The 72,089-nt window shown below is 41.1% G+C and overlaps 1 protein-coding gene across 1 annotated transcript; it reads left to right on the forward strand.

Annotated features, from left to right (window-relative positions):
• Positions 1–30,835: 30,835 nt before the first annotated feature.
• LOC109400219 (uncharacterized) lies at positions 30,836–55,787 on the forward strand. The gene is made up of 7 exons (XM_062850303.1): positions 30,836–31,233; positions 41,961–42,118; positions 42,862–42,930; positions 43,099–43,197; positions 43,294–43,454; positions 54,001–54,106; positions 54,239–55,787. The coding sequence occupies exons 1-7, from the start codon at positions 31,149–31,151 to the stop codon at positions 55,718–55,720; spliced, it is 2,160 nt and encodes a 719-aa protein (XP_062706287.1). The 5' UTR covers positions 30,836–31,148; the 3' UTR covers positions 55,721–55,787.
• The last annotated feature ends 16,302 nt before the right edge of the window (positions 55,788–72,089 follow it).

Here is a 72,089-nt window from a genome sequence, read left to right on the forward strand (position 1 = left end):
TTCAAGTTCAACAACCTTGTCGTTGTAACGGCGATCAAAGCAGGCAGGTTTTCGAATTGATCCTTTAGAGATTGCCAAGCCCCCTCATAGTCATTATCGCGTATTATCTGTTGGTCGATAGCTCCCTGTGCCTTCCCGACTAAAGCCTTGTCAAGGTAGTGCAGCTTCGTATCGTGATTATTAGAGTTATAGCTTAGTAAATCAGTGTAGTTTAAAGTGAATTTGAATTTATTTGTCTTTGTTTTTCGTTTTGTAGTTATTTAAATTGTGGATTTAGTCGCCAGGGGCAGACACTCTGTTCCCTGAGCATTTGTTTGTTTTTCAAAAGGTAATTATTGAAAGTGAATTCGTTTAGTGTATATTGTTTTCAATTTGTGTTCCCTCTTTGGACCTCAGCGTCCAAAGACGCTTTTTATTTTGGGCTTTAAGCCATTTCCGCTGCTCCTCGCCCGCCAAAACTGGCAGCCAAACGGAGCAGGGATCATATCCGGCCTACCCGCGTACGGTTTAAGTACGATCGGGCAGAGTACCGGACCGCCGACACTCCCCCTCCGCACCTATAGATCGGCGAACGTAAAGGAGAGCGCGACGTCGACGATTGGCCAGGAGAAAGCACCGTCGAAACAAAACCTGCGCAGGTACGTCAATCATGGCCATGATACACACACACAACACACACACTTGACGATATTTGTAAAAATAATATACGTTAAAACGAATTTGATTGCTTGTTGAGCTTAGTTTCATTGTTTGTTTTTTTTATGTTTGAATAAATTCACTTCAGCGACCCCTAATTGTTTGATTTTGTGATTATTTCTGTTTTTAGTCTCTTTTTGGTGTAAATTTTCGTTATTGTTTCAGTTCGTGCGTTTTTTATATTAAGTTTTTAGTGCGTTAATGATTTGAGCCACCGCCGTTCGAAAAAGCCTTGAGGTAAGAGTCGTCACGGTCGGGCAAACTTAAATATGAACCGGTGGTCTCTCGTTCGCGAGAGTGGCGCATAAGCCACCGAGTTTTAAAGCTTCTCGAGCAAATTCGACGAACGGTTATACGCTGCGGAGTCGGCAGTACATTTATCCGCAACGTCCCGGAACATTTGCTGAAATTTGAACCAGTTTTCGTAGCGTCCGTCGAACGTTGGAAGCGCTGTTTGTTGCAACACAATCGTCGGGGGAAAACTAACAGAAGTTGCCATTCCACTGCCGCTAGGTTTCGGCATGCTATTGGCAGCCGCCGCCGAAATTTTCTCCTCGTCTTCGTAGGCTTGCACCATTTCGGAAATTGCGATCCGCGTGTATTCATACAACTCTTCAAATTCAATAAATTTTGGTTCGAACTCACCTTTTCTCGCAGGGGTCGTCAAGTGGATGCGGTTCTGGAAGTCGTTAAACTTTTTCTCATACAGCCGCAGTGCATGAATGCTAAACTTACGATGATCACCAGCTGCCGCTTGAACTGTTCTACGGATCCGTTCCACTTTCGCCCGTGTCGTTTCGCAACACTGGCTTAGCGCTTCCACAGTTTCCGCCATTTTGTCACGTATCTTCTTCGCTTCTTGTTCCGCTCGCTGTTCCCGAATTGTTCCTGAAGTCGGTGTAGAAAATTGCTCCGCGCTCGGAGAAGCACCACTCATATGCGGAAACAACAATTGCTTCTTGGCATTAGACCTCAGAAACATCACTTTCTTTTTTATTCAATTTCTGTTCACTTTTTCACCTGGTGTATGATGGTGCTATACCACGACACCCACCGTTCACCTTTTGAGGTTATCTTCACTTTCCGTCGCCCGTGTGACGAATTATGTTTTTCACTTTCAAGGTTATGGTCAAATATTTCTTCAGTGTCCGGTGGCGCTATGCCCCGACACCCCACTTTCACTTTTTTCTTCTCACAAGCAAAATGGCGCCCGCCACGATGCTTCACGTTCAGTCGTTTTTGTGGAAACGCCTCTTTTCTCGAATTTTCCGGAATCGTTTCCTTTCGGTCACTAATTTTCCGAAACTATTCCGGAATCACTTCGATATTGCTGATAGGTCGCTCTTCGTCACGATTCCTATACAGCATCACAGAGCTCCTTTCACGAGGGGCAATCAATCACCAATTTTTCGAGATAAGAATCACTCAGCGGAATCCACAAAAATAAGCGTTGCTCAATTATTCTCCTTTTTCTTATGCAATCACTGGATTTTCATATTCGGCTCTCACCAAACCGCGTGGCAGCCGAACGTCGGTCTTCGCAAACTTTACACTAATGGCCGCTCCACGGAGTTTTCCGGGCCATTTGCAATCACAAACGTTTTTTCCGCCACACTTCGCGACGCAATCAATTTTCACTCGCGGCCACTGAATCCGGTTCCGATTTCAGTGGGTCATAACACTTCTCGTGTTGAATGGTAGGTACATCCTTGGAGGTGCATCACACAGCTCAGTGGAGAGCTAGGTATCAACTGGTAGGTAATTGGAAATAAATTGTAAATATGTTATACCTAGATTGAATAAAGGAGAGGCACTGAGCTGGTAGCGATATCAGTCAGTGCCTGGGTTTGGAGAACAAAGCCTCGCCTGTGTTTTTATTTCCAACAGGTTATGGGCCCAGGGACGCCCTGGTGGTGGTTCGGGAAGCGAGGAGACCGAGGTGCGGTATCCAAGATACGATGAGGAGGCCAATACCCGATGAGGTGTCAAGATGCGATGAGGCCTGGTGCCAATATTCGTTGAGACACCAAGATGCGGTGAGGGGACCAACACTCGATGAGGATTGCAATTTGATGACATTTCCGAAGCATTTTTTAAAGAAGATTTTTGAATGAACTCTTTTGAATGAGTGATGTATTCCTCGAAAGAATTCCCAAAGATATCTTTGGAAAAAAATCTGCAAGAACTTATGGAAAATTTTCTGAAAAAAACTGAAGAATTTCTGAAGAAACCTCTGTAGGGTTTATGGATGAAATTTCTGTAAGAATTTGGTAAGAATCCCTAGAGAAATGAGTGCTCGTCAAAACATTCTTTGTGAAATTTCCGAAGGATTCCGTAGGCAAATATCAGATACAATCCCTAAAGAAAATTTCCGAGTTGATTCTTGGAAGATTTTTTGAAAAATTCGTGAAGGTATACCTGGAGAAAATACTCAGAGAATTACATATTGGAGGAATTTCTGAAGGAATCCCTGAAAATAAATTTAAGGAATTTTTGGAAAATTTTCAGAATAATCCCCGGAAAATTTTCTGAAGTAATATTAAAATGAGCATGCACTGGATTTTCTGAATAAAGAAAAAGTCGAGAAAAGTCTTTAATCTGTATGAAATCCTGGTGTAATTTTCGTCATTTATGAGTTATGAGGGCGCAACACTTTATTGATTCTACAATAAATTGGTACAAAAAGCGTTAGTGTTATAATTCCTTGCCTAATTGTATGCTGTTCCAGCAAAACTTCGGGATACTGTGTTGTTTAAGTAGCGAGAAATGGAGAAAACAATAACGCAGTTACCCAAAGTTTTGCTCAAACATCAATAAATTAGACAATAAATCATAATACCCACGCTTTTTGCACCATTTCATTGCACAAACTGAGAATTCGCCGTCTCGCCATACAAAAATGTAGCTCATTATTACAATTCTAGTACTACACCGAACGTGTCCTATTACCAGGCGTGTCTATGTTTTCTCGTCGAGTCGCATGGTTCACGAAGGAATACAAAGAAGATACTCCTATATAGACAAGCTGCTGCGATGAGCTCTCATAGTTGGCTTTAAACAACCGTAAATATACGTTATTTTCATCATTATTTAACGCATTTTCGCCTTTAAAACGTTACAAACTATTTAGTTTTAATTGTGTTTATGATGTTGCAGATTGTGTTTCCATAATAATCAAGAGTTTTGACAAAAAAATATTCTTGCCGAATGCATCACTTCCATTAGCGCCGCTGAGCATCTTCTCCCTTGATTGCCCTCTCGTATTGAACCGGGCAAGAGAATGAATACCACAGTTTGGGAAGCGTTTTCGAGATCCGAGCACGTCGCTTCACGATGTGTTATACTTGTCGAGTGTAACACAAGCTGAGTACTCAGTGACTCGCGATTAAGTTCTAAACTCTGCTAGCAGATCTCAGGGGTGTTCCGGGGAGAACCAAGAGGTCACAGGTGCGCTTATGTGGGCCTCAAAAGAGTTTCACAGTGCCTCAGGGAGTTCTTGGACAGTTCCACTTCTTAGGGCTAAAGGAGGGCTCCAATGGTCTCAGGGGCGTGTCAGGTACGTTTCATGGGGACTCCACAGGTTTTCAGGAGAACTCAAGGCACATCAAAGGTTTTAGGTGCGTTCTAGGGGTCGCTGTGTATTTTCAGGGAGGCTCAAGATTATTCAATGGGGTCCCAGGGGCGTTTCAGCGGATCTCTGGGTGATTCCAGTGAGCCTGAAGGGGTCTCACGTGGTTCCAGGGGAGTTCCAGGTGGTCTCAGTGGCATTTCAGAGGATTTCAGGAGCATTGAAGGGAGTTTCAGGGGGTATTAAAAGATATCATGAGCGTTTTAAGGCGATTTCAGTGGGTATCCGGAGGTCTCAGAGGCGTTTCAGTTGGTCTAAGGATGTTTCAAAGGAACTTCAGGGGATCTCTTATTGGTTTCAGGGAAACTTAGAAGCGCTTTAAAGGGACTCAGGAGCGTTCCAGGGATCTCTGGGGGTCAGGGGCGTTTCAGGAGGTTCCAAGGGGCTTCAGGAGGGTCTAAGGTGCATTTTCAAAACACTAGGTACATCGTCTTCCATCAGAGGTTGCCCAGACCGAACGATCACTTACATGACACAACTGAGAGCACATAAAACACCCAGTGAACTTTCTGTTTTGCGCTGTTCATAAACTACGTAGACTCTCAGACCAGGGCCGGATTTAAGGGGTGGCCAGGGGGGCCATGGCCCCGGGCCCCCACATTTCAGGGGCCCCCACAAAATGTTACTTCAAATGGATACCGAAAAAAATAATGCTATAAACATCTTGATTTAATTTTTATCTACTCTCAAGATATGTGTGAAATATTATGCTTCAAATTAGAAAGAAGCAGATATCTGCCTTTTAATAAAATTTCAAACTTTTCCAGAAAGTTGTAAAGATTTTTAAAGTTTGAATTGCACAAGTTATTTTACCGAAAATACATGAGAAAATCTTCACCTGAATTCTGGATGAAATCTTAAACGCTATGGAATAGAGAATTGAAAAGTTTCTGCTGAAAACTCGTGTTCATTTCTGTCGAAAATTATTGGTATTATTTTAAAAAAAATCCTACATAGTTCTTTAAAGATTTGCAAGTGTTTCTATCAGAATAAAGAAAATTTTTAGAATTGTGTAGTTTGATTTTGCTTACCAAACTTATAAATTATTCAAATCGAACCCCAGAATTGTTGAAATATTTCTTTGAAGGAACAAGCAAGAATTTTAGGTCGGATTTAGGCGGAGATCTGATCCGATTTTCTTCAATATGATTAAATCCATGACAAATTTTCCTTCCTGGCTTGAATGTGAAATTTAAGGTGAACTTATAACAAATCCATAGGTACCTTATGAAAATTGCAGTACATATTTGTGGAGAAATTATGGAAAGATCTTGAAATATTTAAAGTCTTCCAAACAATTTCTGTTTAAATTGGCTAAAAATTCGTCCGCCAAAGATTATCATGAAATTTTACTTCAGTATTTTTACCAAATGTTTACCATCAGAAACTCATTGTGGGTTTCGGATGGAATTTCTACAGCAGCTTTTAGTAGGATTTCCGCTAAAAATACCACTATGGATTTTTTTGCCTCTTGTAGTTTCACAAGGAGTTCTTAACAATTATTCTGTGCGTTCACCAGAAACTCCTCTCAAAGTCGCGTTAGGAATGTTTATGCTTAAGTTCCACAAAAAAAGAAACCAGGTAATCGGTCAGCAACTCTATAGATTTCATCAATGTTTCCGCAAGAAATTATTTTTGGAGGTTTTGCAATAACGGCCCCAAAGACAGCGCTATAAATTTTATCTGAAATTTATCGAAAATGTCTCCTATAAAATCTATTTTTAAATTTCTTAAAGGACTTTCTAGTGAATTTCGACTTGATCAATGGAATCTAATCTATGAACACTCTCGCATAAAGCGTAATTTATTGCTGACTGCACCCCAAATTGGACTGACACAATAGTGTGAACACACCTTCAAAGTGTGATTGCAACGCAGGGTCACGTCGTATCGAGTTGAGGTCTTCGGTGCACTTATTCCTTGTAAATGGAGGAATAAGTGCACCGAAGACGTCGAGACGATCCGAGGCAAATGTGCACTTTTATCACACTTTTTAGGCGTACCAAAAAAAGTGTGATATGTAGTCCAATTTGAGATGTAGTCTGCAATACATGATAAAATTTCTTTTACAATCGTCTTCAGACAAAATTTTCATATCTGGATCTCTGTTATGCTTAGTTTATAGCGGATGCCTATTTTTCTAGTTACGCTTATTAAGCTAGATTAAATGTCTTCAATAACAACCTTAATTTTTGGTGACGGGCTTGGTGGTCTAGTGGCTACCGCTTCTGATTCGTATGCAGAAGGTCATGGGTTCAATCCCTGGCCCGTCCTTTTCATCCTACTTTGTATCTTTCTATCCACTTTCTCTCACTCTCTCTTCTCTACATATACAACTCATGTATATTCATATGTTCATAGCCATCGCTAGAACCAGAAACGAATTGAAAAAAGTCGTTTCCCTCCCTTCCAACTTCCACTCACAGCACAGTGTATATATAACGCCTATAAGTTATGCAACCAAAGCGTGCTGTGACCTTATTCACCTTATTCACCACACAATCTATCACGAACACTATAAATAACCCTATCCATGGATCGCATCACCGACCCAACGGTGACTCCCAGATCTCCCATTCTTTCCGTCTAACAAATACCCCAGTCCGTGCGGGTTGTGGGACGCAGAGTGCTCTCGGTCTCTAGTAGCAGCAACCAGTACACTCTAACATTCCTTTCCCTTCCCAGCTGACTATAAGGACTTGGCCGGCGCCGTTATTGATCAAATATGCATGAGCTGCTAAAATTGCACTTTGAGAATAAGTGGAATGTCCCAGCCCCTTATTCAGTTGGATCACAGTGCAACTGGTACCAGTTCAGATCAATCACGGAGGAGCAACCATTGACATGTATAGTCAGAATTGATCGTTTTTTTGATCGATCAATAACAACCTTAATTTTTGGAAGAATTTTCCATATTTTCTGGATTTTTTCTACAATGAAAAAAAAAATCCTCTGAAAAGAGGGCCCCCACATTTGTAAATCCGGCCCTGTCTCAGACCCACAAGCAGCTGCACCTGCAACATTATCCAAAATGTGGCTTTCTATGCTTTGGTCTTAATGAGTTGCACTGAAAGCACACGCAACTTCCATCTTGTCAATTGAGTTGCAATTAAACTCTGAATTTTGTAATGTTTCGGCTTTGCTTCATAATTGCCAAATACCTCGTGTTTGACATCGATTTGTAGAGGCGGAGCTTACATATTCCTTACAAGTGATAAAACAGTCAGCTTGCATTAAATGTGCTATGTTACAGTCATGCAACATCCAACTCTGTTTGTTTCGATAAGGTTCCAAATGTGTTGCGGAAAACTTGCGCGTCTTTTGATTTTGACAGTTCTATAACTTGTGACAAAGAAGGTGAAATGAAGTAACACGTAACTTCAGTAGTTTTATGGTGTGTTGAGCAGCAAATCTCTTCTGGTGTAGTATGTAAGGTGAGTAGCTAATACTCGTGGTATCCCTGGTTCGAGTCTACACCTTTTCTATTTTTTTATGATTCCCTCTAGGTCAAGTTGCATAACGATTCATAATCTGCGCTTTTTGCGTTTCAAAGAAGAAGTAATTGTGTTCTGTTGCTATCAATACAAACAATGAATAATTTGCACTAATGTTGATGTAACTTGTTCGAAAACAAGTCGTGTTTCTTGGGGGATGGCTGCCTAAAAATTCATATTCAAAAGTAAAAATAGGGAACAATCTCCAAAAAATGGTTTATTGTCTTGTACCGACTTTTCGAACCCTCTAAGTAAAGTTCTCTCTTCGAATGAGTGTAATCAGTTTCGTACCTTTTAATTCCGCCCTATGTTGCTTATCCTTTGACAGATACGCGTATTTCGACTACCACTTGTAAGCTTATAAGGTACCTACGTGTTCCTATCACGTGCTCTGCGCTGAGGTATGAATTTAACTGACTGACCGTTTCCCTGATCCTTATTAACCCTCAAGAGGATACCTTAAATGAAGGTCCGTTTTGGGACCCTGGGGTCCATTGGACCCCAACATATATTCTCGCGTATCTAGTGATGAATAATTTAGTTCGGGAAGTTTCCACTAGGTGGTGCTAGTGAGCATTGAAAAATGCCCCCGATCTACAGGATATAACGTACCTAAACAAGCGGACAAGGACAAGACGTACCGAAACAATAAAGTAAATCGCACTGCTGTAGACGAGTAGACATATATGTCCAGCGGGTCAAAAGGGGTTATTCAAATATTACGTAACGCAAAGGAATGGGAGGTGGTCTAGCGCTGTGTTACGTTTCATTCAAAATTTTCCATACAAAAGTTGTTGCACGGAGAAGGGAAGAGCCCTTAAGTTGTCAAATTTTGCGTTTCGTAATATTTGAATAAACCCAAGAGGAATCAGAGGCAAACCGACGTAACACTATTAAAATTTAAATCTCATATATCTCAGGATCCTGATTACTTATATAGGGTAATTCGCCAATTGTTGAACGGTTAGTACCGGCATTTTGGTTTTTGTTTGTTTTTCCGTGTATAATTCCACTTAAGTTGAAAAATATCCAGTGAACGTCTAGATCTACTTATCCCTTATACTGCCCATTGAATTTATATTCCCTTAAATTCCATTTTCTAAGAGAAAATAGAACATTTGTATGGGAAGTCTGTAACCCAAATGTTGAACGCTTCCTTAAGCAAACTCATCCTAATGTTGGACGGTTCTCGCCAATGGACTACCCGCTTTGCGCGCAGCCACAGTTGATCAGCAGGAGTAAATCAATTTAATTTTGTATGGCGAAATGCATCTAAACTTGAATTACTTGATATACAAATCTTTTCCCGAAAAAATATTTGGTAGGCTTAATAGTGGTCACCATTGTGCACAACCACTACCAAATATTTTTTCGAATAATGATTTCCACTTTGAATAATTTGCCTTTAGATGGTATTCGCCATACAATATTTTTGCGATTTACTTTTAGCGATGTTTCGCGCATAGAAGCTAGCGCCACATTGGTCGATGCGGAGAGTAGGAAAACAGCCGATGTAGTTAATTCATTGTTGAACGGTTGAAGCTTTGTTCGTAATTGATGACGTATAACCCGACATCAACCTATCATTCACCTGTTTTTATTTTGGCCGCCAAACCCAACACAGACACGATAGTTACCCGATGTGGGTCCAACAGTGGTCCAACATTTGATAAAATTTGACCCGACTTTGACCCGACATCCGATATTTTTTCACTCTGGCGGATTTTTTCCGGGTTTTTCGTGTTTTGTGCCCAGCTAGTCCGAGCTAGTGACAATTCATTTAAATGACAAGGAATCGCACATTTGAAGAGAGGTCTAGTGGACTGAAATCGTTTTAAACATAACAAGATGCAAAAATGGCTGAAAAGATTAGATTAGAAGCGAAAACGACAGAAGAAAAGTACGCCTTTAAAAGCCCCTGAAACTCTCCTGGACACCCATGGGACCCACTCAACCCCCAATAACACACATGGAACGACCCTGAAATCCCTTGAAAACCCGTGGGTTGCTCCTGAGCCTCCTGGAACGCCTTGAAATACTCCTCGGACCCCCTTAACACTCTGAATTCATCTTGAACACCTCTGGAACGCCCTTGAAACCCATTGAAAATCACTGGAATCTTTCTGAAGCCCACTGGAACACCCCTAGAACATCTCTGGAACGCCCTTGAAACCCCATGCAATGCGGTTAGGTAAAGTGAAAAAAAATTCTAGCAATCATGCTCACATCGTAGGTTATGCCAGTGTTCAACAATTGGATCATGGATGCATAATGATAGTGTGATAGGAAAAATATTTTTTCACATTAAATTACAATGAAAATGTGATTTTAAACAATGTTAAACTATTAATGACATCCTTCCATGTCTTGTAACTATGATGTGCCTTTGATATTTGTGGTCGATTTGCCCGCAAAGCTTATTTCGTAACAGCAATTTCTTAACATTAATCTTAAGAATTGTGCAGTTTTCGCGTCATCAGCGGTACGAAATTTTCAATAATTTTTTATGACGTAAAATATGTATAATTTTGTAACTTAATTAGAGCAATATCGTGACCCACATGTATATGCATCTACATCATAAGTTTACGTTGGATGAAAATTACTTAAGTAAGGTTTATAATAAAATATTCAGAAACTGTTCAACATTTGGGTAGTGTTCAACAATTAGCGAATTACCCTAGTTGATGTCTTCGGCAAAGTTGTTTGGTTGGTCAAGAACTTATAGATTATGGACCGTTTGATTCGATATTCCACCACTAGGCAGTACTAGATAGCATGCAAATTTTTTATCTCATAATATCTCAGGATCCTGATTTCTTAGAAAAATGGTCTCTTAGTTGTTGGGTAGGTCAAAAATGTTCAGTTGATGAGCCATTTGATACGATCTCTCCTATTGGGAGGCGCTGGTGCGCGATGCTTTTTATTTATAGAGATGGTGTCTACAGCTGTTATTTGGCAGGACATGGACCTACCGAATATAGACACTATAGAATCTACAGACTTGGGGAGAAATATTTGAATTACGCAATTTTAGAGTGTTTTATAGTGAATTTAGTGTGTACTAATAGAAAATGACGTCACACAACCCACAGTCGTTATCGTTCCGTAAATCTCGTTTGTCTAAACGAATTGACAGATCGCATGGTTAGGGGCCATCCATAAATGGCGTACCATTTTTTTGACGATTTTTGACACCCCCCTTCTCCCCCTATTTTCCCATACCTAATACATGGCTCGTAGCATAATCAGAGACTCTTCCCACCACCCTAAAATGAACGGCCCCTTACAGTTGTCTGCACCTTGGAAAGCATATGGAATCTATAGTGTCTATATTACAGATTATGGGATATATACAATTATACTTTGATCATAATCTACACAATTTTCCACAGCACAGAGATCAGACATCCAAGCTCAGTTTCAAAACTGTGTAAGGAATTAAACGTTCATTTGAAATGGCAACACAAGTGGCAACATCGTGGTGGTGCTGCTATCCCAATGTTCCCACGCTGTTGTCGGTGGTGAATATAAAACTTATGTAGATATGCGTACTCACCACTAATTGTAGCAACTTGCCACATAGGTGACGCTAGTGTTGTCAACGCTAAAAAAATTGAATCCTTGCACAGCTTTCGAGACAATTTTCTATAGGCTTGGATGTCTGTTCTCTGTGATACAAAATATATTTTCATGAAAAATCGAAAAAAATGGAATGTAAATTTCAACGTTTTCTTCCCGTAACCGGCAGGAACTCCTGGAGAGAAATTCCTGGAGGAATCCCGTGAGGAGTTCCTGGAGAAATCCTGGAAGAAATTCCTAGGGGAATCTCGAGAGCAACTCCTAGAGGAATCCCGGGAGAAATTTCTGGAGAATCCCGGGAGAAATTCCTGAAAGAATCCCGAGAGGAATTCCTGGAGGAATGCCAGGAAGAATTCCTGGAGAAATCCCAGGAGGAATTCCTGAAGCAACCCCCGGAGGAATTCCTGAAGAAATCCCAGGAGGAATTTCAAGTGGATTTCCTAGAAAAACTCATGCAGGAAACCCGGGAGGAAATTCTGGAGAAAACCCGGAAGCAATTCGGAGACAAATTCCTGAAGAAATTCTGGGAGGAATTCGTGGAGAAATCTCGAAAAGCATTTGTGGAAGAATCCTTTTACGAATTCCTAGTTGAATCCCTGGTGGAATTCCTGATGTAGTTTTGGGAGTCATTTCCGGAGGGCTTTTAAGTGGATTTCCCAGATGAAATCGTTGAGGAACCTCGGGAGGAATTACTGAAAGAATCCCTGTATTAATTTCTGGAAGAATCCTGGTAGGAGTTCCTTCAGAAATTTTGGGAGGAATTCCTGGAGGTATCCGGGTGAGTCAATTCTGAAGTAAATTATCCACCAAATTGGAAGTATTGGTATTGTAAACAGAATGTAATTATATTGTGTTATTCTCAAGATATTCACTTCAAAAGAAGCGTACTTATTTGAGGACGCTTGCCACTCGGTAATCTAGGATGCTGGGCATATACGAACTAATTACGGCCTTTCGCAGAAAAACTTTAAAATAATTTTCATTACCAAATAATCCTTGATGTATTGAACACTTTTGCCGAAGACACAAACTTTCTATACATTCCGAATCACAAGATATTCAAGCTAAATTTAACTTTCAATCCATAATTTGAATAAACAATAGCGCCACCTTTTGGGCTAATTCCAATTCAATTTGTTCGACACAAGATTGCCCTTGGTCTATTGAACAATTTTGTCGAAGACAGCATTATTCTAGGAAGTGACGATCACAAGATATAATCATTCGTGTCGTGGGGTCCAATGGACCCCAGGGGACCAAAATCGCCCGGTTCAACTTTGACATAAAAAATAATCTATATTACGCCATGAAATATTTGTTATTTTTGCACAAATAACTCATCGTGGTGTAGTTTGAAGGTACTGTGAAAATGGGACCGATGTGTCAATCCAAACTTTTTTGCGACCACTTCAAAGTGGCTCTGGGGTCCAATGGACCCCAGGTATCCATTAGAGGGTTAAGAAGTAATGCCGCCCTTCCTTTGTGGATTTCTAAACTTTCCGCTCCAAGATCGCAGGATACTAATGTTATCCTTTGTCAACAGGTGTTCATCCTGGAAACATGTTCTGCTACTTTCGATTTAAATTTATACGCTAAACCCTTTTCTAACTCTTTACCCGTTTTTTCTAACCTCTGCAATATGTTCTTTGAACCGAATTTCAAGTGTTCTTTTAGTTTGTCCTATGTAGATTTTATTGCAATGTGGACATGTTATCTTGTAAACTCCCGCTTTGTTTAAATAACATATTTTATCTTTTGTTGATCCTAATAATGACTTAAGTTGACAGTTCCGGCTACTGAAAACTAAATCTATACCCAAGTTTCTGAATTTTGATAACCTTCCTTTTGCATCACGTTGACAGCAGCTCGCTGATGTAGTGTGCGGTTTGGGTAAAAAATGACCCTAACGCCAAAGGAAGGCTAAGTCTTACCTCCAAAATCAGTTGTTTTGGACTCCCAGAAGCTACGTTCAAAATTTGAGCAAAATCGGTTGAGCCTAAGGGGGCGCTCAAAACGCTTGAAGTTTGTATGGGAAAACTTGGCCAAATGTATGCAGAAATTTTAAGTTTTCGAATTTTGCCGCTAGGTGGTGCTGTAAGCGTTCAAAAAATAAACCCGTTGGTATTATTGTAGGTGACTATATGCAAAACAACTTTGTCCAAGACCGCGATGTGATCCGACGGCTGTGGAAAAAGTTATACAAGGTAGACCTTTGATTCTAGGCAAAACGGGATTTGGTTTATTGTTGCAATTCTCAATTTTCCAGAGTGGGTGTTTTCAGAAAAATAGTGTATTTTTGCTACATCTATTGATTTGTAGAACATAACACGCTGAAATTTTGCATGTTTGAATCATGGAATAGTTCATAAAAAAAATATAGTTGTTCGATAAAGCTTGCATATTTTCTCCTTAAAACCAAAGTTCAAACTATTTAGTGTCTATAGCAAAGTTCCTTAAAATAACAATGTGTTCTTTGCTGAAATCTCCTACCCACTGAAACATTATTCTGAAAACAATGAATAGTACAGTGATAATTTACGAAAATAAGGAAAAAATTCCTAAACATGACACATTCTACCGTGACGTTACAGCGTTTTGACGCCTTTTTGGTCAGATTTTTCTCTATAACTCGCAAATTCGACCGTAAACCCTCAAAAGTTTTTGCATATTCGGAATCCTTGTGAAATTTCCAATATCTTTAATCTGTTGAACAGTTAGTTTTCATTGAGAATGTATGTTAAAGATGGAAATTAGTAGCGTTACGTTACAACGTTGTAACGTCACGTTACTCATTCCAATTTTTAACATACTTTCATACATACTCAACAGATCATACTTATTGGGAATGTTACAAGGAATCCGAATATGCAATAATATTTGAGGGTTTACGGTCGAATTTACAAGTTATAGTGGAAAATCTGACCAAAACGGCTTCAAAACGTTGTAATGTCACGGTAGAATGTGTCACATGTGTCGTCTTTTCCCAGAATGGTCCCATTTTCAAGAGAGACGCTTCAAGGGGTCTCAAGGATTTCAGCGGCATTTCGGGGTCTCAAGTGCATTTAAGGGGGTTCCATGTAAATTCAGGGATGCACCTTGAGGTTTCAAAAGCGTTTCAGGGTTGGTTTAGCAAGTCTCAGGGGCGCTTCAGGGACAGGGGGTCTTGGGGGCATTTCAAGGAGTATTTGCGGGCCCGTAAAGGGTTCCAGGGGGTCTCATGAGCACTTCAGGAGGTGTCAAGTCAAGGGTGTTTCAACGGGTATCAGGGAATCGATTAACGCAAACTGCGTCGCGGTACACAAATTAAATATTGGTTTTATGTACCTACAACTATGGTGACCAAGGGTATTATCGGCAGGTTTGTTCTCTTCGTCATGGGGGTTTTTGTGGGCTGAATTGCCTAACATTTGGGCATATAACTCAGCATGGTTGGGAAGGATTTGAGGCAAATTCCAAGTTCAACAGGTTTCAAAAAACCCCCCATGACGAAGAGAACAAAACTGCCGAAAATACGTAAGTTCCCCTAGTTACCAAGTTAAAAATCAAAATTAATTTCGTTTACACTTTTATAAAAGTTGTAACGGTTCAAAATCTGATTGGAATCGAATCTTGTCTTTTCCTCGACTGACTTCACTTTAGCGCCAAGCAGACGATCAAACCGTTTGCATGTGAAGCAGCAATATGCAATGCCCAGCGTGACTCAGGGCGAGTCCATCAAACCACGGAAAATTCTTACTCGAGACCGTCCTTTCTCACCACAACTCTGACCCCAATGACCCAATCAATTTAGAGCACAGCTAAAATTCCCAACAAAATCCTACTAAATTCCCATCAAATATCTTTCGTCATCTAGAGTAAACTAGCCAACATTCAAACTTGCATCAGTGTATTCAAAACCGCTCCTAAACTCCTACGATTCCAATTGGAATTTTCATGCGCACGACCGTGCTTTACTTTGGTCCCTCAGTTCGCTTTCTACTTATTCTATCTGACCTTGATCTGGCTCGACCCGAGCTCAGGCGACGACGTCCAACGATGGATGCGGCGATGGAGACGCAGGGTTGATGATAGCGCAACGGGGTTGCTTTTGTATTGGTGGTTGCAGTGTTGGTTGTGCTTATCGATGACGGGGCTGCTTCTGTACACGCGTGTAGGCTGTCAGTGGTGCGTGTCTTCGCTAACACCAGCACTCTCACATGCGAGTCCGATTGGCTGCGGACCGCCAACTGTCTCGAGGCTAATTGAAAGAGAATCCGATGGTAATTGGTTCCAGTCGAGAATTCTCGGGAGTCGTGGAGTCTCCCAGGCCCGTAGGTGCGATGGAGGTTCACTGGCCGGACGACGAGACCTATAGCCTACAAGCCACCAAGCTTCTGGATCCACCAAGAGGATTCGTAGTGGTCGAATCCCCCTACAACCTACTTCCGGTTCTAGAACCCGGCAGGAACACCTTCACGTGAAGGATATGATTCCTTCACGAACAAGAAAAAAAAGAAGCACATACACGGGTCCATTAGGATCAAAAATTACATAGAACAGCACAATTTCCTTTCACGACACGCAACAAATGGTTCACACATTTACCTAAGCCTCGAGCAGCAGATTCAAGGTTTGCTGGAATAGTGACGTCAGCAACTATCTTAATTTAAGATCTACAAAAGGACACACATTTAGCTGAAATCTACATTATTAATTATCATGGCGGTTTTTCTTCACTCACATTGGGAATGCCTTGTTCCCTGCACTTGGGCCAATTCAACTTTCCACAATATATAGCGATCTTTCCGAATTCTAGAACAATTTAAAATTTAGTTAACAATTCTTTTAGATTTTTATGGGCTTTCCCAACTCACATAGCGTTTTCAAACAGTTAGCTATCACTTAAACTTTTGGCAAAATTCTTCCACTTATTACTCTGAAACCACGTCCGCTTTAGCTCACTGTTCGGCTCGGAAAGACTATTGATGGGGTTTGAAGCTTCTTTGTAAATTTTATATAATAGATTGTTACGCTCATTGTCTAATCCGTTACAAAAATAACTCATTCCATGTAAGAAGATTAAGACAGTGAGTGGGTACTTCATTGCTTTGAGATAAGGAAATATGGTATCAATATCGACCACAGGGAGGCGCTACCGTCATAAAAAATGATAATTGAATATAATTGCTTCTTTAGGGTACGATTTGACTCAGCCTTTTAATGACGAAAAGATGATCAATCGATTTTTAAAATAAGAAAGCAGTTTCAATCTTGTAACCATGTTACAAAGTTACATATTTTTTTCATGTAACCAGATATCGCAATGTGATGATTGTCTTGCTCCACATCACGGTACCGACGGTACAGCGGACCGTAGCAATGGCGATTCGAGTCTCTCTTTCACTACAGATGCTGAATTTTCCATCACACGCGTCCTACTTCGGATTCAGGTGTTAAAATGAAGATAAATGGACATGAGCGGACAGCGGCAATACGATGTGCCAGGTGAGTTGTGATTTGTTCATCCAGGATTTTTTTTTAGAGTGAAGTCATTCGAATGAATGACCCATTACATTCTTTGGGTTTTGAATTAGAAAGTAAAACGTGTTTAGTTTATGGATTAGTCAATTGATTTCGACTATTCGCTGATGATTTCTTATTCTCCTCATATTTTCTAAAATTGACTGTGCATGGTTAGAAACCATAGGTAAGGCGATATAATATGTGCTATCTCTGAGATTTTCACGTGGGTGAGTGAAAAAAGGATATATACTTTTCTGTCTTTTTTTTTCGTTCTTTGATTTCGTAAGATGATATACAGGGGATGGCCAAAATGTTTGGGATAGGCAACTTTTTTTTCTCTCACAAAAAAGTTCAACATGATATAACTTTTCATAGAGTGCATCAAAATATCTCAAATTTTGACTGTTTGTCAATCTATTGTATGTGCATCTCTGGTACATACTGGTGGTATCCAAAAAGTGTCTGTCCATGATAACTTTTTTCAACGTTCAAAAAGTATCTTTGTTTTAATAGTTTGTGAAGCATTTGTATATTGTTAGTGTACGTTCAAAATTTCATTCAATTCGGTTCACTGGTTTCCGAGATATGACAGCTCAAAAATGAGTTGTCTAAAAAATAGTGTTTTACCCGAACGGTTCGAACTTGGCGAAAGATTATTCAATCGAGCCCAAATTTGTACCAGAGATGCACATACAATAGATTGACAAAGAGTCAAAATTTTAGATATTTTGATGCACTCTATGAAAAGTTACAGCATGTTGAATTTTTTTTTGCCTATACCAAACATTTTGGCCACCCCATGTATGTTTAGAACATATATTTTAAGATCACTTGAGGTAGTTTATCAATTGAAGCAAGAAATTATTAAGTTCTCAAGTGAAATCACAATACAAATTTACCATATATCAGTCTTCAGTTATTAATTTTCATGATCCAATAATTACTGGCGATGCCTATTCACGCACTCCACGACCACCTCGCCAATTCCCCCGAGCGTAAATCTTCTGGGTAATCATAATTGATGACCTCAATAATGTACCCTACCAAATAAATCAAACAGAAAACTTCACCCCCAGCAAGAAGCAAAAACACACAAGAGCACACGCCTTAGTATAATTGAATAATTAACAACCACACGTTCCCCGTTCCGAAGTCCAATCGACAATGCTCGCCGACCGGTCGGTCATCCTTTGTGGTGGTAACCCGGCACTTTCTCCGAATCATTCCCAAGACAACGTCGCCGCAGCGTGCGGCTCCCAGAAGTGGCGTGTGCCTATTTCTGCTAAAATTGTTTCGTAATTAATCACGGTCTGATACCTCAGATCTTGGTGTGTGCGAGAGTATCGTCTACTGCGCCGGAACTTCTTCGGGTTATGTTCCTAGAATTAGCTGTGAGGCGGTGAGTAAACACACGATGCAAAAGCTTCTACACGTGAAGTATCAATTCACGCGGACAAGCGGCAGCTACTGCGTGCAAACATTGTCGTCGTTGTCGTCGTCGTCGGTCTCCATCGCCAACCACTAGTTGAACCGGAACACATCGCAAAAGAAGCAACCAAGCCAGCGCAGCGTCAGCACGTCCTGCTCCGAAGCTCCAACCGGGGATTCACTTTCGTCGCGTGGAAGGAACACACGGGGTAACAAGACCACCGCTCGTGTCATCGTCGTTACTCACATGCTTCTTAACTACATAGTACACGGGTTGGTGCTCTTCCTCAGCCAAGAGACAGGAGCCAGGAGCCACTCACTCGCGCTGCCAAGGTCCATGTGTTAATTAAAAAGGAATTATGTCCGGTACTAATGACCATAATAAATAACCTTGCACATACCTACATGGCAAGTAGTTCACACCGCACCTTAGGGGGTAGATGGATACCCTGATTCAGCGATGGAGTGTAATGACCAGCGGTGTCGGTTAAGAGTAGGACCGATCAAGAATGTCACCAGGAATATTAGTAAATGTCTGCTCTTATTCTGGGAAACTCCTCGGAGAATTTCCAAAGCAAAAAGTACTTTGAGGATTTCATAGCGAAATTTCAAAAGCAATTCCAAGAAAAGCTCCTCAGCATTTCCTCAAAATTCTTGGAAGAATTTCTGATCGAATTCATGGAGAAATAGCGGCACACATTCTCTACAATATGCCTTGAGTATTTTCATGGAGAAATTTCCAGAGATATTCTTAAAAGTAGGTAAGCGTGTGATAATTCCGAGAATTTCGTGAAGCATTTTTGGAAGCACTCCAGAGGATGTTTTAAATATTTTCTTGGGATATATCAGCAAAAACAATGTAGAGGATTTCCTGGATTAGTTTGTGTAATTTATGGAAGAATTCCTTGACGAATCACAGAAAAGTGCATGGGAGGAACTTAGGAAATTTCCTGAATTTCTTAGAAAAGCTCCTGAAAATTTTTAGATGAATTACTTGGGTATGTTTGGCAAAAGCCCTTGTATCAATTTCTGGGGAATCGCTGAGAAAATTTCTGGAAAAATCTGCACCAGTTTCTGGAGAAATCCTAGGGAAACCTGGATAAATTCCTAAAATATTTGGAAACTTTTCTATTATATGAGGGCTTCTGGAAGAATTTCAGAAGGAAATTCTGGGGATTTTAGGAGGTTTTTAGAAGGAGATTTTCTTGGAAAAATATGAGTGAGACTCGTGGAGATTTTTTGGAGATTTCAAATTGAATTCTTGGTTGAATTCCTAGAAAAATTCCATTGCAAATAAATGTCCGCAGGAATTTTCAGCAGAATGCACATGAATCTTCAAGGAGTAATTCCCGAGGAAATTTCAGAATATTTTTTCAGGAAATCAGACAGTTAACTCACCAGGTAATTCCTGGAAGAATTTCTGGGGGAATTTATCGAAGAAATTCTTGGGAAACATCTATTTAAATTTTTGGAATTTTCTAGCGGATAATTGAGGGAAAATTAAAAAAAAATGCTGTTCGAGATTCTGAAGAAAGGAATTCAAAAAGAAATACTGAAGCGATTTTTGGATAAATTCCTGGTCGAATGAATGAATAAATTCCTGGAGGACATAGCTTCCGAAAAAAAATATCAGAAAAACTCTCTGATTCCCGGAGCAAATTCCTGCAAGAATTCCTGGAGAAATTCCCGGAAACTTTCCTGGAGGAATTCCCAGAGAAATTCCTGAAGGAATTCCCGGAGAAATTCCTGGACGAATTCCCTGAGGAATTCCTGGAGGACATCCCGGAAGAACTCCTGGAGGAATTCCCGGAGGAGTGCATTTAAGAATTCCCGAAAGAGTTTCTGGTGGAATTCTTGGAGAAAAAAAAATTTTGGAGAAATTCCCAGTGGAATTCCTGGAGGAATTTCCGGGGGAATTCCTAGAGGAATTTCCGGGGGAATTCCTGGAGGAATTTCCGGAGAAATTCCTGGAGGTATTTCCGGGAGAATTCCTGGAGGTATTTCCGGGAGAATTTCTAGAGGTAATTCCGGAAGACTTCCTGGAGGTATTTCCGGAGGAATTCCTGGAGGAATTTCCGAAGGAATTCCTGGAGGAATTTCCGAAGAAATTCCTGGAGGAATTTCCGGAGGAATTCCTGGAGAAATTTCCGAAGGAATTCCTGGAGGAATTTCCGGAGGAATTCCTGGAGGAATTCCAGAGGAATTCCTGGAAAAATTCCAGAGGAATTCCTGGAAAAATTCCAGAGGAATTCCTGGAAAAATTCCAGAGGAATTCCTGGAAAAATTCCAGAGGAATTCCTGGAAAAATTCCAGAGGAATTCCTGGAGGAATTCCAGAGGAATTTCTGGAGGAATTCCAGAGGAATTCCTGGAGGAATTCCTGGAGAAATTCCTGGAGGAATTCCAGATGAATTCCTTGAGGAATTCCAGAGGAATTCTAGAGGAATTCCTGAAGGAATTTCAGAGGAATTCCAGAGGAATTTTCGGAGGAATTCCAGAGGAATTCCTGGAGGAATTCCAAAGGAATTTTTGAAGGAATTCCAGAGGAATTCTCGAAGAAATTTCCATAAGAATTCCTGGAGGAATTCCAGAGGAATTTTAGAGGAATTCCTGGAGGAATTCCCAAAGGAATTCCTGGAGGAATTCCCAAAGGAATTCCTGGAGGAATTCTCAGAGGAATTCCTGGAGGAATTCCCAGAGGAATTCTTGGGAAATGCCCAGAAGAATTCCTGGAGGAATTCCCAGAGGAATTCCTGGAGGAATTCCCAGAGGAATTCATGGAGGAATTCCCAGAGGGATTCCTGGAGGAATTCCCAGAGGAATTTCTGGAGGAATTCCCAGAGGAATTTCTGGAGGAGTCCCAGAGGAATTCCTGGAGAAATTTCCAGAGGAATTCCTGGAGGAATTCCCAGAGGAATTTCTGGAGGAATTCCCAGAGGAATTCCTGGAGGAATTCCTGGAGGAATTCCTGGAGGAATTCCCAGAGGAATTCCTGGAGGAATTACTGGAGGAATTCCTGGAGGAATTACTGGAGGAATTCCTGGAGGAATTCCTGGAGGAATTCATGGAGGAATTACTGGAGGAATTCCTGGAGGAATTACTGGAGGAATTCCTGGAGTAATTCCTGGAGGAATTCCCAGAGAAATTCCTGGAGCAATTCCCAGAGGAATTCCTGGAGAAATTCCCAGAGGAATTCCCAGAGGAATTCCTGGAGGAATTCTCAGAGGAATATCTGGAGAAATTCCCAGAGGAATTCCTGGAGAAATCCCAGAGGAATTCCTGGAGGAATCCCAGAGGAATTCCTGGAGGAAATCCCAGATGAATTCCTGGAGGAATTCCCAGAGAAATTCCTGGAGGAATTCCCAGAAGAATTCCTGGAGGAATTCCCAGAAGAATTCCTGGAGGAATTCCTGGAGGAATTCCCAGAGGAATTCCTGGAGGAATTCCCAGAGGAATTCCTGGAGGAATTCCTGGAGAAATTCCTGGAGGAATTCCTGGAGGAATTCCTGGAGGAATTCCTGGAGGAATTCCTGGAGGAATTCCTGGAGGAATTCCTGGAGGAATTCCTGGAGGAATTCCCAGAGGAATTCCTGGAGGAATTCCCAGAGGAATTCCTGGAGCAATTCCCACAGGAATTCCTGGAGAAATTCCCAGAGCAATTCCCAGAGGAATTCCTGGAGGAATTCTCAGAGGAATATCTGGAGAAATTACCAGAGGAATTCCTGGAAGAATTCCCATAGAAATTCCTAGAGAAATTCCCAGAGGAATTCCTGGATGAATTTCCAGAAGAATTCTTGGGAAATGCCCAGAGGAATTCCTGGAGAAATCCCAGAGGAATTCCTGGAGGAATCCCAGAGAAATTCCTTGAGGAATTCCCAGATGAACTCCTGGAGGAATTCCCAGAGAAATTCCTGGAGGAATTCCCAGAGGAATTCCTGGAGGAATTCCCAGAGGAATTCCTGGAGGAATTCTCAGAGGAATTCCTGGGAAATGCCCTGACGAATTCCTGGAGGAATTCTCGGAAGAACTCCTGGAGTTATTGCTGGAAAATTCCTGGAGTAGTTCCGATGGAATTCCTGGAATAATTTCGGAAAATTCCTGGAGTTATTCCGGGGGAATTCCTGGAGTAATTCCTAGGAAACTCCTGGAGTAAATCCAAATGAATGCGTGAAGTAATTCCGGAGGAATTTCTGGAGTCATTCCAAATATATTCCTGGAGGAATTTCTGCAGTTATTTCTGGAGGCATTGTTGGAGGAATTCCTGACTGGAGAGGAATTCCTGGAATAATTTCGGGGAATTCCTGGAGTCATTCCCGGATGAGTTACTGGAGTGATTCACGGAGGAGTTCCTGAAGGAATTTCTGGATGAATTCCTTGAGAAATTTCTGGAAGGATTCTTGGAGTAATCCCTGGAGTGATATCAAAGAAATTCCTGGAGTGATTCTCAATTGGAGTAATTCTTGAGAAAATTTCTGGAAAATTTCCGGTGAGCTCCCGAAGGAAATTGTAAAGTAAATCCTTTAAGAAGTCATACGCTTTATGGTGGAAGTTTTTTTTTTGTAAAAATTTTCAAAAGAATCCTGAGAAAATTTCTGCAGAATTCCTTGTTGAAATCATTCGCGAATACCTGAAAATTTTCTGGAGGCGTTTCATTAGCTATTCTGGGAAAAGTCCCAGAGTAACTCCTCTCAGAAACCTTAGGTTAGTTCCTGGGTGAAATGACTAGAGCAGTCCAGATACCTTTTTAGAAAAATTACTGGAAAATTTCTTAATGAAATCTATAGAAAATTTTAGAAAGAGTTGTTCACAGCCTTTCGTGGCGATTCTTTTGGAAAATTCCTTGGGGCGTTTTTTGAGGGAAATTGCTGGAGAAATTACTGAGAAATTTCTGCGGAGATTTCCCGGAAGATATATCAGGTAATTTCTTAGAAAAAATCGCAGGGAATTTACTGGGTGAAATGACGGAAACATTTGGAGGATTTGTTTGGGAATTTCTCGGGGAAGTCCAAAGAATTCATGTGCAATTTTTCACAGAATGTTACTGGTTTTTGAATTTAGTGTTATTTGTCGTGGAATTTATTTTTCATGGAAAAATGTAAATAATTCTTAATTAGAAACATAAGTTTAAATAATACATGGACATTCTTGAGAATATTATTTCCATCTACAGTGTTTATTTAAAGTAGCATTCCGATGTTAACTTTTAAAAAATGTCATATGTAAATTGTTCAAAATAAATTTCCGAAGTAATGACATTGGGTGTTACTAGATTAATAGTTCAAAGAATTTCTAGAGTCCCATATAGCCGAGGCGGTAAACGCACGGGTATTCAGCATGACCATGCTGAGGGTGACGGGTTCGATTCCCGGTCGGTCCAGGATCTTTTCGTAAAGGAAATTTCCTTGACTTCCTTGGGGATGGAGTATCTTCGTGCCTGCCACACGATATACACATGCAAAATGGTCATTGGCAGAGGAAGCTCTCAGTTAAAAACTGTGGAAGTGCTCATAGAACACTAAGATCTGAGAAGCGGGCTTTGTCCCAGTGAGGACGTTACGCCAAGAAGAGAAAGAGGAGGAGGAGGAATTTCTAGAGTAATTCCTAGGCGAAATTGCTACCGGGGGTTCCTATTACGAGCAATTTGAGGATTACTTCTTCCAGATCTTGAAATCTTGGAATACTTTTAAGAAGAAGCATAAAAAACAAATCTGGGGAAGTTTCCAAGGGATTTTTTTTTTCCTCTGGAAGTTGAGTATGCTGCGCGCGAATACTTCTGGCTCATTCCAGGAAAAAAACATACTTTCTGCTCTCAATGTTACAGAGTTCCTACTTCTCCTTAGCGTAACCCTAAATTAAATCCATTGTACCATTCCAACTAGTGAACTAGAACAGATCAGAAGGCCGGCTCCAGAGGCACGTTATCCTCTAGAACTAGAACAGAGGAGTACAGGTCGGACTCGATTATCCGGAGTCGGGTTCTGACACTTCCCAAAATAATATCTCGCAAATGGAATGCTGTATGAAGCTGAAATTTTTACTGATCAATAATCAAAGTTGGCTTGACAAAATGTCAAAATTTCAGCTTTCTAGATCATTCCGTTCCCCAGATATACATTTGAGAAGCATCCGAACACGACTCCGGATAATCGAGTCCGACCTGTATTTAAAAGTAGCTTACAATGATTCTAAAGATTTCCAGAATTTTATGATCCCTGGTTGTTACTGTTTTCAGTGTGAAAGCTACTGTTACTGCAATATCTTTCAAAAACTCTAGAGTTTGGACTTTTTATATCCCAAAAATTCGTTACAATGCAATGTTTTGAGCTTGACCTATAAGAATGAAGCCAAACAAACGTAAAGTGATAAAGTAAAGATGAAATAATGGTGAAGTAATGTTAAAGTAAATATAAAACAATGGTGAAGTAATGGTTAAGGTAATGTAAAAGTAAAGAAAAGGTAAAGTAAAGGTAAAATAAAGGTAAAGTAAAGTTAAAGTAAAAGTAAAGTAAAGGTAAAGTAAAGGTAAATTAAAGGTTAAGTAAAGGTAAAGTAAAGGTAAAGTAAAGGTAAAATAAAGGTAAAGTAAAGGTAAAGTAATGGTAAAGCAAAGGTAAAGTAAAGGTGAAGTAAAGGTAAAGTAAAGGTAAAGTAAAGGTAAAGTAAAGGTAAAGTAAAGGTAAAGTAAAAGTAAAGTAAAAGAAAAGTAAAGGTAAAGTAAAGGTGAAGTAAAGGTAAAGTATAGGTAAAGTAAAGGTCAAGGCCAAGTAAAGTGAAGTAAAGTGAATTAATATGAAGTGAATTAATAAAAAATCACGCTGAACGAAGAAATCTGAAGTGTAGTTAAGTTATCTATAATGTCACTAACAACTTCCTTACATATAGTATGGAATCCTAGCAAGTAAAATATAGAAATATTAATAAATATAAAACGTTACATTAGCCGGATCTTCTACTCCTCTTCCAGAAAACACCCTTGCTACGCCTATGCTGATGAGACTAGTCGTCCATCTCCCGGAGTACCTACTCCAATAACTAACTACTTTCTCTGGGTAGTGGGCACACAGCATGGCGGTTACTTGATTACCACCACAGAGCACCCCGGTGTTATTCTTTCTCGATCAACCAGCCAGCGCGCGCTGGCTGGTCGGAGTTTCCTCAGGGCACATTCCGGTGGACAGGCAGCCCTGTTCCCTTCCGACGAGCAAGGAGAGCAGAGCGCAAGCAGCAAAAGTAGGTACTTCATTATTAATCACCCGCGCGTAACTGCAAATGAACCCCCCATCGAGACCCCAGTTCACCTCTCCCAAAGGTCGAAGAATCTACCTACTAGTGTCTCATTCCGATGCGGAGACATGTAACACTCCGCTGCAAATGGGGAGGCTAGGTAGGACACCGCAAAACTTACCGTCATAGTGTTCAGCAGGAAAGTGATGGTGGCACCCGGCTTCGAGGGCGGTGTCGAACAGTTGGCCCGTAGGATGTCCCCCGGGTCGTACTTGGTGTGTTCCGTCCACAAGGTGGGCGGCGAGTGCGGGAGTTCTGCGGAAGAGGAAAAACAGGTGATGAGAAAGGATATTGTTTTAATTGGTGTTTCTTTTTTTCTTTTCTTATTTTCTTCCGGTGTATTTACAGTGCGATGTGGTGGGTGTCGATAATTGAACTGAGGTCGGTGCTATCCTCCGACGCTACGTAGATTGTATGAAGACCGTTGATTTTAAATTTCTTGAAATTATATGCTTAGGCATGAAAAAAAAACCGGAGAAAGTTTACATAAAATGTTATCTTGTTTTATTTTTTTTTTACAATTTTTGCTCATGCGAGGTATTTCAAGGCGTTTCAGTTAATTTTAAGGAATTTCAGGGCGGTTGAGGGGGTTTAACAGAAGACAATTTGTAGAAAACATATATGTATTAGACTGGGTCAACAAAGTCGATTTTTCAGAACAAAGCTTTTTCGACTCATTTTAGCGTACAAAGTAACTGTGCAAAATTTGGGAGCGATTGGTTGCTTCCCCGTATTCCGCATTGCGATTGAAATTTGTATGGAATTTTGTATGGGAAAACGTACTTTTTTGCATTTTTCTCATAAATTGAAATTTTTCGTCTAAAACAATCCAACCAATGACGTTAAAGTATAGCCTAGGATATGCCGAAAAACTTTGCCGAAGACCGCAAAGTGATCCGACACTTGTGAAAAAAGTTATAACGTACAGATTGCCCGGTGGTGCTTAACAGTTAACATGTAAAGGAATAACATCAATAATAAAATCTCAATTTTTGGTCTAACTTTCAAGGCGAATAACTTTTTTCACAAGCGTCGGATCACTTTGCGGTCTTCGGCAAAGTTTTTCGGCATATCCTAGGCTATACTTTAACGTCATTGGTTGGATTGTTTTAGACGAAAAATTTCAATTTATGAGAAAAATGCAAAAAAGTACGTTTTCCCATACTAACTTCCATACAAATTTCAATCGCAATGCGGAATACGGGGACGCAACCATTCGCTCCCAAATTTTGCACAGTTGTTTCGGACGCTAATATGGATTGAAAAAGCTTTGTTCCGGGTTGATACGATCAAATTTAAAGTTTCTCCATACAACGTTGACCCACTCTAATATGTATGAGCGTCTGTTAGTACAACTTTTTAGGTAATATAGCGGAAGACCACTAGCTTGTAAATTGGATGACATATTCTCCAAAGAGCTCTTGGATATCCTTAAACATTCTCCCGCTCCAACTTAAACTCCCTTTAAACGTCGCTAACCTCCATTCTCTGGCTCATTCTAGTAAATCTTCCTTCAACCACCGAAAACAGACATTCAATTTCGAACAAAAATATAAAAAAACACGTTCAAGTTATTCAGGTGTGTTTCACTTCATACTCAAGTTATTCAGGTCTGTTTCACTTCATATTCAAGCTGTTCAGGACTGATTCACTTCATATTCAAGTGTTTCTGGTCTGTTTCAGTTCATATTCCATGGGTTCATGTCTGATTCACTTCATTTCATGTCATTCTGGTCTGGTTCACTTCAAATTCAAATGATTCAGGTCTGTTTCACTTCATATTCAAGTGTTTCAGGTCTGATTCACTTCATATTTGAGCGATTTAGGTCCGATTCTTTTCATCTTCAAGTGATTCAGGTCTGTTCGACTTCATAATCAAGAGGTTCAGGTCTGAATCAATTCATATTCAAAGGATTCAAGTCTGTTTCATTTCATATATTCAAGTGATTCAGGTCTGTTTCACTTCATATACAAGTGGTTCAGATCTATACACTTCATATTCCATAGGTTCATATCTGATTCACTTCATGTTCAAGTGATTCAGGTCTGATTCACTTCATAATCAAGAGGTTCATGTCTGTTTCACTTCATATTCAAGTGATTCAGGTCTGATTCACTTCATATTCAAGTAATTTAGGTCTTTTTCACTTCATATTCATATCATTCAGGGATGATTCACTTCAAATTCAAGTGATTGAAGTATGTTTACTTCATATTCAAGTGGTTCAGATCTGAATCACTTCATATTCAAGTAATTCAGGTCTGTTTCACTTCATATTCATGTCATTCAGGGATGATACACTTCAAATTTAAGTGGTTCAGGTCTGTTTTACTTCATATTAAAGTGTTTCAGGTCTAATTCACTTCATATTCAATTGGTTCAGGTTTAATTCACTTCATAATAAACTGTTTCTGGTCTGATTCACTTTATATTCATGTCATTTAGGTCTGATTCACTTATTATTCAAGTGATTCAGGTGTGATTCACTTTATTTTCAAGTGATACAGGTCTGATTCACTTCATATTCAAGTGTTTCAGGTCTGATTCACCTCATATTCAAGTGTTTAAGCTCTAATTCACTTCATATTCGAGAGGTTCAGGTCTGATTCACTTCAAATTCAAATGGTTCAGGTCTGTTTTACTTTATATTAAAGTGTTTCAGGTCTGATTCACTTCATATTCAAGTGTTTCAGGTTTGATTCACTTCATATTAAACTGTTTCTGGTCTGATTCACTTCATATTCATGTCATTTAGGTCTGATTCACTTCTTATTCAAGTGATTCAGGTCTGATTCACTTCATCTTCAAGTGATTCAGGTCTGATTCACTTCATATTCAAGTGTTTCAGGTTCGATTCACTTCATACTCAAGCCATTCTGGTCTGATTCACTTCATATTCGAGAGGTTCAGGTCTGATTCACTTCATATTCAAGTGGTCCAGGTCTGTTTCACTTCATATTCAGGTGATTCAGGCCTGATTCACTTCGTATTCAAGTCATTTAGATCTGATTCACTTCATATTCAAGTGATTCAGGTCTGATTCACTTCAAATTCAAGTATCTTAGGTCTGTTTCACTTCATATTCATGTCATTCAGGGATAATTCACTTCGAATTCAAGTGATTCAGGTCTGTTTTATTTCATATTCAAGTGATTCAGGTCCATAGGGGCCAACTTAGGGGAAGCAAGCATGGTTTTGCCCCCCCCCCCTATTGTTTGACGATTTTTCCGATTTTTCCATACAAAAAATTAGAAAACCAGGCTTTGATCCCCCCTTAAAAATTTGATCAAGTTGGCGCATCTGTTGAGGTCTGATTCACTTCATATTTAAGTAATTCAGGTCCGATTCACTTCATTTTCATGTCATTCAGGGTTGATTCACTTCAAATTCAAGTGATTAAGGTCTGATTCGCTTATTTAAGAAATTCAGGTCTGATTCACTTCATATTTATGTCATTAATGTCTGATTCACTTCAAATTCGAGAGGTTCAGGTCTGATTCACTTTATATTCAAGTGATTCAGGTCTGATTCACTTCATATTCATGCTATTCAGGGCTGATGTGCTTCAAATTCATTTGATTCACTTCATATTCAAGTGTTTAAGTTCTGATTCACTTAATACTCAAGTGTTTCAGCTCTGATTCACTTCATACTCAAGTTATTCATGTCAGATTCACTTCATATTCAAGAGGTTCAGGTCTGATTCACTTCATATTCAAGTGTTTCAGCTCTGATTCACTTCATACTCAAGTAATTAATGTCTGATTCACTTCAAATTCAAGAGGTTCAGGTCTGATTCACTTCATATTCAAGTGATTTAGGTCTGATTCTCTTCATATTCATGTCATTCAGGGCTGATTCACTTCGAATTCATTTGATTCACTTCATATTCAAGTGTTTCAGCTCTGAATTATTTCATTCTCAAGTCATTCAGGTTTGATTCACTTCATATTGAAGAGCTTCAGTTCTGATTCACTTCATTTTCAAGTGTTTCAGCTTTGATTCACTTCATACTCAAGTCAATAATGTCTGATTCACTTCAAATTCAAGACGTTCAGGTCTGATTCACATCTTATTCAAGTGATTCAGGTCTGATTCACTTCATATTTATGTCATTCAGGGCTGATTTACTTCAAATTCATTTGATTTAGGTCTGATTCACTTCATATTCAAGTGTTTTAGCTCTGATTCACTTCATACTAAAGATATTAATGTCTGATTCACTTCAAATTCAAGTAATTCAGGTCTGATTCACTTCATATTCAAGTGTTTCAGCTCTGATTCACTTCATACTCAAGTCATTTAGGTCTGATTCACTTCATGTTGAAGAGCTTCAGGTCTGATTCACTTCATATTCAAGTGTTTCAGCTCTGATTCACTTCATGCTCAAGTCATTAATGTCTGATTCACTTCAAATTCAAGAGGTACAGGTCTGATTCACCTCATATTCAAGTGATTCAGGTCTGATTCACTTCATATTCATGTCATTCAGGGCTGATTTACTTCAAATTCATTTGATTCAGGTCTGATTCACTTCATATTCAAGTGTTTCAGCTCTGATTCACTTCATACTCAAGTCATTCAGCTCTGATTCACTTTATATTCAAGTGTTTCAGCTCTGATTCACTTCATACTCAAGTCATTCAGGTCTGATTCACTTCATATTGAAGAACTTCAGGTCTGATTCACTTTATATACAAGTGTTTCAGCTCTGATTCACTTCATACTCAAGTCATTGATGTCTGATTCACTTCAAATTCAAGAGGTACAGGTCTGATTCACCTCATATTCAAGTGATTCAGGTCTGCTTCACTTTATATTCAAGTAATTCAGGTCTGATTCAGTTAATATTCAAGTGATACAGGTCTGATTTACTTTATATTTATGTCATTCAAGGCTGATTTACTTCAAATTCATTTGATTCAAGTCTGATTCACTTCATATTCAAGTGATTCAGGTCTGAGTTAGGATGTTAAGCCAAGCAGAAGAAGAAGTAGATAAACAACTATTTTAAATATGTACATAACCTTATTTAGCTCGACTTATCACGTGATATGACCAAATAAAGTTATCAAATGAGTCTGTTTTCCGGAAAAAAACTAAATGCAATTGATTCTTCGTCTAATGCAAGGTCTAATGTCAACAACCTGCCGCCGCCAACGGCAAACCATCCGTAACCAACGGCAACCGTATCGTAGCAAAACCGCCCACGCGCATTCGCCGTCCTATCGTCATCCTTGTTGAATGCAAAAAAAACAACACCACGAAAAACAAACCCCTAGCAATCCATGCTAACCGGACCGGCGCGGCGATGTATCGATAACAGCTCGGGACGGGACGTCAGTATCGAATCCGATCCAATCGAGCCCAGTACAATTAGAAGTTCCTACGAATTCAAGCACAGCAGAGCACTGTGCAGATTGTGCTAGCTTAGGTACTAGCTCACTACCACCACGTTCTGATCCGTGTGGAGTCGAATAAGTTTTCCCTTGGCCGCCGCCCGCCCGCCTGGTCACCTGGTCACTCCGGTCGACATGGTCCTGCTGTCGGAAATCTACTGCCCGGAGCAGATTGTGATACCGGAAAACTTTAACAACGTGCTCAAAGTTTACGCCAAAGGTAAGGTGGGACACGCGGTGTTGTAACGAGGAAAGCGAGAACATAGTGCGGGGAACAGTTTTCTCACCTTCAATCTGTCGCGGCAAGGGTTTTGCTGCTTTCAACGTATTTTCGTACCTTTACCTACATTTCCTTTTTCAATTGACGTAGCTAGGAGGATTTTCGGGGTGCCAATTTTACTATATTTTTTTTTTCATGCAATTCTGTATCATTATTTCTTTTTTATATAACTCATTTCATTTGCATTATAAACCCTTACAACTACATGAACCATTTAATAAATGTTTAATGATTTGAAGTTTGCAATTAATTGTTTAACTGTTTATCTCAAGATAAACAGTGTATACATAGTATTGTCATATCTTTGATAAATTTGATCTTTAGGCATATTGTTTTCAGATTACAATTGGTGTTTATCCTACAGGTTTCAGTGGATACACTAGCTCAACTGCCGTTCTAAGCATATCTGTACCATGTTGTTTTTCTACGCATACTGTCCCACTGCTCTAACTTCAGTTCTATCCTAAAATCAATGTCCGAAAAAGATGCTTAACGTTATCGTGGAATGTTTATCTGTGATGCAAAATGGAAAAAATATCATATTAACTTCAAATGGCTCTGTTACTGAGAAAAACACGGCTAGAATGCAAAACAACATGGGACAGATGTGCTTAGAAGGGCAAATAGCTTCAAAATATTGATATGTGTTTTACTTGTTCTGATGCTTTTGAAATTTGTGCTAAAATTTTGGATTAATGTTTAAGAATTTGAGAAAACGTTCATGTGCGCTTCATAGAAATAAAAAAAAATGATTGCCTAAGTGAACGAAATCATCTCCTGGGGGCAAAATCAGACCAAAGTGTTCGAAAACTACCAATAATAAAATTGAAAAAGAAAAACGCCCCCCAGTTTTTAAATGATTGAACTCATACGAGAAAGATATGTAGTCCAAGTTGTCGACAATGTCGACTCAATATTTAAATTGAAACTCTCTGATGTTTCGAGGTGCTTAGAAATCAAATTATTCATATAAAATTCTGAAGTTTACGTATTTGTGGAACGATTTTTCTTGTGTTTCTTGGAAGTTTTTGGTAAAATTATTCGAATAGCTTTTAACTGTCAATCCGTCACACTGTCAGTCTTCAGAGGAATTTAATTAAACTCTGAATCTCTTATAGTATGTTGAGAAGCTACCACTGATTACATAAAATTGATTTTGCCAAACCATGTAGGAAAGATAGTTTTTATCTGAGCCGCTGAGGAAATGTTTCATTTTATTTATTGGAGGATTTTTCCTTGGAGTTATCGGTCGAAATCAAGAATATGTTTTGGTTGCCTGAAGCAGAACGGCTATCTGTACTGTTAGCCGCAGTTTTGGGATTTCCACCGAGTTTGTGTAGATGCTAGAATTTTTTTCTTCAAAAAGAATCAGTTGTCAGCCATTTCTCGACGAATCATGCAAAAATAAGACGATGATTTTTTTTTGGTAAGGAGTTTACATTTACGCGGCCGCGTAAATGAAAACCGCATATAAAAAGACCTGACTGTACTAGGTACAGTCCTTTGTACTTCGGCTTTAACTTCTTGCTGAAACCGATAGTTTGCGGATTCATTTCCAAGAGTACAAGTTCGCCGTGATTTATCGAAGAAGTGCTTCTGTTTTCGTTGTTCCTTCTTGATCCGATCAATCACTTCATGCTTCAGAATTTCCGCATCTGCCACCTCCGAGATTTCAGCAGCAAACACCATCAACAGCTGATTTTGCATGATATCTCTGAGACTGAAGTTGAACAGAATGCGGGGATACTTTGGTAGAGTCGTTGACCATGGTGAAATAATGTAAGAAACAGAGTTGTTTTTCTAACTTGAAGTAAAAGTTTTGTTTCGAATAAAGATGCGTTAAAGGAATAAGTCTGTCTTGGTTCGTCGTTGCATCGCGTCGTCGTCCTGCGTGCGTGCTCGTCTTCGTACGGGGCGGTTAAGTGTGTTTTTGGAGGCAAAGTGGAAGTGCCGCTTTTTTCATTCGGATCGGCCGCGTCGTCGTCGACAATTTGAATGTGCACATCGTCGTACCCGTGTGTTGTTGTAGCGGTTCAGTGTGATTTCGAGGCCAGATTGTGGAAGATGCTGCAGCACATACGCACTGAACACTTCGAAGGACGTTTATTGGTGAGCTCGTTCCATTTCACAATAATTAATGCTATAGGATGTATAAATAATTAATGCTATAGGATGTATAAAATTCTGCACTGGGTTTTGTGTATTTATCTAACACATATTGAAAAGTTCGTCACGTCATGGGTCGGCGCTAGTTCCAAATGCACATTTAGTTGGTAATAAATATTATTCTTTCATTTTTTGCATGTACACAAAAATTTGAATGGTTCGTCATCTTCGGTGTCGACATTTGTAATACTTTAGCCCAAATGAATAAATGTTTTGACTCAAATAAACGTTGCATGAATTTCTGGAAAAAAGAGAGGGTCGGTAAAAGATAGACGGCGAACCATGCGGTAAGATCTTTCTGATTTATTTATCCCGTGTTATTTTGTTAATAGGGTCTGGGACCATTTGGGCAGGAGCACCTATTTTGGACACTTGCTGCTATAACTCAGTCAATTTTGAACCGATTGACTTGATTTTTGAGACATGATCAGATACGCACAGTATCTAGCCATGTGCAAAAATTCAAGTCAATCGGTTTGAAATTGTCTGAGTTATAGCAGCAAGTGCCCAAAATAGATGCTCCTGCCCAAATAGTCCCTGACCCTACTTGTGAATCGATCGCGTTCAGCATTGTCTCGCGCGGAAACGCAAACTACAGATGCGTCGGTGTTTAACATTGTGTTCTCCTTAGTTGCGAATGAATAACTTATGTAGGGTGAGTTTTGAGGCACAATAGATCGCGTTCGTCGTCCAAGGTTTAGAAGGGTATTTCTTCTCGAGCGCATTATTAATCGCGAATCAAAACATTACATTCGTTTACCACGTCGAAATCCTCAACACATCTCCATTTTCCCTGTCCAAACTCCTAGTGATTTCTCGTAGTAACGCAGAGAATTCCTCGGTTAGGGGCTGTCCATAAACCACGTGGTCATGAGGGAGGGGGGGGGTTTCCGGCCATTGACCATTTTGTATTGACGAATAAAAATTTTTGTAAGGGCAAATGACCACGCGGGGGGGGGGGGGGGGGGGTGGGTGGTTTGAAAAGTCCCAAAAAAATGACCACGTGGTTTATGGACAGCCCCTTATTGGCCTAAGCGAGAATCATGTCATCACTTCCTTCCCTATCCTCAATTGACCTGCATTCGGACGCGGCCGGCGCTGGTATTGATATTGAAAAGTATTGGGATTGCAGCATTTACACAATGAAGAGAAAGCTAATCCCAAGCATCATCTGTTGGTTCTTTGTGTAAATGCAGTTGTCCTTGCAATAACAGAGGAGCAACCGTGGGCGATCAATCATGCTCATGCTCATGCTCGAATAAAGATGCGTTAAAGGAATTTTCATTCACAAACATGAAATGTGAGGAAACTTCCGTCTGGTGAGAATACCCTCAAAAAAAAATATTTAGACTATTTTTATTATTTGTTATCTCTGATAGGGAGATTTTAAGCCCGAGGCTAGTTCAACCTGGGACGCAAGGTTTTACTTTCGTCTTGGATGAAGAACTCATAATATTGGAGTTCTCATTAATGTTTCCACTTTTATGATAATTTAAAAATCCATTGGATTTTCATTTCCCTCCTAGTTTGGCTGGTATGAACCTGCCTACGGCAGAAAAACCCTGAATAAAAAAAGAAAAAAAAAATCCCTGCTACATTTTACACAAATCAAACTTATTGCGTTTAACTGTTGTGCAGTGACGACCCTGTAAAGAACTCAAGCGAACTTGCCTAACTTACAGGCGCTGCAAAGTCGTGTGCGAAATTCGGCTGTGATAATAATGAATTAGGGTCGAATCTAAATCTGTTTCCAATGTCACAATAATTTGAAAATCGTTTTCCAATCTTCGATCGATTTGGATTTGTACTATTTTTTGTGGTATCTGAGGTGAACCAGCCAAAGGCTGAAGTCCTCATTATTAAAGCTAAAATTAATACAATAATAATCAAAATGAGAGCAAACCTTTATAGGAACATGAAATGCCACGGTATCGTAAGGTATTGGACTTTGACGGGCTTTATCTAAGCATAGTTTCAACCTTTTACTCATAAAAATGATATCTTCTGGCTTTAGGACATTTGGTCGAATGACATTTGGTCGAATGACGTTTGGTCGAATGACATTTGGTTGAAAGTACGTTTGGTCGAAAGGACATTTGGTCGAATGGACATTTGGTCGAAACCCATTTTGTGGAAGACGAAGCATATGACATTTATTCAAATGGACATCTGGTCGAAAGGCACTAACCGAAAAGAGATTTAAGTGCAAAAAAATATTATAGATTTCGGTATCTGAACTCATTTGTTACTGAGCTTATTTGGTTGAAAGTGTGTTTGGTCGAATGAATGTTAAGTCGTATAGCAATTTAATCGTGTTAAATAATATCAAACATGAAAAAGTAAATATTTCATTCAAGGGTGTTTATTTTTATGGTAACTTGTTTCGCAATGTAGTTGTCGTTGTTGAAGTATTGATTTTCCATCGAAGATTTCTCCTTATTTTGTTACCGTACGAAACGGTAACATTTTGCTTGGCTGATGGTTTGGGGAAGGAAGATAAATGTTTTTTTTTTCGCGATAACGTTCAATTTGAACGTTCCGATGGGCAGCACCAGTGGTGTGCGGTTGGTACTGACGAGCATCCTCTGCTCGGTAATGAAGTCGACAGCGATGGTGGATCGGAAGTACGAAGACGATGGAAAACCGAAAAAAGACGAAAGTGTGGGGCAAATAAAACGACGATCGAGGTAACCGAGCAGGGAGTAGAGTACGAGTCATCGCGCGATACGGACGTCGACGGGATCGGGCGAAGACCGCGTGGAAAAGACCCGGCCCTGGTGTTCGGTATCAAGGGAGCCGGGATCCTCGCGAGTGTAGTCCTGCCGAACTAATGCCGGACGAGTTAGTGCCGTATTAACAGTTCGCTAAACCATCAAACGTCAACCCCCCCCCCCCTCCCGCCCAACGTGCGGGGAACCACTGGAACGTCCGACCGGCGGCCTCTCCCGATGAAAGAATCGTAGGGGAATTGGGGGTGATCATCAAGTCTGGCTCAGTCCTTCTCCGGCATCGACGGTTTAGAATATGCTCGGACTCCCAGCGCCCCCCCCCCCCCCCCTAACCACTCATCAATCGCAACGAATGCTCCATCGCCGACCCACACGTAGCACTTGTGGCTACGGAATGCCGCCAATAACCACCACGCTGCCCTCCTTTGTAGCGGTAGTTGCTGCGGCCCGCCGCTTTTCTCCATGTGCCACCGCCAACCCTCGTCGCCTTGTCGACCAAAGCCGATTTTGTCATGACCACAGCCGCCGTTTTCTACTGCTACTGCCGCTCTTCGTCTTCTACGGCAACCGCCGCTCTTCGTCGCGGCCACCGCCACTCTTCGTCGCGGCCACCGCCGCCGTTACCACGACTACTGCCGCTTTGCGCTGTTCATCGCGGCGGCCCACTACAATCCTCGTGGCGGCCCACTAAGTACCTCGTGGCGGCTACGCCGCCGTCCTCGGCGTTTACTTTCCTCGGGGCCATCACCGTTTTCCTTCGTGGCGGCTACCGCCGCTTTCCATCACGCTCCCCGTTAACAACCGCCGCGCCCCACCATGAAAAGCCCGAATAAAGGATAGAATTGCAAATGTAAGTAGTTTATCCCCTTTTACCCATCATCCGAAAGCTCTCCCTTCGTCTAACGCCCTGGGACCTGGGAGCAAAAGAGGCCTTGAGTGCCCACCCCGGAAGCGGCCGCGGCTTAGACCAGCTGCTTGGGGTTTAGGCTGGCTCCTTCAGGGCCAGCAGGAGCTCCCAGGGTCATAAGAGGTTTCAATTTTTAATCTTGGCTCTTCTTTGAAGTTTTATCATTTCATTGCGTTTTTGTGTAGCACATACTGGCTTTTCCATCAAAGGTTTCTCCTTCTTTTCAACACTTGCTGTTCTTTCAAGTTTGTTTTTTGTGCTGACAGTGGACATTATGGTTGTGATTTTTTTTTATCGATGATTTTGCTTTCTTTTGAACATAGGCTATTCTTTCAAGTTTCGTATTTGTATTATGTTTGAATGTTATAGCTGCTGTCTTTTTTCTCATGTATTTTTCCTTCTTTGAAACATAGGCTATTCTTACAAGTTTATTAACCCTTCTAGGATGTTAGGTTTTTCGCACCACGATGGCGTAATGCACGTTCAGTGTGCTTGTCATATTGACCCCAACTTCGTTTTCCTGTACCAACTGCTGAATGTTTCAGAATAAATTTTTCCTTAGATTATGTAGCTGTTCTTCATTAGCTGATGCCTTTTTTTAGATATTTTTCCTTCTTTCAAACACAGGCTCGTCTATCAAGTTTACTAATTTCATTGCGTTTTCATGTACCACCTGCTTTTTTATCAGTGGTTTTTGCTTCTGTTTTTTTTTTACGTTTCCTGAGTTTACCATGTTCACATGTTGAAGCTGCAGATTTTTCATCTGATATTTTTCCTTCTTTTAAACATAGGCTGTTCTATCATTTAGTAATTAACTTGAACTGAACACGAGTTGAAAATAATATAAATGCTTCTAATGTTTTGATTGAAACGCAATAATCATTTAACTTGCGTGTCAGAGCTTTTACTGCTCCAGAACGCCCGTTAAGATACCGATTCAGCTCCAAACTCATAAAGACCGCCCCAGAAAGTATGGATGCAGAGAGAAAATACTGGTATTCAAAAATTACTCGTGACTAATTCTTTTTGAATACAGCATACTGTTGATCAACCTATTGTCTCAGCATTTGTGCAGCGGTTTTACGATTCCAATCGTTTGTATCACAATACATAAATTTTCAGAGGAACACCTTCAAAAAAATGTGCACAAGTGATGTACAGAACTTAAAATGTCACTTAGGAAATGAGCAAAATATGAAGGCAGTAAGTGAGAAAACCATATAAGCAGTAAACAGGAAGCACGCTGGGAAGAACACGCTTGAACATTAGCAAAAAACTTGGTCAAAAATAAAGGTTCTTTTAATCCTCGTTTGGTTATGCGTATAATGAAGGCATTTGAGCACAAGAAAAAACCTTCTAACTTACACTGAGCGGTTTATGACCAAAAAAGGAACCATTTCGAAATCCAATGTTCATCGTGGCAAAGAGTGTTTGAATTCTCGATCCTATAGTAAGCTGAAACAGCCAAAACGAAGCCCGAAACAAGAACCACCGATCAGATTTTTAGCTAAGTTTGGTAAAAAGCAGCTGAAAGCTGATAGAAATTATGTTAAATTAACGATCTCATCTTGAAATTTGGTCATCCCATATTCCAGTGACACAGTAGTTTAAATTTATTTTTTAGAAAATGTTGCTACAGGGCATTCTTCAAACTGGGCATTCTTTGGCTGGGTCGATATAGCCAATGCAGTAATCGCACGGGTATACAACCTGACAAAGTTGTGGAAAACGATTTCGATTCGCGGACGATCCAGGAACTTTTTGCAATGGAAATTTCCTTGCCTTCCTTGGACATGCGAATTGGTCATTGGCAGAGGAAGCTCTCATTTAAAACCTATGGATGTGTTCACAGCAACCTTAGGGGATACCGGGTTACCAACATTGCTGGGAACTTTGCTCGTATGCTGACAGGAACGAAGGGGGTCCCTCCGGACAGTAAACCTAGGGTTAGGCCCTGCGATCTTACCGTAGAAAACCAAATGTGCACAGCCCACACTTCGGAAGCACTGATGATGACAAAGACGGATTCTTCGCGTAGCTCGAACGCGAGCACGATAGCTGCTCAAAATACGATGTCAAGATCATCATAAGAGGCCCAAACGCTAAGGTTGTCCAGGAGGCAGAATTTAGACCGTTGAACGAAAACGGTCTACGACTGATCAATTTCAACGCCTCCAAGAACATGGCCAAACGCTACACCTTCTCTAGCACAGCCTTCCTTATCAATACACCCTTGATTATACCTAGAGATCACTACAGCAGACGAAATCACAAATCAACCTTATTCTGATTGATGGATGGCACTTCTCCGACATTATCGACGACGTCACGACAATTTCGTGGTGCTTATATTAACTCTGACCACTATGTAGTGAATCTCGGAATTATCTGGAGCGACTGAAGCAACCGGATGTCGCAGCCGCATACGGGCCGAATCTCGAGGTAGCTTTGCCAGACGAGGATGAGCTCGATGAAGCCCCTCTAGAGGACTGCTGAAGTAAAGTTAACCCTCGAGCAATCGCGTCTGTGGCTACCTGCAGCGACACCACGCTCACGCTGTGTACCTCAAGCGTGCATTTTTCATGGTGCGTGTACCCAGTACACGACGCGACCGCTCACGGGTTACGGCAGCCATCAACGACGCAGCCGAGAGCACCATCGGGTATGTGGAACGGGGTCGATGGAACAAATGGTTTGACGAGGAGTGAACATTGCGAGCGACATTGGAGGAGAAGAAAGCAGCGCGTGCACGGAAGTTCTACCAGAAGCTCAATGCATCAAATATGAAGGGATAAGGACGGAGGCCTTTTGACGGATGGACGTGAGGTTATCGAAAGGTGGAAGCAGCACTTCGATCAGCACCTGAATGACTTGGAGAACGTAGGCACGGGAGACCACGGCAACGGAGGAAACGACGACGTCAGTGCTGCGGAGGACGGAAATGAATCAACTCTCACGCTAAGGGAAGTTAAGGATGTCATTCAATCAGCTCACAACTAACAAAGCAACTGGTAAGGATGGTATCGCAGCTGAACTCATCAAGAAGGGCCCAGAAAAGTTGTCCACCTGTCTGTACCGGCTGATAGTCAGGATCTGGGAAACCAAACAGCTAATCTGATGCATTCACAAGAAAGGCGACCATTTGGAATGTGAGAACTTCAGAGCGATCACTATTTTGAATGCAGCCTACAAAGTGCTATCCCAGATCATCTTCCGTTGTTTGACACCTAAAACGAATGAGATCGTGGGAAGTTATCAAGCTGGCTTCATCGACGGCCGGTCGGCAATGGACCAGATCTTCACCGCACGGCAAACCCTCCAGAAATGCCCTGAATATCAGGTCTCAACGCATCACCTGTTCATCGACTTCAAAGCGGCATCCGACAGTATCGACCGCGCAGAGCTATGGAAAATCATGGACGAAAATTGCTTTCCTGGGAAGCTGGCTAGACTGAATAAAGCAACGATGGACGTTGTGCAAAACTGCGTAAGTGTTTCGGGTGAACTATCCAGTTCATTCGAATCTCGCCGGGGACCTCTACAAGGTGATGGACTCTCATGCCTGCTCTCCAACATCGCTTTGGAAGGTGTTATGCGACGAGCCGGGCTCAACAGCCGGGGAACGATTTTCGCAAAATCCGGTCAATTTGTGTGTTTTGCGGACGACATGGACATTATTGCAAGAACATTTGGAATGGTGACATAGCTGTACACCCGCCTGAAACGCGAAGCAGCAAAGGTCGGACTGGTGGTGAATGCCTCAAAAGCAAAGTACATGCTGGTAGGCGGAACCGTACACGACCGGATCCGTCTGGGTAGTAGTGTTACGATAGACGGGGATACCTTCGAAAGAGGAATTGGTGAAGAAATTCGTCTATTTCGGATCCTTACTGAGGGCTGACAACAACAGTCCTCCACAGACACGAGACATGGACCATGCTCGTGGAGGACCTGCAAGCACACGGAGTTTTTAAGCGACGCGTGCTAAGGACGATCTTCGGCGGTGTGCTAGAGAACGGTGTGTGGCGGAGAAGGATGAACCACGAGCTCGCTGCACTTTACGGCGAACCCAGCATCCAGAAGGTGGCCAAAGCCGGATGGATACGATGGGCAGGGCATGTTGCAAGAATGCCAGATAACAACCCTGCAAAGTTAGTGTTCGCGACAGATCCGGTTGGCACAAGAAGGCTTGGAGCGCAGAGAGCACGATGGGCGGATCAGGTGAAGCTTGACTTGGCGAGCATCGGGCGTGACCGAGGGCGTATTATAATACGCCAATATTATTGTTGATTATGTCTTATTCTTATCTTAAATGAGGGGGTTAGAAGCAAAGGGGTGTAAGTGACAAAAACCCACTTTCGAGTAAATGAGGTTTAAAGTTTTTCATCAATTTTTCTTCCCAAACAAAATGTATGGAGTTTCAAAATCAACCCAATTTTCTCTGATTTATTGTAATTTTTCCAATCATCGTAGAAACAATCTTAAAAAAGTTCCTGAAAGCTTGAAATCTGAAGAATTTTATGATATGCTCAGCTCAAAATCGACAAAATGGTCACTTACACCCCTTTGATTCTGGGCCCCTCAAATGTGATGTTGAACAAATAAATGTAAGTATCCATGTACCTTAGAGTATTCTTAATAGAAAATCATGGCAGAAGTTTAGAAGAAACTCTTAGAAGATTCCCAGAAGGACCGTCCCTGAAGTAGATTACTTCATGATTCAATATACCCGGTGGCCACGGGTCATTATTGCAATAAAACTCTTCAAATTTAACTAGTCTTAAGTCTAACTACACCAATGAAAGATTCTCCACTTGCAACGAAATTTCATCCCTTTCACCTGCGCGTTCCTTCTCTGCTTTCAGCTGTCATACGTACACAACCGTTTGATTTATTGCGCTGGTCGGCGGCGTACTTCCGCTGCCTGGACCTGGAACGGGCGCCACCGGTAAAACCACGGTACGAACCGGAGCTGAAGCGAGGCCGTCTGTCGACCGGGGCCCTGCGGGTGCTAATCGATCAGGTAATTATTTACGGTCCGTGTCCGACCAGCTAGTCGCTCGTTGGTCTCATCGCGTCGTCGCCGCCCTTTTCTGTGGGAGTCATGGGAACACGTTAGTTTTCCACGGAAAAGTACAAGTATCTAAGGGCCGTGCTGTGCTCGTCTGTGTTATTCTTGGGTGCTTGATTTGAGTGTGTTTTCTTAGGTAAGATTGGGTGGCTCGATCCTTTAGTTTGTTTGTTTCATTGTTGGTGTACATTGATTTGTATATCTCCACTGACTGTAGCATGCTGTGTATGCAATGTGTTGACAAAATGTTTGGGAAAAGCAAGTCCTTGCTTTTTTCTTTATTTGTTTTATTCTATTTTGACTTTGCCCTTTCTTCTTGTCATTTTTTTTTTCTGCAAACTTCCTTCTTGATTTATTTTGTGCATTTTCTCTCTTTTTTGCATTAATTTAACCTATTTCTTGGCTAATTCTATGAGATCTTCACTGTTACTAATTGAAGGTGTTTGTGCCATTCGTATTCGTACATCATATGACAAGCAAACGGACTTTTGTTTCCCGATTCTTTTTGAAGTTTTTTGCCCTGATGTATTCGTGGTTCAAGTTTTAATAATTCCATTTCTCAAGAAAAGCAAGTAATTATTAAGACTGGATTAAATTCGTTATAATGCAATTTGCCACTTCCCCATTTCAATAAAATCGAATCACACTTCTTTCTCCAACTAACGCTTTATTTTTCTTTCCGCATTCCCTTACAGCTCGGCAAAGGCTTCTTCGTGCAGAAACGAGTTCTCCAGGAAAAGTGGCAAGGGCTGTGCCTACCGGAAGTAGGTGTCGATGCGATTCGTAGAACTCGCCAACCAACCCCTTCTGGCGGCTGTCTGTCGAAAGCAAAACTTTTATCTCCGTCCGGCAGCAAATTGTTTGCCATCGTCATCGTCCTATTCATTTCATTTCATCGTCTTTTTTTTTTCTCTTTCCCTTTCCTCACGCAGGACGATCTATTGAACATCCTGTCGCTGCTGCGGATGCTCGATTGGACCCACTTGCACTGGCTCAAGATTGTGGCCGTCTTCATCGGGCTGTTGAGTGACGTAAGGCGGCTTCAGGCTGGTCATCCGGCGGACCGCAATTTAAACTTCTACTCTAAATGTCTTCTTCTCGCTTTTTCCATGCTCGCCCCTCTCCAGAGCTTACCCCGGACGGCCGAAATGATCTGCGAACTGCTGACGGAGGAACCGGAAGGTGGTCCGGCTCCGATTCCGCTGTGGATGTTCAAGGAAAGCTTCCTGGCGGTGGCCCGGCTCGATTGCGGCTCGGTGCAAACGTTCGTCGACGGGCGGAAAGTTTTGTGAGTATAGTTACGGAGCAGCTAGCTGCTACACCTATCACCAGTAGAATAGCAGTTTGATTTCCCTAGTTTTAGATGCCGGGTTTGTTTCCAATGCCTCCTCGGCGGTACATGGAAAGTTTGTTTTCTGTTGTCCTGTTGGAAAGGTGCGAAGTGCTTGGGATGATACATGGGTGTGTTGGATAGTTGGCTTGTGTTTTAGTGTGTACTGTGAGGATATGATGACCAAAAGATGCCCAAAGCCAGTTTTATTTTGTTATTTATAACTTTTTGATCACAGCAAGGAATCTGAACAGTTTAATATGTCACTTTTCAATAAAAGTGTTGAATTCTCAGAGAAACTTCGTCTGTCTGTCTGTCTGTCTGTCTGTCTGTCTGTCTGTCTGTCTGTCTGTCTGTCTGTCTGTCTGTCTGTCTGTCTGTCTGTCTGTCTGTCTGTCTGTCTGTCTGTCTGTCTGTCTGTCTGTCTGTCTGTCTGTCTGTCTGTCTGTCTGTCTGTCTGTCTGTCTGTCTGTCTGTCTGTCTGTCTGTCTGTCTGTCTGTCTGTCTGTCTGTCTGTCTGTCTGTCTGTCTGTCTGTCTGTCTGTCTGTCTGTCTGTCTGTCTGTCTGTCTGTCTGTCTGTCTGTCTGTCTGTCTGTCTGTCTGTCTGTCTGTCTGTCTGTCTGTCTGTCTGTCTGTCTGTCTGTCTGTCTGTCTGTCTGTCTGTCTGTCTGTCTGTCTGTCTGTCTGTCTGTCTGTCTGTCTGTCTGTCTGTCTGTCTGTCTGTCTGTCTGTCTGTCTGTCTGTCTGTCTGTCTGTCTGTCTGTCTGTCTGTCTGTCTGTCTGTCTGTCTGTCTGTCTGTCTGTCTGTCTGTCTGTCTGTCTGTCTGTCTGTCTGTCTGTCTGTCTGTCTGTCTGTCTGTCTGTCTGTCTGTCTGTCTGTCTGTCTGTCTGTCTGTCTGTCTGTCTGTCTGTCTGTCTGTCTGTCTGTCTGTCTGTCTGTCTGTCTGTCTGTCTGTCTGTCTGTCTGTCTGTCTGTCTGTCTGTCTGTCTGTCTGTCTGTCTGTCTGTCTGTCTGTCTGTCTGTCTGTCTGTCTGTCTGTCTGTCTGTCTGTCTGTCTGTCTGTCTGTCTGTCTGTCTGTCTGTCTGTCTGTCTGTCTGTCTGTCTGTCTGTCTGTCTGTCTGTCTGTCTGTCTGTCTGTCTGTCTGTCTGTCTGTCTGTCTGTCTGTCTGTCTGTCTGTCTGTCTGTCTGTCTGTCTGTCTGTCTGTCTGTCTGTCTGTCTGTCTGTCTGTCTGTCTGTCTGTCTGTCTGTCTGTCTGTCTGTCTGTCTGTCTGTCTGTCTGTCTGTCTGTCTGTCTGTCTGTCTGTCTGTCTGTCTGTCTGTCTGTCTGTCTGTCTGTCTGTCTGTCTGTCTGTCTGTCTGTCTGTCTGTCTGTCTGTCTGTCTGTCTGTCTGTCTGTCTGTCTGTCTGTCTGTCTGTCTGTCTGTCTGTCTGTCTGTCTGTCTGTCTGTCTGTCTGTCTGTCTGTCTGTCTGTCTGTCTGTCTGTCTGTCTGTCTGTCTGTCTGTCTGTCTGTCTGTCTGTCTGTCTGTCTGTCTGTCTGTCTGTCTGTCTGTCTGTCTGTCTGTCTGTCTGTCTGTCTGTCTGTCTGTCTGTCTGTCTGTCTGTCTGTCTGTCTGTCTGTCTGTCTGTCTGTCTGTCTGTCTGTCTGTCTGTCTGTCTGTCTGTCTGTCTGTCTGTCTGTCTGTCTGTCTGTCTGTCTGTCTGTCTGTCTGTCTGTCTGTCTGTCTGTCTGTCTGTCTGTCTGTCTGTCTGTCTGTCTGTCTGTCTGTCTGTCTGTCTGTCTGTCTGTCTGTCTGTCTGTCTGTCTGTCTGTCTGTCTGTCTGTCTGTCTGTCTGTCTGTCTGTCTGTCTGTCTGTCTGTCTGTCTGTCTGTCTGTCTGTCTGTCTGTCTGTCTGTCTGTCTGTCTGTCTGTCTGTCTGTCTGTCTGTCTGTCTGTCTGTCTGTCTGTCTGTCTGTCTGTCTGTCTGTCTGTCTGTCTGTCTGTCTGTCTGTCTGTCTGTCTGTCTGTCTGTCTGTCTGTCTGTCTGTCTGTCTGTCTGTCTGTCTGTCTGTCTGTCTGTCTGTCTGTCTGTCTGTCTGTCTGTCTGTCTGTCTGTCTGTCTGTCTGTCTGTCTGTCTGTCTGTCTGTCTGTCTGTCTGTCTGTCTGTCTGTCTGTCTGTCTGTCTGTCTGTCTGTCTGTCTGTCTGTCTGTCTGTCTGTCTGTCTGTCTGTCTGTCTGTCTGTCTGTCTGTCTGTCTGTCTGTCTGTCTGTCTGTCTGTCTGTCTGTCTGTCTGTCTGTCTGTCTGTCTGTCTGTCTGTCTGTCTGTCTGTCTGTCTGTCTGTCTGTCTGTCTGTCTGTCTGTCTGTCTGTCTGTCTGTCTGTCTGTCTGTCTGTCTGTCTGTCTGTCTGTCTGTCTGTCTGTCTGTCTGTCTGTCTGTCTGTCTGTCTGTCTGTCTGTCTGTCTGTCTGTCTGTCTGTCTGTCTGTCTGTCTGTCTGTCTGTCTGTCTGTCTGTCTGTCTGTCTGTCTGTCTGTCTGTCTGTCTGTCTGTCTGTCTGTCTGTCTGTCTGTCTGTCTGTCTGTCTGTCTGTCTGTCTGTCTGTCTGTCTGTCTGTCTGTCTGTCTGTCTGTCTGTCTGTCTGTCTGTCTGTCTGTCTGTCTGTCTGTCTGTCTGTCTGTCTGTCTGTCTGTCTGTCTGTCTGTCTGTCTGTCTGTCTGTCTGTCTGTCTGTCTGTCTGTCTGTCTGTCTGTCTGTCTGTCTGTCTGTCTGTCTGTCTGTCTGTCTGTCTGTCTGTCTGTCTGTCTGTCTGTCTGTCTGTCTGTCTGTCTGTCTGTCTGTCTGTCTGTCTGTCTGTCTGTCTGTCTGTCTGTCTGTCTGTCTGTCTGTCTGTCTGTCTGTCTGTCTGTCTGTCTGTCTGTCTGTCTGTCTGTCTGTCTGTCTGTCTGTCTGTCTGTCTGTCTGTCTGTCTGTCTGTCTGTCTGTCTGTCTGTCTGTCTGTCTGTCTGTCTGTCTGTCTGTCTGTCTGTCTGTCTGTCTGTCTGTCTGTCTGTCTGTCTGTCTGTCTGTCTGTCTGTCTGTCTGTCTGTCTGTCTGTCTGTCTGTCTGTCTGTCTGTCTGTCTGTCTGTCTGTCTGTCTGTCTGTCTGTCTGTCTGTCTGTCTGTCTGTCTGTCTGTCTGTCTGTCTGTCTGTCTGTCTGTCTGTCTGTCTGTCTGTCTGTCTGTCTGTCTGTCTGTCTGTCTGTCTGTCTGTCTGTCTGTCTGTCTGTCTGTCTGTCTGTCTGTCTGTCTGTCTGTCTGTCTGTCTGTCTGTCTGTCTGTCTGTCTGTCTGTCTGTCTGTCTGTCTGTCTGTCTGTCTGTCTGTCTGTCTGTCTGTCTGTCTGTCTGTCTGTCTGTCTGTCTGTCTGTCTGTCTGTCTGTCTGTCTGTCTGTCTGTCTGTCTGTCTGTCTGTCTGTCTGTCTGTCTGTCTGTCTGTCTGTCTGTCTGTCTGTCTGTCTGTCTGTCTGTCAGACAGACAGACAGACAGACAGACAGACAGACAGACAGACAGACAGACAGACAGACAGACAGACAGACAGACAGACAGACAGACAGACAGACAGACAGACAGACAGACAGACAGACAGACAGACAGACAGACAGACAGACAGACAGACAGACAGACAGACAGACAGACAGACAGACAGACAGACAGACAGACAGACAGACAGACAGACAGACAGACAGACAGACAGACAGACAGACAGACAGACAGACAGACAGACAGACAGACAGACAGACAGACAGACAGACAGACAGACAGACAGACAGACAGACAGACAGACAGACAGACAGACAGACAGACAGACAGACAGACAGACAGACAGACAGACAGACAGACAGACAGACAGACAGACAGACAGACAGACAGACAGACAGACAGACAGACAGACAGGAGTCCAAGGGCTTGACCTCCCCTTCTGCGAGTTGGGTGAAAGTTTGGGATATTTTCTAAGCGAAAACCGTTCACACACCCGTGTGGATAACCTTTGGCTCTTTCTTCGGGGAGTGACCGAGCTTCTTGTTTCCAGACAGCTAAAGCAGAGTATGCCTAGAATGTGGCGGGGTTCCAACAGTTGGCTCTGTTCTTTCCCTGTAAAAAGCCACACATCTGCAAGCAACTCCGTACAAGCGACCTGGTACCGCTTCCAAAGTGCCTTAACCTAACACCCGGATTGCCAACTGGCATCAGGATCGATGCCAGTAAGATCCTGATTATGGCATACTGGTAAACGCTAACAACAACTAGATGTCGAACACTCAAACCTCCAGCTAACAACAACGGCCTACGGATTATAGATTGGATGGCGACCATGGGCTGACATTCGTGCTGTTCTGCTCCCCGTAACATTCCTGACTTACGCTGATCTGGCTCTGGACACGGACCCCATGAAGGTACGTGTTCAACCCTCGCTTGGCCTCCCTGATTCATAGACAACCAAGAGATCACGAAAGCGACTACGTACAGCAGGTGGAGATAGCGGCTCGGAGGGGGGACCCAATAGAATGGAGACATCAAATTATACCGAAGTAGTTGGAGAGAACGCGGACGCGTTCAGAAGAAGTGGAATGATGCAGCGATCACCAGTGACGCCGCTGGAAACTGCTGCGAGAACGAGTAGTAGCGCGATACGGAGCGAGCCTCAAGGAAGCCAACGGGAGCTAGCATTCCTGAATCAGCGAGTGCTTACACCGAACCGACAAGACGACGTACGCTGCTCTGCTTAGGAAACTGCAGGAGGACCCGGAGTTGAAGGTGTTGGGCGAAACGTTCGAGCTCAAGAAGGATCCGGCGATTAAGAGCTCGGAGTTCATGGAGCTCGTTGCCAAATCCCTGGAGAACGAGGACAATGTGAGAGCCTTATCACAGGAGGCGGTGGTTGAAGTCAAGGATCTGGACGAGGTCACGACAGATGGTGATCTGAAACGCGTATTGACTGAGCAGTGCAACGTCGAAGGACCAATGGTGATTCGGATGAGGAAGTTGTACGGAGGTACCCAGACGGCGGCAATCCGATTGCCGGTGGATACTGCCAACAAGCTGGCAACTGGGAAGGTCAAAGTTGGATGGTCGATGTGCTCACTGCGATTGGCTCCTTGAGCCACCAAACAAATGGAGCGATGCTTCAAATGATTGCAGTATGGTCACCAGGCGATAAATTGCAAGAGCCTTGACAGGTCTGGACGATGCTGGAGTTGCGGTGGAAAAGGCCACGTTGCTCGGGACTGCACGAGCCAACCCAAGTGCATGCTGTGTAACCCGGAGGACGGAAACGACCATAGGACGGGAGGCTTTAAGTGCCCGGCCTATAAAAAGGCGATGGCAGGTCAACAATGATAGAGATAACCCAAATCAACCTCAATCATTGCGACGTCGCACAGCAACTGTTGTGGCAGTCGGCAACAGAGACTAAGTGCGATATTGCAATCATCGCAGAGCCGTATCGGGTGCCCCTGAGAACGGCAATTGGGTAACGGACAGATCCCAGGTAGCGGCCATACAGGTGAGGGGTAGATTCCCCATTCAAGAAGTGATCGAGTGTTCATACAAAGGCTTAGTGGTTGCCAAAATCAATGGAGTCTTCGTTTGCAGTTGCTATGCACCTCCAAGGTGGTCGGATGAAGAGTACAACAGGATGTTGGATGCACTCACGGACACGCTGGTCGGGCGGAAGCCGGTAGTCATCGGAGGAGATTTCAACGCCTGGGCCGTGGAATGGGGTAGTAGGCTCACCAATGCAAAGGGGTACAGCCTACTGGAAGCCCTAGCGAAGCTGGATGTGACGCTTTGCAACGATGGTCTGGCCAGCACATTCCGCAGAGACGGCCATGAATCCATCATCGGTGTTACGTTCTGTAGTCCGTTGCTAACGGAAGACATGAACTGGAGAGTCAGTGAGGAGTACTCCCACCGCGATCACCAGGTAATCCTTTACAGCATTGGCAGGCGAGCCTCGGGGAGCACGAGCCGCTCTTAAACGCGAAATAAGGCCGAGTATGTCGAACTGCTGCAAAGAGTTGTGTCGAGAAGCCGACACCAACCTCTGAAGTAACGCGTACCGAATCGTGGTAGCGAAGCTCAAAGGTCCAGCAATACCGGTGGAAATGTGCCCGGACAATCTAAGGAGGATCGTGGAAGGTCTTTTTCCGCACCATGACCCAACGTTTTGGCCGCCTACACCATATGCAGAGAATGAAGAAGAACCTATCGAAGGTGCTCGAATATCCATTGCAGAGCTGCTGGTAATTGCGAAGGGGCTCAAGATCAGGAAAGCTCCCGGATCGGATGGGATCCCGAACGTAGCAGTTAGAACGGCGATATTGGCGTTTCCGGACATGATCATGATGGTGCTCCGAAAATGCCTGGATGAAGGGTCCTTCCCAGACGGATGGAAGGTGCAAAAGTTGGTGCTGCTACCGAAACCAGGAAAGCCGCCGGGGGACCCAGGATCGTATAGACCTATCTCCCTGCTGGATACCCTAGGAAAACTGTTAGAGTAGATCATCCTCAACAGGTTGACAGGATATGCCGAAAGTGAGAGCTGTCAGCGATGCAGTTCGGATTCCGTAAGGGAAAATCGACGGTGGATGCGATTCGGGTAGTCATTGAGAATGCCCAGAAGTCGTTTAAGGAAAAATGGAAGGTGATAGTTAATGATCGGCTCAACTTCAAGGCTTTAAGGAGCACGTCGACTTACTTACCTTATCAATCAGGCTAAGGCTGCACTCTGCGTAGGGTCCGCAGATCGTCCTCCACTTGGTCGACCCACCTAGCTCGCTGCGCTCCACGTCTTCTTGTACCGGTCGGATGACTCTCGAGAACCATTTTAGTCGGGTTGCTATCCGACATCCTGATGACGTGACCCGCCCATCGTAGCCTCCCGATTTTCGCGGTATGAACGATGGTTGGTTCTCTCAGCAGCTGATGCAGCTCGTGGTTCCTTCGCCTTCTCCAAGTTCCGTCATCCATCTGCACTTCGCCATAGATGGTACGCAACACCTTCCGTTCGAAAACTCCAAGGGCGCGTTGGTCCTCTGCACGTAGCGTCCATGTTTCGTGCCCATAGAGGACGACCGGTCTAATCAGAGTTTTGTAGATAGTTAACTTCGTGTTACGATGAACTTTATTCGATCGTAGAGTTTTGCGGAGTCCAAAGTTAGCACGATTTCCTGCCACAATGCGCCTCTGAATTTCTCTGCTGGTGTCGTTGTCGGCGGTCACCAGTGAGCCCAAGTACACGCATTCTTCAACCGCCTCGATTTCATCACCGTCGATATGAATTCGGGGTGGCGGGCGCGGTGATTCCTCTCTGGAGCCCTTTGCCATCATGTACTTTGTCTTCAACACATTAATGACTAATCCGATTCGCCTGGCTTCACTCTTTAGTCGGATGTACGTTTCCGCCATCGTGCCGAAGATGGACTTTGTGCCATTCCTACTGTATGTACTTTTGGCCTTGTGGCAACTACATTCCATCGCCCAGTAGTCGTTGAAGCATTCATCGAATACCATAGGACTTCATTCCACCGGTCAAGCATAGCAATTGCTGTAGAACATCCCATAGATATTCGTTATTACGTAGCTCTAGTTGTGCGTGGACAAATCGCTGTACGCGGTTCAAGTTCAGCCGTGTTTTCCGTGCAAATCAGGCATTTTGAGGCATTGCACTCTTTGGCGATTTGGCTCTCTTCTCCACAATTCCTGCAAAATTTGTTGCTATCCTTTACATGCCCACTACTCGGGTCTTGCTCGAAGCACTTGAAGCACTCCTGGCGGCTCATAAACGAGCACTCTGACCAGCCAACTCTGGCCTTCCCAACTGCCGCCGCCCTGCAAACATCCCCTACTGGGAGCTTAACCGTGGCGATCTGCGTGCCTGTCGGGCCTTTTCACAGGCGGTTTGATGTGCTTGGTACCTCAATCCCATACTGCTGCTTGAGGGCTGTATCAAGCTCCTCTCGTCCAAGTATTTTACACTAGAGCGTCATCGTCGAGTCTCCCACTTGCACCTTCTCGTCCAGGAGCTAAAGAAATTTCTGGTCAAATTCCTTGATAAATAGGGTAATTGTTCCCATCGTTGTGGTAGTACCTAATGTTGCGGCAATGGCAATTGAGCAATTTTTCGACTGAAATGTTACCAAAAGGTATTTCTAATAGATGTTTGGTGCTTAAGTTATGATATTGCACCGTTTGTTTGCTTAAGATTTGCCCAAAAACATTTTAACAGTTGACTCTCTACATCTCGATATTGAAGGGACCATCGAGATAGGGAGAGATCGAATTCACGAACCAATTTGTTATGCACACTAGATTGAAAAATCGTCCGTAACTAGGAAAAACCGTCAACAAACAGATGTCACTTCGTCTTCCCAGAATGTTTTGCACCTAAAAAGGAGATCTAGCAACCTGTAAAAACGGACACATCGACATATGGAGAGAAAATCTAGAACAAAAACGATCGTGATCGCATCGAGATAGAGAGATATCGAGATTAGGAGATATCGACATGTAGAAAGGTAAAATGTATGCAGATTGAAGGGACCGACCAAACCATCGAGATAGGGAGAGATATCGAGATGTAGAACATCGACATGTGGAGAGTCGACTGTACAAAATATATTTTCCTTAATGTGTTTGCTGCTGTGCTGCTATTGTTGCGGTAGTGTTCCTAATGTTGCGGTATCCCATATGATTTCAATGGGATACCGCAACAATAGGAACAAATACCGCAACATTAGGAACACAATGTTCTTTCAGATAAAAACGAAAAAAAAAATGCTCATAACAACATCAAAGTGGCAATATTTCGAAGTGCCCCGAAAAAAGACGAAAAAGCTCAAACTTTTTTCGAAGACACAGTGCATGTTCAATTGACAAATTGAGAGATACATTTGTCAAAAAATTACCACTTGTTTTGGTGGGATTCGAACCCACGATTCCGTATCGCTAGTCCGGCGCTTTAACCTACTAAGGTTTGATACGGTTTCAGGATGTTTCGAAGGATTTTCAGCTAGTTCAGAGGTGTTGAAGCAGGCTTCAGGGCGTTTTAGAGGGTTTCGAAGGGTCTCAGATGCGTTACAGGGGGTTTCTAGAGGCATTTCAGTGATTTACTGGTTGTTTCAGAGGCGGTTTCAGTGAGGTTCGGAGGGTCTCAAGTGCGTTAAAGAGGGTCTGTTAGGGCTTCAGGTGGTTTTTAAAGGCATTTCAGGGAGCTTCGGAGATTTATCAGTGAGTTCAGGGGCGTAACAGAAGGCTTTAGGGCATTCTAGGAGGTTTCTTAAAGTTTCAGGTGCGTTACATGGGGTTTCCGGAGACATTTCAGGGAGTTTTGGAGTATTATCGGTTGTTTCAGAAACTTAATCGGGAGTATTCGGAGGGTCTCGGGTCCGTTGCAGAAGGTTTGACAAGGTTTCGGAGAGCTTGGGGCGCCATTTTAGTGAATTTCCTAGAACTTTCAGCAAAGTTTCAGAGGCGTTACATGGTGCTTCAGGGCGTTATAGGGGCTTTCGAAGGATCTAAGGTGCACTATAGGGGGTTTCAGGGGGCATTTCCTAAGGATTCGGATAATTTGCAGCGGGTTCCCAAGGCGTTACTGATAAGGTTTCCAAGGGCTTTTAGAGTTTTTTCAGGAACTTTCCGAGGATTTCAGTGGGTTTCAGAGGTATTACAGGAGACTTCAGTGGCGTTTTTGGGGTTTGCGGAAATTCACATGTGCGTTACAGGGTTTCAGGTAGTTTTTTTTCGGTTTACGGAGATTTCAGAGAGTCTCAGGTGCGTGACAGGGGATCCAAGGAGGGTTCCAGGAGGTTTTCGGGAGGCATTTTAAGCAGTTTTAGAGGCGTTACAGTTAGCTTTAGGAGATTTCAGTAACGTTTCGGAGGATCATAGAAAAGTTACAAGGGAGTCGGTTTCAGGGGTTTTCGGAGCCATATCAGGGTGTCAGTGGGTTTCAAGGGGACATGTTACAAAGGATTTCAGTGACATTTTTGTAGCTCCCTTTCAAATCCCGGTTTAACTTACCTGTGAGACTAAGAAGTCCCACAAAACCCTCTATAATCACCTGAAACGCTTTGAAATGCCTCTGAAAGCTCCCACTGATAATTTCTGGATAATACTAGGGAACCCGGCATGAACACGTTTCCCCCTCTCTTTAAATTTTCTAGCCACTCGCTTTTCTCAAATTTCTTTGGAACCTTGACCTTGATGGTAAAAAACTGAATCCATTTAGGTAAAAAATATTTTAAGGCAGATCCTAAACCCATTACCTAAATGGGAGTTCAAGTGTATGGTATAAAATCAGGATATATATTTCCTGACCACCTCTTCTACAAATAGATACCCACTGTTCTCGCGCCAAGCCCACAAGACAAGTTGAATAACTACAATTTTCCTCATTTTGCGCTTTCGATTTTCCTTTTCGTTGCCCTATTATGCCCAACCCAACCTATGGAACTCACCGGCCCCTCTTCCTGGTGCAGAGACGGCGGCCAACTGGAACCGATCCGCCCGATGATGGAGCTGCCAAAAGTTTTATCAACAATTTCATTTAAAAACGCCATCATCGACCGGTACAAGAGCATCATGGTAAGTGCCACCCAACCGACAATAATCGAGTTTAATGCAAGTTTTGGGTCATTGTTTGTCTTTTTATTCGACGACGGCGTCGACGGTTGTCATAACCGGGTTTCTTCTTTTTTCATTTCGTTTCGTTTGAAGGGTCTGGATGTTCCATCGGCCACAACCATGACCGAAGGCGACGGGGGACTTTTCACGGAGGACCGATTCTCGGAAAAGTCGGACGTTCCGTCCCGGCTGGATTCGGATTTTAAGTTTGTCGGGGATGAGACGGATCCGTACGAGGTGCTTCGTCGGGCACCGGACTTCGAGAGTGTGATTGTGTTGTTGGGAGAATTGCACGACGATAAGCTGAAGCAGCAGTTGAGCTCGGTGAGTGTTTCGGAGGAGAAGTTGGAGCGGGCGAAGGAGCGTACGCAGCGATTGGAAGATTTGAAGGAGAGCTTGCCAGAGTACGATTTTGAGAGGTTGATGGAAGCTGAACGATTGCAGCTGTTGAAAGACATGGGACCTCCGTGGCTACTGCTTTACCTTTTCTCGAAAACTGCCAGTCGGGATCGGTCGTACAACTACATTGAGGAGACGTCTCTGGAGGATGAAGGTTCTGTGGCAGGGTACTCCAACGACAGCTTTGAGTTACACGGGGCTCAAAAACTGGATCGTAGTCCCGAGCCGGATATGAGTGAGGATGAGGCGGAGTTCTTGAAAGCTGATCTCGGTCGACGTCGTTCGAGCTATTCGATTCCGGCTTCGGTGCGCTCGAGGATGAGCTCCATCTACTCGTCGTCGACTCGCATCGCCAACGAAGTGTTGTCCCGAATTATCTGCATGGTGGACGAAGCGATCATTGATGGCGAGTGCGAACTTTCGGTTAAGTCGATTTCTAGCTTTGTTGAGAGGAAAAGTCATGAAGAGACTCAAATCGCTCCACAGGACTTCGAAACGTTGCGTGAGTTTCTGGTGGAAGCGGAAAAGAAGGAGTTGCAGGTGAAGGATTTGAACGAGCTGTACCACTTCTTTGTGGGAGAGAGCTTTAAGGCAGCTGGGGAGAATATCGAAGATCAGAAGCGGAATCGCAGCCGGGAGATAACTTCGATATTTGAAGCGAGTGGCATAGAGGTGGATAACAACCTACTGGATGCACGTATTTCTGAGAACATGATTCTGGGGTTGGTTCACAAGGACCCAGAAGCGCAAGGGGAGCAAACTCCGTCGAATCCAACCGTTGAAGTGATCGACGATGATGCAAAGGACGAAGAAGCTGAAGAGGGAGCATCGGCAGTAGAACCAGAACTTCAAACGCTGGTGGAGGTTGTTGAGGAAGCAGAACCAGAGCAAGAAGACGAACCTGCTCCGGAAGTTGCAACCCAAACGGATCCACTGAACGTGAAGTGTATGGAGTTGATGCGCCGGCGATCGTTGACCAGAAGTGCAGACGTAATGGTAGAATACAGCTGCAGGCTTCCGATGCTGCCCGGGATAGGAGCTCCGCTGGACGAGGATACCATTGAGGCGTTTATTGCCTATTTGACCAAGAGAGCTGTCCACCAACATGGGATGGTTTATCCGAGAAATTTTCGTGAACCGCCTTGCCCGAAATTAGATGCCGTGGAGGGTGAGTAAGAATTAATTGAGGCATCTGGTTTTATAATTGCTTAATAATATTGAATAAACATGTATTTCGAGTAGAGTTCATCCTTTTTATTAATTAATATTGAGAAAAAAGTAGGTCGAGCGTACATTTCTTTCTCCAACTGTTTCATTTCAATATGATTGCGACCATTCATCAAATATATCCATTTCTCAATCGGAAACTCAGTACCGAGTAACGCTGCGAAAGAGCTGAACGGGAATTTCCAAGAAGCAACTGAAAATTCATCGTGCCTCATCATCTCTAGGTAGGTACCTACCATGGCTATTATTGTTGTTCGAAATGTGTCGTCCCCATTATCTGGAGTAAATTGTACTCATCGCCACCCGTTGCTTATCGGTAGAGCCCTTCTTTCAGAATATTCATTCACTGTTACTACGCAGAACATGAACGGTATGAATTCTCCCACCCATTGACTGACAAACAGTGTCGGCCAGGCTTTTGAAGAATTGCAAACATGTAGGTAGTTGGTAACTTCCAGTAAGCTAAAGTTTAATAAAAATCCTATAAACGAGAATATCCTGCCTGATCAAGAAGCCCTTTTTTTGAATCCATTCATAGTTTATACAAAATCATAAAGATAAAACTGCAACGAGCTGATAACTTTCACTATTTGGCATGGAAATCATTCAAAGCCTTCTTTTTCCCGATCAACACTGCTTTCTTGGAAGTTCTAACAAAACTCGAACACCCTACGGACGTCCCAAGCCCGGGTATGAGCACTTCCCCAATTTGTATTTTGGTTTATCTATATGCCCGAGATAATTCATCCCAGTACAGTGCACACACTTCTACGGAAACCCATCCATACTTCTCCGGAGTACCATCGCCATCATCAGCTCTCCACATGAAAGGGTGTTTATAGAATTTCATTAAACTGTTACAAACGCGTGGTGGTGAATGCACCGGTGCTGGTGCTTCCTAGCGTATGCATCATCGGATAGGGACGGACCCAGTGCCGGTAGTCGAAAATTTCCCCAACCCATCAACGGTAGCATCCCGGTTCCACGGCAGATAGGGACAGTCAGTGGTCTAGAAAGGATGAGTATGGAAAAGAAATAAATGAAGCCAAAACGCGATGGAACAAACGTAGTGAAAATTAAGAGAAAAAAAAACTAGTTGATAGAAAATAAAGGAAAAAGTCAGAACAAAAGAAAAAAACAACTAGCAGACTTAAGAAAGCCGCCGAAGAAACTAAGAACAAAGAAAACGAAAGCCTGAGAGTGAACAAAGAGAACATAAAGCAGCAAATACAAGACAGAAGCCTTTTAAACAAAAAATAAGACACACAAATGTTACACAAGACAGGAGAAAGCAGATAGAGAAGTGTGTAAAAAAGTGAAGACAAGAAAACCGAGAAGACAATGGCCCTTATTATGAGTGTCACTTCACGGTGAAAATTGTTCACGGTGACACATTGCGAATCCACGGTGAAAAAGTTGTGGGTTAATCAAATGGGAATCACTTTCACCGTCCTTATTACCGGTGTCACTTTTTCGATTTCACCGTGAAGTGACACTCGTAATCAGGCCCAATGATGGTACTAAAAGTAAAGAGGACAGAGAAATTAGAGAGGAATAGAAATAGAGAAGATAAGAAACACGGAGAAGTCAGAAGAAAGGAAGACGACAGAATAACAAAAACAATTGAATGAAAAAGATAACAGAGAGAAAGAAGACAAAGAATATAGAGAGCAAAAGAGGCAGAGAAGTTCAACGAAGGGCACAACGAAGACGTGGAATACTGAGAGGACATCAAAGAAAAGACAATTGAATGTACAAATAACTGACTTACACAGAAGTTAAATAGAAAGAAGAAAAGCAGAGAGGACAAAAAGTAGAGGACAGCGAACACAGAGACGATAATGAAAACAGAGAAAAGTAGTCAGAGAGGACATGAAAAATACGAAGTGAAGGAGGAAGACAGGGAGACATAGAAGACTGAAGGAAGATTGAGAAGACATAAAACACTTAGGAGGTAGGTTATACAGAGAGAACAAGAAAGACAGAGAAGACATTGAAGACATTAACGAAAGTGAAAACTGGAAACAGATAATGCATTCAAGGCTGAGAGATCAGGTGAAGAAAGTCAGGAGAACAGAAAAGACAGGGGAAACCAGGTTTAGGACATGCGTATGGGTCATTCCATAAGTAGTGACCGAGAAAACGTGGAAACGTGTTATCGACCATCACGGATTCTGACCAAATTTTGTTGGAATGTTTCTTTAAATGGAGAAAGAAAAAATCCAAATTTTGGTGCCGATCGGATCACCCCTCGGCCCGTGGCAGCACCCCTCGTCTTTCCCAATACAAGAAAAATCCAAGTTTTTCCGTCCTTTTCTTAATTTATAGCTTTGAAACTATAACATATACACATTTGTGACCTTTGGCTTTTTTGAAGAAAATTGATGGAGGAATCCAGGAAAAATATTATTTTTTCGATACAGTCTTGCCAAACATGTTATTTTTCTATTTTAAAATTTAAAATCGATTTTTCGTCGAATGTGTATATTTTGATTTCAAAAATTTTGATTCCATCGTGTTTATCAGACATTTTCCAATCGAAAAAGCTCAACTCCCCGAGGTCTTTTGAGCCGTTCTAGAGATACAGCACTTTTAAGCTTGAAAACCCCTTTTCTCTAATATATAAAATAAGTCCAATTTACAAGTTTCGCTTAGAAAACATTGTTCGATGCAATTTAAAAGTGATTTGGACTGATTAAGACCAAGGAGAATAGAAAACTATGTAAAAATAATAATATGACAGTGTTGCCAGTTTATCAATTATGGATTTATTAGAATGGATAACAATAAATGGCTTAAGTTTAAAATTTATGTATTATAATTCTTATTTCAATTGAAATTCTATCTACGTAAACATTAAGGTTAAGAACTATAGTATAGTTCTATAGTAAGATAGTGCAAGATAGAAAATAAAACATTGAAGGTAGAAGGCAGAAGGAAGAAGGAAAACAAGTAAAACAAAAAGAAATAAAAGACAAAAGACAGATAACTGAATATGGAAAAAAATAGAAAAACAGAAAATAAAATAGAGAAAGCAGAAGAAGAAATACAAGACATAAAAGGGATAATGGAAAACAGAAGTTGAAAACAGAAAATAGAAGATAAAAACTACAAAAAAATACAGAAGATCAGCCATTCCATAGAAAAACGTTATAGTGCAACTCCGATTGCCGTTGAACTTGGTGGGTTTGTAGTTCATCGAAAATAGTTAAACCCATATTTTTTTTTTTATTTTGTCATTGGGGTGACCAATTTTCAGATAGAATGGTCCTAAAATTCACGGTATTTGAAAAGTAAACTTGCTCAAAAAAATAGTACCAATTGACCATTTGATACTTCCTTAGGCATTTTCTTTGGAAAATCTTTTGGTAAATCCTTTTGAATTTTGTTATCAATGCCTCAAGGAGCTTGTAAAATTTTGAGCCACATTTTTGGGAATTTCTCCTGTAAATATTTAAAGAAATCCTTCCAAAAACTCTCGGAATTATTCCTCATAATTCATTCGGCAATATTTTTGTAATCATTGTGGTCATTCTTTCATAAATTTCTCAGACAATTTATTTGGAAATTCGGAGCCTGAATGACTGAAGAAATTTGCGATACAGTTACAGAAGGAATTGCCGAAGGAACTCTTAAAGGAATTTTTTAAAATTGCTATTTTCCGAAGGCATTGTCAAAAGAAAATAAGACAAAATAAGAAATTGCATAACAAATGGTTAACAAAATCTCCAAAGTCCAAAAGAACTCTTAAGAAGCTGCGAAAGTATTTCCAGAGGAAACTATTTTGGAAAAACAAAATCCTTCGGAAACTGCTTTCACGATTCCTTTGAGGATTCCTTAAGCAATTGATTTCGTTGGCAATTTATTTAAGACTTACTCAGGCATTCCCTTTGGAAAATTCTCTGATAATTCCTTTTGAACATGGTACAACAATATCGTTAGAAACTTGTTCGGCAACTCTCATGGAATTGCTTTGAGAATTCTTTTCCAAATTTCTTTAGCGTAGTACTCAGGAATCCCTTCAATAAACGTTTTTGTAAATTCTTCCGGTCATTATTTCATAAATTTCTCAGACAATTCCTAAAGGAATTCAGGAATTTCCAAACGGAATTGCCAAAGGAATTTGTGATGCAGTTACAGAAGGCGAGTGTAGAATTAGCATCTAAGTTAAAATACACAAAAATAAAAACTAAAAAAAAAAGTTACAGAAGGAGTTGCCGAAGGAATTTCAAAAGAAATTGCCTAACAAATATTAACAGTATTTCCAAAGGTTCAAAATATTTCAAAAGAAATTGCCATCCTGAGTTAATTTCTTTGGGAATTTATTCAAAATTTAGTTGAAATTTATCCTGCAATTTTTTTTTGCATTTCTTTGGAAACTGCCTCAACAAATTCAGCAATTTATTTGAAAATTTTTCAGGATTTCCCTTTGGAAAATCTCCCAAGTAACACACTTGTCACCGAAGAGTCACGGCGGCGCAGGTTTTTGTTGCGCAGAAGTTACCGTGACTTACTTCTAGCAAGTAAGTGTTTATATGTTAGAAGTAAGTCACAATAACTTATGCGCAACAAAAACCTGCGCCGCCGTGACTCTTCGGTGACAAGTGTGTTACTTGGGCTGCTAGTTATTCCTTTTGAACTACAAAAAAATTCAAAAAACTTGCTTGGCAACTCTTCTGGAAATTGTTTTGGTCATTCAGTTTCTCAAGTCTTTTTTACGAATTCTTTAGCGCGCTCCTCTTCGTAGGTTCTTCCGGTCACTCTTTTGAAAATTTCTCAAAAAATTCATAAGATTTTTCAGAATTTCCTGTCGAAATTGCTGAAGGCATTTGCGATGGAGTAACAGAAGGAATTGTCGAAGGAACTCTTTAAGAAATTTCCGAAGAAATTTATCAAAATTGGGGAGCGGACCTGGTGTGATGGTTAGAACACTTGACTATCACGCCGAGGACCTGAGATCGAAGTAAAGTAAAGCGGGGTCCCGAGATGAACTAGCCTATGGCTAAAAATCTCGTTAATACAGATAAAAAACAAATTATCAAAATTGTTGGGAGAAATTTCCGAAGGCATTGCCGAAGAAATTCAAAAGAAAAATATAGGAGAGTTTTCGACTAAATTTTTAATGCATTTGCAAAAATAATTCTTAAAAAGTTTTGACGCTTTCGAAGGATTGTTCCAATTAAATCCCAAAAACAAAGTTTTCAAACGGGTGTTTGAATAAATTTATAAAGGAATAACAAACGGAAACAAGAAAAATGGTGAAAAAGTCATTGAAGGAATTTTCAAGAAATTTCATAGAGACTTACAAAATTGATTCAAAGGATGCCGAACAAAAATCCAGAGGAGCTACTAACGAAATTTCAGAACTCGATAACCGCAAGTATCATTGAAGAAATTTCCGATCAAATTCTCCAGGAAAAAATAACAACAAAATGGTGAAAAGAATTCCAAGAACAATTGATTAATACTTTCCGAAAAAAAAACTCAAAAACCTCAAAGAAGTTACCAAAGGAATACTCAATAGAATTGTAGAAAAAAAACTGTGGTAGAAATTTCCAAAAAAAAAGTTTAGGGCATTAAAAAAAATCACGAAGAATTTCCCAGAACAATTATGAAAACAAATGCCTGAGAAATTTTAAAAACAATTATCAAATAAATGACCAAAGAAGTTTTCAGAATTATGTACAGAAAATTAAATGCTAAAGTAGATTAGAAAGTTCTGATAAGTGAACGATTTCTAAGCATTTCTTCAAAGTGGATTCCAAAAAACGAAAGTGGGCTGCAAAGAAAGGATAATTCCAACTCAATTTCTAATAGAACTCTTGCTAGGTTACTGAAAACAAAAACTTGTTGACATTATGAGAGAATTTTGACAAAATTCTTCCTCTTGTTGACGTTTGGAACAATTTCCACTGCAATCCTGACAGAATGTTCCCTGCCAATCGAGAAGATTAGTTTTTTGCAACTCTGAGAAAATACCCTCTTCAAGTAAAACACCTTCTGTAATTGTGGGAGAGTCCCTTCTGGAATTTGAATAAAATCTTGTTGGAATCCTGACAGTATTTTCACCACTATAATGAAAGGATTTCCTTTGAAACTTAAAAAACATCTTTAGAAATTCCAATAGAATTCTTATTGTTATTGTGGAAGAATCCCTTTTGAAATTCTCAAAAAATCAGAAAATTTTCTCTGGAATTCAGGAACAATTTCCCCTGGAATTCTGGAAGTATTCGCTCTGAACTTCTATGAGTAATCTCGTTGCAGTTCTGAGATGATTTACTAAAAAAAATCTGAAAGATTTTCTTCAGAAAGAAATTTAAGAAAGTCGAAAGCCTGAATCTGAGAGATTTTTCTTGAAACTCAGGAATTCTTGGAGAATTCCCGTTGAGCTCTGCAATCCTGGCTGAGTTTGTGCTTCTTTAGAAACTCCAATACAATACCCTCTGGATTTTTGGAAGAATCCCTTCTGGAAATCTAAAATATTATTTTTTTTATTCTGAGAGAATTTTTACTGAAATCCTGGGAAAATTTTCTGCAGAGTTGTAAGAAAATTTTCGTTGGATTCCTGAGGTAGCTTCCTCTAGAATTCTAGACCATTCTCTTTTGTAATTCTAAGAGTAGAAGCTTCCGAAAGAATTTTCAGAAATTCAGGGAGACCCAAGACAATTTCCACTGGATTTCTGACAGAGTTTTCGCTGCTATTCTGGAAGTATTACCTCTGAAATTCCATTAAAAAATCATCCAAATTTCTGAATGAACACCCTTTTAGATTGTGGATGAATCCCTTTTGGAATTCTGAAAGGATTATTTCTGGAATTTTGGGAGAATTTTCTTTGGAATTCGGTGAGATTTAGCTGTAGAATCCTGAGAGAATTCTCTTTAGAGTTTTGGTAAAATTTGTTGAGGAATTCTTAGATAACAATCTCTAGATTTCTGCATTCTTTTCTTCTGAAGTTCTCACAGAGGAAAGGTCTGAACGGATTTTTCATCATTTGAAAGAATGAATCTGAATGACGATTCTTCTTTTAATTCTGAGCCAATTTGCTGTAGAATTCTGGGTGAAATTGAACTGGAATTCTTAGATTCCCCGTTGAAGTCCGAGTCCATTCCATTGGAAGGCCTGACAGAGTTTTTGCTGCTACTCTGGTATAATTTTCCAAAATTTTCCGCCGGAGTTATGGGAGAATCCCGTCTGGAATTCTGAGGAATATGTTTCTGGTATTTCGAGAGAATTTTCTTGGTAATTCTACAGCACATAATTCTGAGAGAATTCTCGTTGGAATTATTTTTTTTTCTAAAATTTTGAAAGATTTCCGTCTAAAGTTCTAAAAATAGAAGGTTCTCTTAGAATTCAGAAAATTGGAAGAAAGAATCCAAAGTAAGATGCTTCTTGGAATTCCTAGACAACTTTCTTTAGAATTTAAGAGAACTTACACTGGAATTCTTAATGAATTCCCGTTGAATCTAGGTACAATTTTCGCTGAAATCTTGGACTGTATTTCGCTGCTTCTCTAGGCGAGTGTTTACTTAAATTCCGAGATTTTTTTTCTGAAGTTTTGAAGCTGTGGAGTCTTGAGAGAATTCGAGTTGGAATTCTGGAAAAATGCGTTATGGAATTCTGAGATAATTTCCTAGATAACTGGACAATTTTCTTCTGGAATTCTGAGCGTAGAAAAATTTGAGAGATTTTTTTTAGAAATTTGAAAGAATGAATCTTTAAGAACATTCTTCTAGTAATTCCAAGATATATTTCTCTAGAGTTCGAGAGAGTTTGAACTAGAATTCTTGAAGTCTGGGACCATTCCCGGTGAAGGTCCAATGGAGTTTTCACTGCTACTCTGGAATAATTTCCAGAAACTTTCTGGAACTCCGAGAAAATTTCCCGCTAGAATTGTGGAAGAATCTTTTCTGGAATTCTAATAAAACTATTTATGGAATTCTGAGAGAATTCTTTGTACAGTTCTGAGAGAATTCTCGTTGGAATTCTAGAATTATTTGTTTTGAAATTCCGAAACATTTGATTCAAGAATTCTAAGATTAGAAGGTTATTTGAAAATACTCAGAAATTGGAAAGAATTCATATAAAATAATATTCCTTACGGTATAATTCTGAGAAAATTTTTGTAGGAATTGTAAAAGAATTCACGTTTAGATTCCGTGAATCTAAAGGTACATTTTTCTTAGAATTCGTAAATAATTTTCTCTAGAGTTCTAAGGCCCGCTGAAGACCGAGACCATTCTCTGGGCAGGCCTGCAACTCTGGAATAATTCCCTGAAATTTCCGAAATTTTCTGAAATTTCAAAATTTTTCGCTAGAATTGTGGACGAATCCCTTCTGAAATTCTAATAGAATTCTTTCAGGAATTCTGAGAGAATTTTCTCTGAAATTCTTTGAGAATTCGCTGTGTGGGATTATTTGCTCTACAATCCTAAAAATTTTTATTCATGAATTCTAAGAGAAGATTCTGTAAGAAATTTGGAAGAAATAATCTGATGGAAGGTTCTACTTGGAATTCTTAGATAATTTGCATTACAAGATAATAAATAAATAAATAAATAAATAAATAAATAAATAAATAAATAACCTAGAGAATGTTTAGAGAATCCTGGAGTCCTGGACTCAGTTTTCTCTGCCACTCTGGAAGAATTTTAAAATAAGTTCCGAGGCAATTCTCTCTGAGCTTCTTACACAATATGTTCTTTCTGGATTTCTTTCTTGGATTCTGAGAAAAATTTCTATAGAATTCTGTAAGAATTCACCGTGGGGTTCAAAGAGAATTTTCGTTGGATTTCGGAGAGAATCAGAGAAAAGATTCTAATTTAAATTGCTTAAGAACTCTAAAAACCAGGACTGAGTTTTCGCTGCTACTCTGAAAGAATATCAAAAAAAAAAATCCGAAGATAATCGGCAGCCAATTAATCGTCCCATAATAAATTAAAAAGTTTCCATAAATAATTCGAAAATTACCAATATATAATTAGGAGTGGAAGCAATAATAAACTAGAAAAGTTCCATAAACAATTCAAAAAGCGCATAAATAAATCGAAACTTCCCATAAATAATTGATTTTCTAGCAATAAAAAATGTAAGAATTTCCACAAATAAATCAACAATTGCAATAAAAAACTATATATTTTCCAACAAAAATTTTCGAACATACTACATTATTTGTATTTGTATTTGTATTTATTTGTTAACTTCATCTGACCTTTGTGGTCTTAATGAATAGGATGGGGAAAAGCTTCCTTGAGCCAGCCACATTATGCCGAGAACAAGAAAGCGCAAAAACCCCATATCTTTTTAAATATAACAATGAATTAGGCTTACAAACTAGTCAAAAATTAAAATAACAAACATATTGGAACTTAATCGTAAACAAATTAAAAACTAAACAGAGACACTTTAAAACTAAACATCTGGCAGTACAACATTCAGCAAATCCCAAGTGCGAATGCCGCAAATCCCTTGGTGCGAAGGCCGCTCGATGGACGTAGTGGTGACGTGGAACAACCGAGAAAAAACAACAGGTACAGCACAAAACAAAAACAGTAAAGCTATTGGACAGAGACTCACCTGACCAATAATGAGTAATTGGTTCTATTGACGCTGCTGTTCAAGCATTTCTCGTCGAATCCGGTTGCGAAACTGGGTGGTTGAAGTTTCGTGGAAGTCGAATAAGTGGTAGAATTCGTTGAATCGTGCCGACATGAAGCGGATCGGGTCGTAAATCCCGTAGTCCACTGACCGGTTCTCGAGTTGCAAAAAATTTCTGGTACGTAGGATTCTTCCGGGTGCGTAGATGTTGAGTTGACCTAATATTTCAGGACAGTCAATACCGCCAGCTAACATTTTTGCGACAAACATTGCCTGTGCTATAGTTCGTCGCTGCTCGAGTGTTTCAAGACCCAGTAGATGACAACGCTCTTCATAAGAGGGAAGATTCGCTGGGTCATTCCAGGGAAGATGTCGCAAGGCATAACGGACAAACTTTCGTTGTATGGTTTCCATTCTCGCGATCCAATTTGAATGATACGGGCACCAAATGACTGATCCAAATTCCAGGATTGAGCGTACTAGTGCACAGTACAGGGCTTTGAGACACAAAGGGTCATGGAATTCATCGGCAATCTTGAACATAAATCCTAGTTGTCTGTTCGCTTTTGCAATAATGTCCGCGTAGTGTTGCTTAAATGTTATGCTGGCGTCAAGCGAAATTCCGAGATCCCGAACATTGTAGACACGTTGGAGACTTTCACTGTTCATCTGGTAATCGTACATAATTGGATCCTTCTTATGATGAAATGTTATAACACTGCATTTTTGGACGCTCAGAGTTAGAAAGTTGTCGGAACACCACATTTCAAATTTGTTGATTAGATTCTGCAGCTGTATGCAATCCTCAATGCAACGGACGACAACATAGAGCTTAACGTCATCAGCGTAAAACGAGCGGTACCCAGTTGGGAGAACCGTTCCAACATCATTTAAGAATATTGAGAAGAGTAAGGGTCCTAAATTGCTGCCTTGCGGGACACCTGAGAAGTTTGTGAAGCTGTATGATACATCAGTTCCGATTTTCACGCTGAGAAGACGGTTTGTAAGGTAAGATCTGAACCATTTGATCATGCCTTCGGAGACGCCGAGCTTATCGAGCTTTGCAAGCAGAATGGCATGGTCAACCCGATCGAATGCTTATAGAACTATGATAGAAAGACTGAAACTATTGTGCAATTTAACAGACAATCGCTTGCTGTCCGAATTCGCTAACGCTCGCCGGACTTAAAAAAGGGATAACATCTCTGTTCGCATTATACCGGGCAAATTCTTGGATCTGTGGATTGCCTAGAACCGAATCGACGCAGTTACGGCGCATCGGATTTCAGAAACATCGGCGGCATTCTGCCGCCTCAGTTCCTCAATCTTCTATGCGGCTTCGCCGCATGGCTCAGCCGGTACTTTTACCTTGCTCATCAGTTCCTATTTATTGCTAAATTTTCAATTGCTTTTTTGATGTTTTTCAATTGGGAATTTTTAAATTATTTATGGAAAAATCAGATTTATTTATGAAAAATTTTAACTGTTTTGGTGGAAAAAATGTAGTTATTTATTGCAATTATTGAATTATTCGTGGAAATTCAGACGTTTTTTATTGCTCGAAAATCAATCATTTATGGAAAATTTTGATTTATTTATGCACTTTTTGATTTGTTTATGGAAATTTTATAGTTTAATATTGCTCCCACCCCTACTTCTTTATTGGCAATTTCAGATTTTGTTATGGAAAATGATCACTTTTTTATGAGTCGTTTATATTTTAGCCAAGATAATCTCGCTGAAATTCTGATACAAGACCCTCTACCGGAATTATGAGAACATGTTTTCTTAAATTCTTTCTGAATTATCAGTGAATTTTCCCTAAAAATTCGCGGTAGAGTTCTTAGAGAATTCTTGTTGGGATGCTCAGAGAATTCTCATGGAAATTCTAAGATTTCCTTGAGACCACTGAGAGATTTCATTTTTGAATATCAACCTAGAAGGCACCGTTAAAATCTATATATATAAAAATGAGTTTGAAGTCCCTTTGAGGCAACAAAACTTACGAACGGGTGAACCGATCAGGATGACTTATGCAGGGTTTGATTCGTATTCATGGTGGCTGTGTTTATATGCAGAAAAAGTTACGAAAATCATTTAAAAAAGTATAATAATTGTGAAAATACTGATTTTTGATGAACCGGGAAAAAGTTCAGCGTTATCAAAATTAAATCAATCTAGAGTGCGTTGCTGCGATGACCTTACCAGTTGTCAAACCACCACAGCTTGGCAAGACAAAGTTTGCCGGGACAGCTAGTATTAGATATTTATCAAACATGAAGGAAGATTGTTCTTGGAATTCTTATAGAATTATATTATATTATGATTCAACAATTAGTTGGTGATTTCGACGCTAGGTGGCGCTAGTAGTCAAGTAAAGCTTCAAACTCCGCTATCTGGAGATCCAGAGCAGATAGAAAAGTGCCATCTTCGGCAAAGTACTTCAGGAAGTCAAGAGTAATCTGGTGATTCAACTATTAGTTAGTGATTTTGCCGCTAGGTGGCGCTAATTGTCTAGAAAAGCTTCAAACTCTGCTATCTCGAGATCCAGAGCAGATAGAATAGTGCCGTCTTCGGCAAAGTTCTTCTGGAAGTCAAAAGCAAACTGATGATTCAACAATTAGTTGGTGATTTCGGCGCTAGGTGGCGCTAGCTGTCAAGTAAAGTCAAGTAATTTGATCTAGACTTCTGAAAGAACCTTCACTGGAATTCAATAATGAGCCTCGTTGAAATCTGAAACCATTCGCGGTGGAGGCCTGACAGTTTTTATTGCAACTCTGGTATATATTTTTTTTTTTGAAATTCCGAGCCAATTTCCCGTTAGAATTGTTGGAAAGTCCCTCTTAGAACTTTTATAGAATTAAACTTGTAAATGTGAGAGAAATTTATCTGTAATTCTGTGAGAATTCGCTGTTCAATTCTACGATTATTCCCTCGAAAATTTAAAGAGAATGTTTTTCAAGAATTTGAAGAGAAGAATGTTCCGTTAGAGGTTTCATAAATTTGGGGAGAATTTTCCTTAGAATTCCTAGACAATTTGTTCAAGAATTCTAAGAGAACTTACACTCAATTTCTCAGAGAACGCCGTTGAAGTCTGGGACACTTCTCGCTGACGAATTTTCATTTAAATTTCGCGATTTTTTTTTCTGAAGTTCAAATACAATATCCTTAATTGTATGAGAATCCCTTTCGAATTTCAAATAGAATGCTTTTTTGAATACTGGGAGAATACGGTGTGGAATTTTGAGAAACTCTCGTTGGAATTCTGCGATTTTTTTTTGAATTCTTTGGAGTCCAGAACATTAATCCCTAGATAAATCTTGAACAATTTCGTGGGTAGTTACAAGAGGATTCCATGTTAAATTCAACGACAATTTCTAGAGATGTCTTTAAGAATTATATAAGGTACTACATGAGAATTATAAAAGGAACTCTTGCAGATTGCCAATAATATTCTAGGAGAATGTATCCAACCACAATTTCGTGAAAAATTCTATATGCTACATGTGGGGAATACTAGAAGAATGCTGAAAAGAGCTCTTGGAGATTTCAATTTGGATTCATGGAGAATTTCTTCTTGAATTATTGCAGACTTCCGTGGAATATCCTGAGAAGTTCGCTGAGAGTTCTTGGATAATTTTGTATATGTTTAACTCAAAATCAACAAAATGGTCACTTGACACATTCCAGCGTAACGGGACACCGCGAGGAACTAACTTTGGTGAACAAATGATGTCTGCAATCGAATGCAATGTTCATGATCATATGGTTTAACAGGTTTTATAACAAGCTTATTAGATGTACTTCCTGATGCAATACTTGTTCTATGGGGTTTTGGTTTCAATTTACATAATATAACATGTTACATTTCGTAACGGGACACCATCGCAGAAATCTTCTTTTTAAAATTTTCAAACTGAAATGCGTATATCAGCTCTGTTATGAGGTTTTGAATAATAAAGTCTTCTAGACATTCCTTCTTTGGATTGATGTGAACAAGACTGCCGAAGTGAGTTTTACTGAGAAATGTATAGTTTCGGAAATATTCTTGATTTAGTTTTGGGAGCGCAGCGTTACGCTCGCGTGAAAACAGTGTTTTGCTAATGGTGTCCCGTTACGGCTAAAGACATCTAGTTGTAGATCAAATGCTTTGCTAGATAGAATGTTGGTGTCTTCGGCAATGTTTTTCAGACAGATGGTAGCTGTCCGACAGGACACAAATATGCCTTCAAATCCGCTCTTGCCCTATGGTGCCCATCGGCATGAGCCCTGGAGAACCTGTTTGAAGGTTTAACGTACCCGATTCCCGACAACTCATTTTCAAAATTCCGTCAATTTTCATCCGATTTTTTTGAAGTCGCCCTCAATTGATCATAAATTGGTGCGAGTTTGTTATACTCAAGCGGCCGTTAAATATTCGGAACCATTCCGGCGATATTCCGGATTGTGCAGGGGTCAGGGGGTTGCCAAAATGGCTAAAAGAGATTATTTCGAAGTTTGTTGTATTTGAACCATCGATTTTCAGCGAAATTTTTGTTGCGAACAGTGAAACACAGTTGCTGTAACCAGATTGGAATAAGTTGGCCCATCCGAATCCCCGTGACAGGTTCCGCGGGGCCTCATTGGGGACACTTCTGGTTTTCAACCTAAACATGCCGTGCGACATATCAATCTCCATGATTTCGAATGACTGAGTCAGAAACGATAGACTGAAGTATGTATCAACTAATTTGGCCACCCCGGAACATATAGCACAGGTTCCACAGGGATGTCATCGAGGACATTTCTAGTTGGCAACCAAAACATGCTGAGCGACGTGTCAATCTTCATGATTTCGAAAGAATGGGATAGAAAAAAATGACTTAAGTATGTTTCAACTAATATGGCCGCTCCGTAACACCAGGAGCAGGTTCCGCGGGGGCCTCTAAAACACAATAACACACACGAAATAATCACTTTTAGCCATTTGCAAAACAGATCCCTTCCCCACCCCCTGACCACAGTACAACCCGGAATATCTCCCAAATGGTTCCGGATAATACATGGTCACTTGAGTGTAATAAATAAGCACCAATTTATGATCGATCGAGAGCAATTAAAAAAAATCGGATGAAAATTGACGAAATGCCAGTATTTTGAAAATGAGTTATCGGGGGTCGGATACGTGAAATTTAATTGTATCTCCAAAACTATGGTTGTGCGACGTATCTATCTTCGCGGTTTTCCCACATTCTACATTATAATGATCCGAAGAAGATTTAATGATATCTATAGTACATTCTTCCAACACATTCTTTTCAAGCATATGTCGCATGTTGCTTTAATTCTTTATTTATAGACTCATGCGCCTTGGGAATAAAGGAACTAATTTTATTTGAAATAAATTTTACATTTTAAAGGGGATTTTTCTTTTATACTATGTTAGTTTTGGGGAACCGTTAAACTCGCGGGTTGGTCGAGGTTAGAGAAAACAATGTTTTATTTTGGAAGCGATGGGATTATGGGGGCTTTCCGTTGATATTTAGCTAACGACAACCAGTAACAATACAAACAAACGGATTTCGAGAAGAAAAAAAGGCTGACAACCAAAATGACAAGAGGGAGGTCGCTAGACTTTTAATCAATGGTTACTAATTTATGTAGTCAAAAAAAGTAATGCAATGCAATTTTTGTGATGCATTTTACATTTTTTTTTTTTATTTTCAATAAGAATATAAGCTTCAAAATATGTTTGTCGTCATAAAAGTAAATTATACGGTGATTGATGGGGTAAAAAAGGAATGCCAACCATCACTTCGGGATTTTCATGTTTTGAATGTTTTGTGATTCTATAAGCCTTTTTATACATCATGGTGGTAATTCATAGGACATGTTAAAAAGGTTATAGCATTCAAAGAGTATGCTGTCACAACAAAACTTAATAAAATATCACTTGTTATACTGATCCATCAGAATGCCATTTCTTTACGTAGTTTTCGTGAGCTGAGAAGCGGGCTTTGTTCCAGTAGGGCCGTTACACCAAGAAGGATATTGTAAATATATACCACCTACAATATCGTTTCATCATGGTTACAGTTTCTAGGTTAAATATTTGATCAAACCAAACATATTTATCCACTTACGAATGTCTTTAAAATTTTCGTAACGGGACACCATGTCTACGTACCCATTGTAACGCCTGAGATAAAGCGTCGATCAAGGTAACCCATGTGTTGGAAGAAAGTTCTCCACGAGTACTAAGAGAATCCTGAAAATAATTTTTCTAAAGTTCGTAATAAATTAGTTATTACAACAAATGTGCTATTTTCGTAACGGGACACCATTAAATTGCGGCTATTGCAAAAAGTGCCTAAAACATATCTAAACCCATTTTTATGATAAGTTGCCTTTGGGTGTATAAAATATACATTATTATACTTCATTTACAAAAAATAGGTATAATGTTTTTGAACTTTCATATGCAAGCAGGCATATTAGAAACTTATCATTGAAAAATTTCATTTTTCTTACATAAAATGCTATTACTTCACCTAACTATTTAAATAAGTTACCAGTGAAATTTTAAGTAAAACAAATGGATTTCCTAAGATTGAATCTACCCTCTTTCATATGCTGGAAAGCTTGAGGCAAAACAATCACTTTGAAATTTCACACCCTTGGCGTAGAAGTGCGTGGAATGTGTCACTTACACCTTTTTGTATCTGGGCCCCTTTAATATTGTAG

The sequence above is a fragment of the Aedes albopictus genome, chromosome 1, assembly GCF_035046485.1.
Source record: "Aedes albopictus strain Foshan chromosome 1, AalbF5, whole genome shotgun sequence".
In the NCBI taxonomy this organism is placed as follows: domain Eukaryota; kingdom Metazoa; phylum Arthropoda; class Insecta; order Diptera; family Culicidae; genus Aedes; species Aedes albopictus.

Excerpts from the sequence above, each read along its gene's own strand:
- LOC109400219 (XM_062850303.1), top strand. The coding sequence starts at position 31,149 with ATGGTCCTGCTGTCGGAAATCTACTGCCCGGAGCAGATTGTGATACCG. Across the intron at positions 42,119-42,861 it reads TGCGGGTGCTAATCGATCAG|CTCGGCAAAGGCTTCTTCGT; the intron begins GTAATTATTTAC and ends ATTCCCTTACAG. Across the intron at positions 43,455-54,000 it reads GTCGACGGGCGGAAAGTTTT|AGACGGCGGCCAACTGGAAC; the intron begins GTGAGTATAGTT and ends TTCCTGGTGCAG.